Source organism: Lactuca virosa, chromosome 1, assembly GCF_052849685.1.
Source record: "Lactuca virosa cultivar CGN04683 chromosome 1, Lactuca_virosa_CGN04683_v6, whole genome shotgun sequence".
Classification (NCBI taxonomy): Eukaryota; Viridiplantae; Streptophyta; class Magnoliopsida; order Asterales; family Asteraceae; genus Lactuca; species Lactuca virosa.
The window spans coordinates 181358058-181430146 of NC_136426.1; the positions used below are offsets into that span (position 1 = coordinate 181358058).

The 72089-nt window shown below is 36.2% G+C and overlaps 1 protein-coding gene across 3 annotated transcripts; it reads left to right on the forward strand.

Annotated features, from left to right (window-relative positions):
• The first annotated feature begins 19771 nt into the window (after positions 1-19771).
• LOC145162264 (myosin-14-like) lies at positions 19772-46696 on the forward strand. Of its 3 annotated transcripts, none has more exons than XM_079081461.1 (12): positions 19772-20747; positions 20887-21066; positions 23149-23274; positions 23360-23530; positions 23650-23826; positions 24081-24151; positions 24248-24347; positions 31846-31902; positions 32078-32119; positions 32377-32478; positions 32574-32653; positions 46343-46696. In XM_079081461.1, exons 1-12 carry the CDS (start codon positions 19818-19820, stop codon positions 46455-46457), a joined length of 2151 nt encoding a protein of 716 aa, XP_078937587.1. In that variant the 5' UTR covers positions 19772-19817; the 3' UTR covers positions 46458-46696. The 3 variants fall into 3 exon arrangements, with proteins under 3 accessions (XP_078937587.1, XP_078937591.1, XP_078937593.1); XM_079081465.1 differs by having other exon boundaries at positions 23360-23500; XM_079081467.1 differs by lacking the exon at positions 46343-46696 and adding an exon at positions 33606-33801.
• The last annotated feature ends 25393 nt before the right edge of the window (positions 46697-72089 follow it).

Sequence of the window (72089 nt, forward strand, 5' to 3'; positions counted from 1 at the left end):
AATATTTGTTTCTTCTCAAAGCCAATTCATCATATTTTGACACTCATAAAAAAAAGGTACATGACCATAAACAACCAATACTAACTTGTTTTCTTTTCTTACGTTAACTAAGTACAACTAGTATTGAACTGCCCTATGGACACACAAATATTTAGTGTGACCATATGTATCACCTTTTAGCTACTTTGTCTGTTATGTGTCTAAAAAGGCACCAGGTTATAGACACACATACAACTGCCTCATGTTACAATACGTTTATCTATTGTCTCTTATAAAAAAAGTATGACAATCTTAATCGATACATGTGGCTGATTGTTACCTATGGCCTCAATGTTCGAGTGTGACTAATATTTGTCACATTTGGTATAATTAAGTGTGGTTAAAGTTTTGATTATCTATACAATGGTCACACAAACTAATTAAAATGTATCCAAAAACAGTTTGGAAATTTTTTTAATGACCTTTGGCCACACTTTTAATAAAATGTGTGGCAGACAATTTTTCGGAAAATATGACCGTAAGTCATTTTTGTTCTAGTGAGAATTATAGATAATAATTAATTTGATTAGTATGATTTGAATAAGTTTCCTAAATTTATGGATTTAAGTAATTAGTGGCCTAAATTTAGGATATACAAAAAGTCTATATTACCCTTAAGACAATTTTAAAGTTGAATTAATCCACAATTTTTTTTTATATATTCTACAACAATTTCAAAAAATCTATATCATCCCCAAATAATTGGTTCACAATTATACTTACGTCCACACAGTATATGTGACCCACATTTTAACCAAAACTTATATATATATATATATATATATATATATATATATATATATATATATATATATATATATATATATATATATATATATATATATGGTTAGGTTCATGTGAGACGGCTTAATTTTTTGAGAACGTGAGACGCAATCCTAGTCATTCATTTTGTAGATTAAAAAAATATTTTTAAAATGAAAAATAATTCAAAATTTTCGAAATTTGTTTTTCAAAAATTATTTTCGTCATTTATCTTTTCAAAAAAAAATACCAAAAAAAATAAAAATTAATATTCTAGTAGAATATTAGAATATTATACATATTTGATAAATCTAGTAGAATATTTTAACATTCTAAAAATCACAGTAGAATATTTACAGTGTAATATTCTATTAGAATATTTCACGTATTTTTCAAAAAAAATGGTAATTTTTTTTTATTTTTTTGTTACTTTTTAGGTAAAAAAAAGTGACGAAAATTATAATTAAAAAAAGAATTTTTGAATTTTTTCTTTTATTTTGCATTTTAAAATTATTTTTAGATTGCGTCTCACGGTCTCATAAGATTAGTATGGTCTTAAATAAACCTGAACCTATATATATATATATATATATATATATATATATATATATAGGCTTAGGTTATTTTGTTTTTACTAACTATTGTGTGCCAGAATGCATAGATCTGGACCATCGGACGGAATGGAATCTAAGTTCAAGATTTGAGAGTCTATGATATTACAATAGGGTAACATACACAATATAATCATACAAATTTCAACATAAGGGTACTTTGGACAATTAACTATATTTTAAAAAGGAAATTTCGGATTTTTAGGGATACTTAATTCTCCAAATTTTAAAAATCTGAATTTTTAAATTAATTGAATTTTAATTCTAACGTAATTTGTAAAAATAACCGCTTTTATTCCGTCGGAATGTTTTTTATTATAATGATGTTCTTTCATAATTTTATTCTATTAGAATATTATTGTATAATCACAAATTCTTGAATATCCAGTTGAAGAATAACAACATTCTAATATATTCTTGAGTAAATTACTGAAATCGTCCCTGTGGTTTGGTCAAAATTGCACGTTTGGTCCCTAACTTTTTTTTTACACTCGGATCGTCCCTGTGGTTTGATTTTGTTGCATTTTTCGTCCCTGTGGTTTGATTTTGTTGCATTTTTCGTCCCTTACATACATAAAGTTAGGGACCAAACATGCAACTTTTACCAAACCATAGAGACGAAAAACACAACAAAATCAAACCACAAGGACGACCCGAGTGCAAAAAAAAAGTTAGGGACCAAACGTGCAATTTTGACCAAACCACAGGGACGATTTCAGTAATTTACTCTATATTCTTATATATCCGAACTTAAATTCAAATACATATATATTCTTACAGACTAATAGTCTTATACATTTTAATATAATTATACATATTCTAAAATAATATCAACAAAAATGAATAAAATTCTTAAAAATAACAACATTCTTTAACTTTGAGTGTGATCTTCAAGTTATGCATTCTTCAAGTTATTCCTATCTGGTCTTCAACACATTCTTCCAGCCATCCTGTCACACCCCAAAACCGGAACGGCGGAAACATTCTGGGGTGGAGGACATCATGTTTAGTATCACAAGACATGCATCATAGTAAGCAAAGTAATAAACAACCATTTCATTAGAAAGAAAGTGTTTACAAAGTATGTGATTCACATAATATAGAATACATAGCAAATAACAAAAAGACATGAAGCTATACTGCTCCATCTTTTGAATCCCAGTGCGCGAACCTGTCTACTGGTCTCCTGAGAATACAAGTTATTTTGAAAGCGTAGATCAGCATTTAAGCTGGTGAGTTCATAAGATTTAAGTGATGTAGTAAGTAGTAAGAAAGTTGTAGAAAGTTGTAGTAAGTTGTGTTTAGAAAAGTTTGTCTGTTCCTCCAGAATATCCTATATTTCCTGCTTTGATGAAAGATAAGTAAAAATGACTCTACAGTCCTTTCTATGGGTATTAAATGAATACAAGTTATATAAACTCAGAGTAAACAAACAATCGATTGTGTGTATCTGTCCTATGCCCACAACCAAACAAGGAACAGGAATTGAGGCGGAAGACACACATCCCATTGTTTGTCAGATCATCGTTGTATATAACCCTGACGTTCCCACTTGGTACTCACGGAGTTAACTGAAATAGTTCCTTTAGTTTGATGAAAAGATTCCTTAAGAAAACCCTTATTTCTTAAAATAAAATAGTAACCACAGTAGTTCCTTCTATAATCACTTAGTTTATACTAGCTATATATAATCTAATATCGAACAGATAGTTAATTGTGTGAATCTGCCCTAAGCCTACAACCAAACAAGGAACAGGGAATGAGGCGGAAAGCACACATCCAACTACCTATCGGATATTAATTATATATAACCCTGGTGTATAAACTAAGGTATTATAGAATTAACCACTTAAGGTCCTTTAAGTTATACTGGTTTAATAAAATGGATTAAACCCTTTACTGGTAAGTTTCTAGTTTTGTATATCAAAAGTTCTTTACTTGAAAAGTATGATTTGTACTAGAAAACGGTGCATTAAATTAGTGTCCTATGACCTGGCCCATACCTGGTACCCCTTATGATTACTTAGTGTATACGGAAACATATATATATCTAAGATCGGATAGATAGTAGGCTGGGTGTATCTGCTCTAAGCCCACAACCAAACAAGGAACAGGAAATTAAGCAGAAAGCACACATCCTACTACCTGTCGGATCCGATTAATATATATCCCTGAATGCATACACTAAGTTTTCCCTAGTTTATAACTATCTTGACTCGAAAATAGTTTATATTAACTTTCAAGTGGAACTGTCACAATATGAAAGTATTTGGAAAATATAAGTACACAGTTGTCTTTTGAATTGACATCCTGACGTATTGATTACCTTAAAACATGTTTGTTTTATTAAGTTCATAATGTGATGAATAGAACCCATATTATACGCTCTCCCTGCAAGAGATTATGGGAACCAAACACGACTTCCACAAACCATTTGCTAGACCGTGTAAATCCACATTAAAGTTATTTGATCTGGTATACCCAATATAACTATCACTAATTGCCTAGAATAATGAGTTAGTGATTCATTGGTATTACTAGATCATGTAGTTGTCCCATGCTATAACACCTTATTATGTTCGTTCTGTTATAGTATCTTAGTATGTTCTCGTTATAGTATCTTAGTATCCTCTAGTGTCTAGCATCTTAGTATCTTCTAGTTATAATATGAACTGAACCCCTAAACTATACCCCTTATAGTTTACTAGTAATTTACTTGAACTGTTGTTGAAAAGACTCATTTATATACTAAGTTATGCTTGTACTTTAAAAACGGAGTTTTGTTAAACTATAAAGTAACATAACTTTAAAAGAGTTTTTGAAGCGTTTTGATTACTTATAAATGCCATAAGCAATCCTTTTAAAATGTTTATAACAAATAGTTACACGATTATCATTGTGTTCAACTTGTATTCCCCCCTTAAAAGCATTTAAAACAGTTTAAAAGATTGATTATTGGGTATGAACTCACCTCATGTGGGTGATTCAAACGAATAAGCGCGTAAGGATGAGAAGTTCCACGGATGAAGTCCCGAGACTTAACGAGTCAAAAATGACATATAATGGCATATATTGACATAAATATAGTGTTTAGAAGCAACCAAATGCAAGGAAACACCTTACGGCACTAGGAAACACTTTGACCAAGTGTTGGAATCACATGTGATTCACTTAAAGGGAGTGTACAGCCACTTTGAGGAGTGTGCAGCGATGGGTGTGCGGCCAGGTAGTGTTTGGCCGCACACTCATGCTAAAGAGTGCACAAAAACGTTTTCCAAGGGTAGGGAGGCTTGTGGGACAATTGTTCATCAAGTGCTGAAGCTAGAAAGGCACTTTGGAGGCCCTTAAGCACTAAACAAAGGGGTGTACGGCCACATGGAGTGTGTGCGGCCGCACACTCCTTGATGATCATGGTTTGGACATTTTCTAAGGATCATATCTAGTAAGTAACAAGCTTAGGGGATGGTACTTACAATATATAAGCCTTTAGGGGTGTTTTTGAGGGTGTTTTGAGGGGTGTACGGCCACACCTGGGTGTGCGGACGCACACACCTTGTGTTCTTGAGTTCTGGGCATTTTCAAGGACTTAAACTAGTGTTCTAAACAACAGCTAAGCATAAGGAAAGAGTACTTACGATCCGGAGGCTCGAGAAGGCTCAAAATCACCAAGAACAAGTGTGTGTTCTTGGTGTTCTTGGTGAAATGGATGAAGATTTAAAGATCTAGCCAAAATATGATTTCAAATGGATGAAATCAAAGAGTGTTACTAGATTAAGAAGATTAACAACAAACCAAAGGAAGAACACTTACATTCTTGAAGATATAGGCTGAAAATCGGATGATAGTTGAGAGAGAAATCGAGTTCTAGGCTTAGGAGTGTGAAAAGGGATGAATGAAGGCTAAGTCCCAACCTTATACACGTGAGTGTGCTGCCAGGAGAGGGGTGTGTGGCCGAACACCCAAGTGTGCGGCTGTACACTCCTTATGTTGGAGTGTAAGGCTCGATTTTGGTGCTAGAAGTGTACGCGACCCAATCCTATACTCGAGGCTTGAATGTACTGAGCTTTGAACCTTTAAACGGACTCTAAACAAGGCTAAATGATAGCAGAAACGAGTCTGTCACTCAGCTGAGTTGGATGGCTGAACTGATAAAGCAAAAAAATAATTCGGATTGTCACATCATCCCCCCGTTAGATGAAATTTCGTCCCGAAATTAGCTTTCTTAGCAATACTACTGGGGTTGCGCTCCTCTGATTGGCATAATACCCACTCGTAGACCTGGCAACTTTACTCTACTATTCATGATAGGATTCATACTCGGTCCATGTATTATTACCTCTTGTATACAAGTCGTATATAATTAGGATTAGTTAGACTGTCGGATGTGCGACTCTGCCCCAGGTCCACAACCAAACAAGGAACAGGAGATAGGGCGGAAGCACACATACTAAATCTGCGTAATCATAGTTATATACTACCCTCGCGTATACACTAAATAGTGATAGGCGAGTTGTATTCATCCTTAGCCTCTGTGCTCGAACTTGGTCTGCTGGACGAGTGGTATTTCGGAAAGGTCTGTGGAACATACGACGAGAAGGCTTCGGAGGAAAAGTACCCTTCGCATGAGTACTTCAGGGTTTAGAATACGAAAGACAAAACTGAGGTTTAGGTCGGACTGTCGTTACGAATGATGAAGGTTTCGTGAACTTGACGGTCGAGGCGATAGAAACATATGAACTTAGTATGGTGGGGACCACGCCAACTCATGACGAATGATAGTAACGGACTCTTTATTGAACAAAGTTTTGGCCGATTTGAAAGAAACGTTTGTTATACGATGATGTACTTCCCTAGTGTACTCGAAAATGTACTCTTTGTAAATGTTCTAGTGCTTTCTGTTTTCCTCTTGTTGTTAACACTTCTACGTATCGTACAGCGATGTGCGCGTACATACCGTGAAAGTGCTTTGATAACTAGTATCGATACTTTAAACTATGATTCTCCTTGGTACCACTACGATCGCCTGGAATATATACAAGTTATGAATAATTAAGATGGATTGGACAGTCGAATGAGTAACTCTGCCTCAAATCCACAACCAAACAAGGAACAGGAATTAAGGTGGAATCACTCACTCTAAGTCTACAACATCTTAGCTATGCACAACCTTAACGTACATACTAAGCCATCATAGCTTCTCAGAATGGATCCCTTAGTTTTCTGGAATACTGTGACTTATTTCAATAAGTGAGTTATTATAATTACTTTTAAGTGTTATCCCCAAGTTTTAATCTTATATAAATACAAATTAATTTTTCAAAGCAATTACTATATCGAAAATGTACCGCTGCTCGCCGGCGACTCCGAGGTCGATTCTCCTGCGGTGATCATCAGAATTCGTCCATCCGCTCCTGAGTTCTTTATTATCGGGCAGTCCTCCTGGTAGTGTCCATACTCACCACAGCCATAGCAGGCTTGGTATTCTTCAACTTCGGGAACTTGGGAGATCGGTTGAGCCGGTGCCCTGCAGAAACGGACTGTGTGTCCCTTTCTGTGGCACTTCAGGCACTGCATTTCCCGACATACTCCAGTGTGGTGATAGTTGCACTTTCCACACTTCGGGAGGGTTCCAGCATATCGACTGGCAGGTGCTGGAGTAGCAGGTTTTGTGGCGGCGTACATAGTACTCGTTTGTTCCTCCTGCGGGGGTTCCTGTGTTTTTCGCTTCTTCTTCCTCTTGTTCCCCGACTTCTGGCTATTGTCCTCTTCCCTCGATGGCTCGGGAACGGGGAGTTCCACACCATGGCGGTCTCCGTGGTCGATGAGCCGCTGAGTCAGGCGTTTAGCACTATCGAATGTGGCTGGGTTAGAAGACAGCACATTTCCTCGGATCGGGGCAGATAGACCCCAGATGTATCTTTCTATCTTCTTACTCTCCGGTGTAACCATCCCGGGGCATAGAGCTGCTAGGTCGCTGAACCGGTCAGTATAGGCCACTATGTCTGAGCCGACCATCGTGAGCTCCCATAGTTCTTGTTCCAGCTTTTAAATCTCGCCCCTCGGGCAGTATTCTTCTAGCATTAACTCTTTTAGGTTCTACCAACTGTAACAACGTAAATTTTCAAACAATTTTTCGCATTTTCAAAAACATACTTTCATTCATAAATATTATAAAACGTCATTGTATCACATATCAATCCATAGAACACAACCCCAAGATCATAATGTATAAAACTCCTCATGTGTGTACTGATCATGCTGGCGCCTTCCCGCGATCCTCACTGGTACCTGAAACACATAACACAACACTGTAAGCATAAATGCTTAGTGAGTTCCCCAAAATACCACATATAACACATATTAGCCACTCGAGGCTATAACTCCGTGGAGCCTCTGGTCCTACCTCTGTGGACCCTCTAATCCTAACTCTGTGAACCTTCCGGTTCTAACTCTGTAAACTCTGGAACATACACATCATAAATCACATAGAAATAATGCAGTGTATCATAATCACATAAATAGCATACAAGATACTCTGACATATAAATCTATTTACTACTCTAGGTATGTATAGTGAGAAGACTCACCTCGGGTAACTCAGTAAACCTCGAACTCTGAATTACTGCACTAGCCTCCGCCTAATCACATAAATAATTACTCTAATTAATACAACTTCTAAAGGCTAGGCTAACCCCTCTCTATAAGTTCTCTAAGATGGGTAAAAGACCATTCTACCCCTCTAATGGCTCATAAGTCCAAACACTGACTAAACCCTAAAAGTCAACAAAGTCAACGGTCAAACTTTGAACCGACTCGTCGAGTACACTCGTGTGACTCGGCGAGTACATGCGTGTCCTCTTCGTCCCTGGTCCTCACTCGACTCGCTGATTCAACCCCACACTCAACGGGTTATCACAGGTCGCGAATCGTGGGGCAACCCGACTCGACTCGTCGAGTCCCTTATGGGTTCGGCGAGTTCCTCCCATGAAAACACTCATCTAACCTCCTGAGGTCAGATCTGCTTCTCTAATCCATAGATCTGACTTCCTCATGACCAATAAACACGTAAAGGTCAAATCTTGGTACACATGCAAGGCACTATAGGCTTATTTTGGTGAAATCTCTTCTAACATGGCAACCTATGTCCATTTCCTCCATAGAACCACAAAAAGCAGCATGGTTCAGGCTCTCTGGACCTCAAAAGGTCCAGATCTAGAGTTTAGCACTCAATGGGACACTATACTCAACTAAACAAGCCATAAAAGGGTATAGAAAACCCTATATTCAATGCTCTTAAGCAAAACAGAAGGATAAGATCGAATAGCTACCTCAAACTTGAAGATCCAAGCTGAAAACCCACTGAAATGCAATCCTCTTGACCTCCCCTTGCTGGAAACACTTTCTCCTTTGCAAAATCACACAAAAAATGATCAAAAAGGCTCAAAATCTCTCACAATTCTCTCACAATCGCTAGGGTATCTCTCTCTGTACTGGTAGCCGCAAATGGAGGCCATAAAGGCCTTTAAATAGGGCACAGGCCCCGAGAATTAGGGTTTCAATCCACAGCGCGGACTCGTCGAGTCCACCCTTTCCGACTCGTCGAGTCCGTTCATTAATCCAGTCAGCAAACGCGGTCCTACTCGACGAGTCTATGACTCAACTCGTCGAGTCCCTCTCTTTTTCTCAAAAAATAAAATGATAAAATATAATACCTGAAAATCCGGATGTTACACCAACCTATTGAGTTAGCCACTGATAGGGTTAGTGACTTAACATGGCTGTTCCACCATGTTAGGGCTTTGTCAGAAAAGGTACAGGCAGCAAACTTCACATTGCTCCCTTCAGGGCACGAACAGATTTCGAAGACCGAATCTGTTTTCTCGAACCATCGCATCAGAGCGATGACTCCACCATTTCCATCGAAGGAATTGGGTTTGCAGTTCATGAAGTCTTTATACGAACACTCCCTTGGGTGTCCGTGAGTAAATCCGGGGTTGGTCAAGTGAGTACCGCTACCAGATCCGAGGGTACCACCTTCACCGAAATGAGCTAGAGCAGTTGCCACTGCGGAGGATATCGCTGCTTCAAGAGCAGCAGGATCAAATTGCGGTGCTAGAGTTGGAGTTATCGGAGTAGTGCGTCTGTTTGGTCTGCGAGGAGGCATCTTTGCTAAAAGAATACAAAGATGAGATGGAATAAGTCTAAAGCAGTGGACATAAGACGAAAGTTGAAAGACAAGGTTATCCTAGTTCTGAATGTATCGGGTCCTGACTTCCACAGGGTTCTGGAAATAATTCATAAAAGAGTCTATACTAGATAAACTTTATGAATTTGAAATGGCTATCCTCGAATGAATATCTGTTGCCTGAATAACTGTTAGCAGCAGCATGTAAGAAAATAATCCTAACACATAATGTGAGCAATGTTTCCACTAACTCATTAAGTTAACAATATTATTATTTACTAGTGTGACGCATAAGACGTGTTGGTTACTTCGGTTGATCCTTCTTCGAAAGCTTCTCCTGAACCTGATCTTTTTCCTCTTTGGCTCTTCTGTTGTCTACTATGAGGAAATAGTTACATCTATTTGGGTTTGTCGTGTGAGAATGGAAGTGTCTAAAGAATCTACGAGATTAAGTGAGACATTATGGGGTGATCCTTACAGACTCCTCCTATAATTGCACAATGTATACAAGTTGTATATAATTTAAGATTAAATATACCTTCGAATAAGTGATCCTACTCCAAAACCACAACCAAACAAGGAACAGGTAATGAAGCGTAGATCACAAATTCTAAGTCTATAAAACCTCAATTATATATAACCTTGGGAGTATACATTGTAAGATTATAGACCTATCCGTAAGGGTCTTTTAACTTATCACATAAGTTATTTGTATAGTGCCTAAAATACTCCTATAGTATTTTAATGTAGTGCACTTGATATGTTTTAAACTTGTTATCGCGTTATAGTATCATAGAGTACTCCTATAGTATTCTAACTCTATGTACTTGATCTAGTATTCTCTTGACTAGTATTAGGTAAGTTTAAGACCGTTGCAACACCACATCACTCCTAATGACATGTCGGTCACATCTCGAATGAATATAGTTGATCAGGCTATATTGATTCTAGCTATGATTACATAACTGTCCAGGTTTTACCATAGTGTTCAACCTATAACTTCTTATGTTCTGTTCTTCTTGTGATAGTTGTTCTAGTATGTATATATGTATAAGCAAGTATGTATACTTTTATAAGGTATACTTATATATTTAAAATATATTCTTATCCAGAGAACTCCGGCCCCATTGCATTTATAGTTGTATATCTTTTATCAGTTGATATACTTAGTTCACTATAAACAATGCTCTGATACCAATCTGTCACACCCCAAAACCGGAACAGTGGAAACGTTCTAGGGTGGAGGACGTCATGTTTAGTATCACAAGACATGCATCATAGTAAGTAAAGTAATAAACAACCATTTCATTAGAAAGAAAGTGTTTACAAAGTATGTGATTCACATAATATAGAATATATAGCAAATAACAAAAAGACATGAAGCTATACTGCTCCATCTTCTGAATCCCAGTGTGTGAACCTGTCTACTGGTCTCCTGAGAATACAAGTTATTTTGAAAGCGTAGATCAGCATTTAAGCTGGTGAGTTCATAAGATTTAAGTGATGTAGTAAGTAGTAAGAAAGTTGTAGAAAGTTGTAGTAAGTTGTGTTTAGAAAAGTTTGCTTGTTCCTCCAGAAAATCATATATTTCCTGCTTTGATGAAAGATAAGTAAAAATGACTCTACAGTCCTTTCTATAGGTATTAAATGAATAAAAGTTATATAAACTCAGAGTAAACAAACAATCGATTGTGTGTATCTGCCCTAAGCCCACAACCAAACAAGGAACAGGAATTGAGGCGGAAGACACACATCCTATTGTTTGTTAGATCATCGTTGTATATAACCCTGGCGTTTCCACTTGGTACTCAAGGAGTTAAATGAAATAGTTCCTTTAGTTTGATGAAAAGATTCCTTAAGAAAACCCTTATTTCTTAAAATAAAATAGTAACCACAGTAGTTCCTTCTATAATCACTTAGTTTATACTAGCTATATATAATCTAATATCGAACAGATAGTTAATTGTGTGAATCTGCCCTAAGCCCACAACCAAACAAGGAACAGGGAATGAGGCGGAAAGCACACATCCAACTACCTATCGGATATTAATTATATATAACTCTGGTGCATAAACTAAGGTATTATAGAATTAACAACTTAAGGTCCTTTAAGTTATACTGGTTTAATAAAAAGGATTAAACCCTTTACTGGTAAATTTCTAGTTTTGTATATCAAAAGTTCTTTACTTGAAAAATATGATTTGTACTAGAAAACGGTGCATTGAATTAGTGTCCTATGACCTGGCCCATACCTGGTACTCCTTATGATTACTTAGTGTATACGGAAACATATATATATCTAAGATCGGATAGATAGTAGGCTGGGTGTATCTACTCTAAGCCCACAACCAAACAAGGAACAGGAAATGAAGCGGAAAGCACACATCCTACTACCTGTCGGATCCGATTAATATATATCCTGAATGCATATACTAAGGAATCATAAAGTTAGCATTATAGGCCCCCTTCTACCGAATGTACTAGACTCGAATGTTTTGTGTGTCGGTTGTAAAATGTAAGTTTTCCCTAGTTTATAACTATCTTGACTCGAAAATAGTTTATATTAACTTTCAAGTGGAACTGTCACAATATGAAAGTAATTGGAAAATATAAGTACACAGTTGTCTTTTGAATTGACATCCAGACGTACTGATTACCTTAAAACATGTTTGTTTTATTAAGGTCATAATGTGATGAATAGAACCCATACTATACGCTCTCCCTGCAAGAGATTCTCGGAACCAAACACGACTTCCGCAAACCAGTTGCTAGGCCGTGTAAATCCATATTAGAGTTATTTGATCCGGTATACCCAATATAACTATCACTAATTGCCTAGAACAATGAGTTAGTGATTCATTGGTATTACTAGATCCTGTAGTTGTCCCATGCTATAGCACCTTATTATGTTCGTTCTGTTATAGTATCTTAGTATGTTCTCATTATAGTATCTTAGTATCCTCTAGTATCTAGCATCTTAGTATCTTCTAGTTATAGTATGAACTGAACCCCTATACTATACCCCTTATAGTTTACTAGTAATTTACTTGAACTGTTGTTGAAAAGACTCATTTATCTACTAAGTTATGCTTGTACTTTAAAAACGGAGTTTTGTTAAACTATAAAGTAACATAACTTTAAAAGTGTTTTTGAAGTGTTTTGATTACTTATAAATGCCATAAGCAATCCTTTTAAAATGTTTATAACAAACAGTTACTCAATTATCATTGTGTTCAACTTGTATTCCCCCCCCCCCCCCCTTAAAAGCATTTAAAACAGTTTAAAAGATTGATTACGGGGTATGAACTCACCTTATGTGGGTGATTCAAATGAATAAGCGCGTAAGGATGAGAAGTTCCACGGATGAAGTCCCGAGACTTAACGAGTCATAAATGACATATAATGGCATATATTGACATAAATATAGTGTTTAGAAGCAACCAAATGCAAGGAACACACCTTACGGGACTAGGAAACACTTTGACCAAGTGTTGGAATCATATGTGATTCACTTAAAGTGAGTGTACGACCACTTTGAGGAGTGTGCGGCCATGGGTGTGCGGCCAGGGAGTGTGCGGCCGCACACTCATGCTAAAGAGTGCACAAAAACGTTTTCCAAGGGTAGGGAGGCTTGTGGGACAATTGTTCATCAAGTGTTGAAGCTAGAAAGGCACTTTGGAGGCCCTTAAGCACTAAACAAAGGGGTGTACGGCCATATGGAGTGTGTGTGCGGCCGCACACTCCTTGATGATCATGGTTTGGACGTTTTCTAAGGATCATATCTAGTAAGTAACATGCTTAGGGGATGGTACTTACAATATAGAAGCCTTTAGGGGTGTTTTTGAGGGTGTTTTGAGGGGTGTACGGCCACACCTGGGTGTGCGGCGCACAAAACTTGTGTTCTTGAGTTCTGGGCATTTTCAAGGACTTAAACTAGTGTTCTAAACAAGATCTAAGCATAAGGAAAGAGTACTTACGATCCGGAGGCTCGAGAAGGCTCAAAATCACCAAGAACAAGTGTGTGTTCTTGGTGAAATGGATGAAGATTTGAAGATCTAGCCAAAACATGATTTCCAATGGATGAAATCAAAGAGTGTTACTAGATTAAGAAGATTAACAACAAACCAAAGGAAGAACACTTACATTCTTGAAGATCTAGGCGGAAAATCGGATGATAGTTGAGAGAGAAATCGAGTTCTAGGCTTAGGAGTGTGAAAAGGGATGAATGAAGGCTAAGTCCCAACCTTATACACGTGAGTGTGCTGCCAGGAGAGGGGTGTGCGGCCGCACACCCAGGTGTGTGGCCGTACACTCCTTATGTTGGAGTGTAAGGCTCTATTTTGGTGCTAGAAGTGTACACGACCCAATCCTATACTCGAGGCTTGAATGTACTGAGCTTTGAACCTTTAAACGGACTCTAAACAAGGCTAAATGATAGGAGAAACGAGTCTGTCACTCAGCTGAGTTGGATGGCTAAACTGATAAAGCAAATTTTTTTTTCGGATTGTCACACATCTTATCACAAATACAACAAAAACTAAGAATGGTTAAGAAACTGTTATCACTTTATATATTCTGACAGAATACATAGAATACATTCTAGTAGAATATATAGAATACATTCTAACATAATACATAGAATACATTTTAGCTAGTTTAATTGCCACTATAAATAATTAAAAACATGTTACTTGCAACTTGCAATCGTATTTCTAGATGATAAAACTTAACAAACCAACAATTTGCAATTTAACAATCTTGAAATTTTTGTACAATAGAAAAAATAGTAAATTTTAGCAAACCATTCATACAACAATGATATTCTATGAAAATACTCTTGAAAGAATGCTCATAGAATGTACTCATTGCTTCATGATGCTTTGCTGAAAGGTTTTCAATCAATTCTTACACTGTCATTTACCATGTTTGTCAGAATAATAGGCATGAAATCAATGAGTGTTACTAACCTTATTCTAAAATAATATTGTGTTAGCTCATTCTGAAAGAATTTGCAACTTTGAAATAACATTCATTGTATGTGTTTCTATCTTCTTGAACTCGATTCTACATCAATGGTAGCCTCTTCAAAATCTAAACCCATAAAAAAACTATGTAATAATAAAATACAATTACATATGATAGAGCTGTAATAATAATAAAACTTGTAATATTAAATTACAAATCCTCATTTCCATATAACTTGAAAAAATTATAAATTTTTTTATAAACCAAAACTGGAGGGCGTCCCTCCTGTGACATTTTTGAATGATGCTAGTTAATTTAGCTTTGTTCTACTAATGGATAAAATAATTATTCACAATAATTAGTTATGCTTGAACACACACAAAAAAAAATCCCCCGAATATTAGCATCTGTAATCAAAGGAGAAAAAAGAACATGTAAAGGCATGTTTCATTATCATCCAAAATAGTTCAACATATCAAAATTACCTCAGATTCTGACAGAATCTTCCCAAATAGTTCAACATATTACCTCATTTACACCAAAACCTTCTCTTTTTGACATTATATCAAACACTTGGAAGACATGTTTTATTATCATCCACTTAAAGCATCAAACCAAGAAAACATCTTTCTCTTTTCCAAAGAAATCAAGCCAATCAATGATAAGAGAAGAATAAATAAGCAAGCTTACCAATTTTTGAAAGTTCCAGAAGCAAAAAAAGTAACAGCAACAATTGTTATTCTTCCCTCCCGGCTCCTCATTCTTTCTTTCTCTTGGTAACTTGCGATTCTCTGCCTTAAAATTAAGACTCCATTTATAACAGAATTGGATTTTGATCTGAGAAAAAAATTGCGAGAAAAGAAAATCGATTTCGATTACAAAAATCGATTATGTGAAAATCGATTTCAAATTGGAGAACAAAATCTCACTGATGAGGAAAGACCATAATTTGAATGAGGAAAGAGGATGGTGTTGCTGATTGCTACGTCTGACCGTGGTGGTACAAACAAAATCAACGATCTGGGGACGTGTGAAGAAATTGAAGACGGAAAATAGATATCTACCATTTGGTGGATTGATGTTCTGGAATTGTTTTAGGGTTTATAAAGCTTATTTATTTTGTTTCCTTAATTGAAGGGATTTAATTAAATGATCACATTAATTGCAAAGTGCAAAAAACAAGAAATACCCTTTTTGATTTAATTAATATTTAATTATTTGTTAATTTTTTATTGGTGCATTTACGAACATAATAGTTGTCAGAAACATTTCAACCTCTATATATATATATATATATATATATATATATATATATATATATATATATATATATATATATATATAAAACTTATAGAACTATAGAACTTATCTTTTAACCTTATGATTATTTAATGAATGGATTAGATAAAAGGATGCACAGTAAAGTTGTACATCGTCGTCCATAGAATCAGATATATATATATATATATATATATATATATATATATATATATATATATATATATATATATATAATAAAGTTTTTATATTGATAATTAATTTAAAAAATACCACTACCTAAAAATATGGTTTTTACATTAAACATAAAATTTATTCCTCTAACTATTCTACTTTGAAAATAACGTTGATTGGCATCAACACTACCGCCTCCTCCAACGTTTCTCCCCTTCACTTGGTCACAATCGTCAAATTTGTTCTCGCTTTAGTAGATCAGCAGAAAACTGAGATCCACCCTCAATCGTTGAGCTAGATGCAGGTGAGAAGATAATTGAAGAGAAATATGGAGACAACGCCGACATCGGTGTTGTTGCTGCTGGATACATGGTTAGTCGATGGTGATGCTTAACGTTGACAGTTGGGATAGTATCTTTTCAACTCCAAATCACTTAATTGACAAATTCTTATGGCAAAGTCTTAAACCATAGTTTTTGATTTTTTAAATGATTTTTGGTTTGTGTTCTAAGGGCTTCTACAATCATACACCAACTTTTATGTGTTGCTGTGAAATTTTGCTTCCAAAATGGTGTACTGATCAAGATATGGTCAGTATTGTTCAATATATAGAATTAATACAGGTTTTACTTTTTTTTCTTTGAAATAGCACTGAGAACATATATATATATATATATATATATATATATATATATATATATATATATATATATATATAGACTTAGGTTATTCTATTCTAACTAATTATTGTGCGGATATCGCATGCTATGAGAATTACTAAGAGAATAAGTTGTTTAGCAATGCGAACATGTTCAACCTTACAAAAATATCGTCATTTTCATGCATTCTCGCTAATTAGTATTTATTTTTGTTCTCACACATCATTTTTCATTCATTTTCATTCTGACAGAATACGACCCAAATAAACATTCTGACAACATTCTGACAGAAATGAGAATAATAATAATAAATGTATAATAACCTTATAGACGATTTAATTAGTGAGAATGTGTGTTAATGACTATAGTTATGTAAGATTGAACGTATTTATATTATCAAACAACATATTTTCTTTATTATTCTCATACCATACGATATCCGCACAATAATTAGTTAGAATACTTGAACCTAGCTCTCTCTCTCTCTCTCTCTCTCTCTCTTTGTGTGTGTGTGTGTGTGTGTGTGTGTGTGTGTGTATATATATATATATATATATATATATATATATATATATATGTATAAGGGTCGTGATATAGAATAGAGCTAAACATGTTTGGCTCTTAGGCGCGACGGTGTGTTCGATATCTATACAACCAGGAAGGTAGAGATGAAGGATCGTAACTTCTAACGTAACCATGTCTGAATCAAATAAATTTATATACATCATGTGTACATGATAACAAGAATAAAATTGACAACAGTTCTTAAATGCATACCTAGATGTTACTTGTGCAAATTCTAAATAAAAACATATATATGTGGAGTTTGCATTTATAATTCTAATCAGATGTTCCACGGATTTTATTGTGCAAAATAGACACAAATGAAGCATTGAGTCTGGATATCATTAGAGATTAGATAGTGGTGGATGAAGGGAATTTGAGTTTGATAAATGGAATACAAGAAGCCAAAAAATGAAAATCCATGAACAAACAACTCAAAAAAAAAAAAAAAAAATTGATCATTGTAGTTTAAACATTTGAGAAACAAAATTGGGAGAAACTGAAGAACTTGCATCATATAACAAAATTTGTGAATCTAGAGAGGTTACAATGGTCGTCCGACCATGAATTATTATAGATGGTAGTAAGGTTTCTTTCTATTCCCATCATTTAAGCTTATTTGTTTCTCTTTATTTAAGGATTTGATGAAACTGGAAATGACACCATCGGTGGTATGGGGTACCGTATCGGAGCAAAATCGGCATAAATAAGAAAACACAAGAGTAACAGAGACGAGAATTTCACACCTTGTGGGTTTAGACACTAAATAATGTCGATCTATCGTCGAGATCGAGAGAGAGAGAGAGAGAGAGAGAGAGAGAGAGAGAGATGTTATTTAAAATTTCACAAAATCATGTGTTTGAAAGTTCTTTGTCGGCGCTTATCCGACTGCGGTATCGATTATTGCAGTAGAATCTCATATTTGGGGGTATGATCCAGCCCAAGAAGTTACACCAAATGGAAAATGTTAATGCAAGCCCTATGGTAATCGTTTACCGATTAACAATCTATGATTTGGCAGAATATCAGATTTGGTGTCAACATACCTTTAATGAAGTTCTGGTGGAAATTTTGATTCGGGCACTAGAGCTTGATGATTAATCTCTCTATAGCCAATTACTAAAATGCTCTTACTCATCACATTGATGGGACCTAGTTTTTTTTCTTTTATTATTATTTACGTGAAACAAAAACATAATAGAAACCCACAATTACAACTATTTTTAACCAAACATAACTATCATCCTTTTTATTAAATACAATTATGCTTTAATTTATTATGCATACATTAATATTAACAACAAAATATGTAATATTAATAATGTATAAATTATTTTTATTAGTTATCAGGGACATTCATTATATTTATATTACAATTATTACAATTATTTTTATTAGTTATCCCAATTTTATTTTATATAGGATTTGAAACTTTATTAGTTTATTTTTACATATTATTTGTAATTTTCCTTTTCATCTTTTATTTGTCGTGTTCATTTATATTCACTTGTGTTCATTTATGTTTATCTATGTGATTGCGAAAAGTATCATGTTAACTTGTTTATACTCAAAAGATGAAAAGAAAAATTACAAATAATATGTAAAAATAAACTAATAAAGTTTCAAATCCTATATAAAATAAAATTGGGTTATAGTATTTAACCACCCACCCCCCCCCCCCCCCCCCGGCGACTTATGTCAAATTAAATTAAGTTCGAATTAAGTTCTTTTTACCAAAGGGCTTCTAGCCAAACGGTATTCGGTGTTGCTCAATGAGTAGAGTAGATTTGTGGTTTCAAAAAAAAAAAAAATTAAGTTCCTTCCAATTAAAAATGAATTGACAACTATAAACATTCAAAACCATATACTAAATTTGTATATTAATAAAATCAAATGTTTTAGAATTAAAATTTAAAAACCAAAAAAAATATCTAACTTTTTTCTGATTATGTATATTTATAATTAAATAGCCTATCATGCATTTGTTTTTATTTTAAATAACTTTTGAAAATTTCTTATAGCAACAGAAGGTAACACATTTTTATTCTTTGATTTTCTAATTTAGGTTTTATTAAATATAATAGTTATTTAGAAATAAATAATAAATATACTAGTTAGAAAGTTATAATATATATAAGTTTACCATGATACCATTTTTTTATATTACTTGTGATTTTTTCATTTAGTTACTATTTTTTTCTTAATAATTCAATATATATGTATCAATAATTATTAGATAGATATTTTAAGTTTTTAAATTGATTGAAGAAAGTGGGGAACATTAAAAAAAAGCTCGTGAAAAAAAGTGGGGAGGGTGGAGGGGTGGATGTCATTTCAACTTGGGTTTGTTTAACCTAATCAAAGTTTTGACGTTTATAAAATGGCTTTCCGAGAAGTCAAATAATATATTTTAATTATACACGGAATCCTTCTAATAAATAATAAAACACGTCACTTGTTAAAAGTCAAATGATAACTTGTAATAAATACGTTTCACTTGGATCTTATATGATAGGTAAGTCCAATCTTTTGGGTATATATTCTACTGTAACCATACATTGTCACCAATACCAAAAGACAATGTCTTCTTCACAAGTAAACCTTCAAAGTTGCCTAATTCCACTAGAGGAGATCATTCGGGCCACCAAAGATTTTAGTCGTGAAGAACTTATTGGAAGAGGTGGATTCGGTATGGTCTACAAAGGACAGCTCTCTGAACTTTGGCAAAACCGAACAGTTGCTATCAAACGGCTAGACCACGCTGGCTACCAAGGAGAGTCTGAGTTCATCAATGAGCTTCAGATGGTTTCAAGACTCCACCATGAGAACATCATATCTTTCGTTGGTTATTGTAATGATGACAACGAGATGATTATCGTTCATGATTATGCTACTAATGGAAGCCTTGATTATCATCTCCAAGACCCAGATAAGAGGCGTGGCATAAAATGGACACAACGTCTGAGGATCTGCTTAGGTGCAGCAAGAGGGCTCGATTACCTTCACTCGGGTCTTGAGGAGCACAGTAGAGTAATACATAGAGATGTAAAAAGTGCTAACATATTGTTAGATGAGAATTTTGTCGCCAAAATTTGTGATTTTGGTTTGTCAAAAGTGGGTCCCACAAATCTGCCAAATACCCAACTCTATACAAAGGTTGCAGGTACAACGTTTTACTTGGATCCGAGATACCGTGAAAGTGGCATCCTTACAAAAGAATCAGACGTATACTCGTTTGGGGTGGTGATGTTTGAAATGCTAAGTGGAATGTTGGTATATCTTCCAAGGAGCATTGAAGATGAAAACGCAGAGTCGCTAATGAATTTCGTCCGACGATACGAACAAAATGATGAAAACAAGCTAATTGATAACGACATTAGAGATCAGATTGATACTGGTTCTTTTAATACATTTAAAGAAATTGCATATCGGTGTGTTAGTTTCAATTTCAAGGATCGCCCTATGATGGGCACGATTGTCGAAAAGATTGAAGAAGCATTGAACATTCAAGTATGTCTTTCATTTAATTGCTTTTGGCACAATCCTCATATACTGCCACTTGAAGGTCAAATAATTATAGCTAGTAAACTATACATTTCGATGATATATTTTAATTTATTCATTCGTTGATAATTATGGTTTATTGTAGGAAAATGTTGATAATGTTGATGCCCTTATAGAGTGCGTTAGGAAAGATATTGGATTCAGTCATGGCAAACCTGTTGCAGCCTTTACCATCTATAAATGCCTTATCCATTTGAAATATCTTGAAGCTGAAAGAACCTCCGTGTTTGATCGACTGATTCATATTTTTAATTCAGCAATCGAGGTAATTCCTTCCTGCGTCTATATCTGTATATCTATATCTATATCTATATCTATATCTATATTTATATCTATATCTATTTATATCTATATTTATATATCTATATCATATCATATCATACTATATTATAAAGGAAACATTTTTTCTTTCACCACATTCATTTGAAACTCCTATGTAGTTTGCCTTTCACCACATTCATTTAAAACTCTAATGACTTTTCAATTTCTTTCTAATAATGATTATAAGTTGGTTAATAAGATTAAATAAATATCAAACCTAAAGTGTAATTATATATAAACTAAATTTCAATATTAAAAGAATATCTTTACTTCTCCTTATAAAGTTATGTTTTTTTAACTTTTTACATATTATATTTAATTTATTAGTTTTAATATATTATTTGATATAAACCATTGTCATTTTAAAGCTACAATTTTTAAACAATTTGTATAAAATATTTAAATTATAAACTTAAATATATAACATTACATGACCAACTTAAATATAAATTTTAGTTTAACTTAAATAACTCAAATAATATTTTGTAAGTAGTTAAAAGTGATAAATTGTAGTGTCTTTCTAATAATGATTATAATTTTGTTAATAATGTTAAATAAATATCAAACATAAAGTGTAATATTTTGTAAATAGTGAAAAGTGATAAATTTTAGTGTCTTTCTAATAATGATTATAAGTTGGTTAATAAGGTTAAATAAATATCAAACTTAAAGTGTAATCATAAATAAACTAAATTTCAATATTAAAATAATATATTTACTTCTACTTATAAATTTATGTTTTTAACTTCTAACATATTATACTTAATTTATTAGATTTAATATATTGTTGTATGTAAGCTATTATCAGTTTAAAGCTACAACGTTTGAATAGTTTGGATAAAATACTTAAATTGTTAATTGAAATATAACATTATAATGTCAACTTAAATATAAATTTCAGTTCCACTTAAAAATCTCAAAGAATATTTTATGAATATTTAAAAGTGATAAATTGTAGTGCTAAATGCAAAAACTAAATTGTAATTTCAATTTAACTAAAATATTTCCTAAAGATATTTTTATAATCATTAAAACTTTTCAAATAAGTAGCTTAAAATAACTTACAATAACAATAGGTAAAAATAACTCTATATAAATGAATATATTGTTACATTTAAAATAAAAAAACAATGTTAATGTCTTAAATAATTATAATGATAAAAATTAAAACGTTAAGCAAATAAATTTAAAAAAATTAATTAACAATAACAACAACTATAAATAACATTAAACCTTATATTATATTTAATTTTATTCATGAGTAACTCTCGGGTACAATTCATTCAAATGATTGAGATGTTGCAGTTATAATAGATGTATATATTATCATATAATTCAAAATAATCAATATGTTATATATCAATTTAGTATACAAATTATTATATCAAATTTAACAATAACGTTATTGTTATATTTTAAAAAAAACATATATTTGTAAAGATTTCAACTATATAGGTGTTTATGCGCAACACGCGGACATTCACCTAGTATAGTAACAATTAAGTGCATGCACTATTTACGTACAGACGGAGTTAATTCGTAAGCGCCCACCAAAACGTTGTGAAAGCATATATGCAAAGTGTTTCAGTTTGGAATCTTTATGTATTTGTGTTTGGGGTGGATATACTTTCCGGGTTAAAAGAGTAAATTTACAACTAAGGGTAATTTGGTAATTTACTGTGAATATTGGTTAATTCAGCAGGTTATATTATTCGTTATAATTTATGATAGTTAGTTGGTAGATTTGGCTTCTCAGTGAATATATACAAATGTATCTCATTAGTAGTGGCCAACTCTTCTGAATGAAACCATTCTTCCCCTATATGATTCGCTCAATTTCATTCTTTACTTTCAATTCATGAAACCATGTAACAACAGAAATTTCGTCAAATGACTCAGCCTTATTTTATTTCCTTTTAGTATTCATTCCCTATATTTGCCATATACATTACATAAAGGTGCAAAGTTAAAATATTAATTAATCTGACTATTCCAATTGTAACAACCGTTTGGAATCATATTACAGGATGAATATAATACGACTCACATGGCGTATTGGTTATCAAATACATCTACTTTGTTATTCTTGATCCAAAAAAGTCTAAAATTTGATAGTGCAAGTCCCCCAACATCGCAACTTCGAAGAGCCATGGTATTGTTTTTAATCATATTAATATTGGTTTTAACTTTTTTCAAATTATATACTTACGTTCCAGATTTTCTTGTTATATATTTAGGGATTTCCATCGTCTGTGTCTGACCTTAATGAGGTAGTACAACAAGTTGAAGCCAAACAACTAACTTTGCATTTCAAACGACAACTAACAGAATGTGTAGAGAAAATGTATGGCATGATTCGTGACAACTTGAAGAATAAGGTGGGATTACTACTTGCCTTATGTATTCAGGTAGTTAAAATCTGATTCATCGCCACCTGTAATACTATTAATGTCACCATGCATGCACTCATGATATTCTTATTTAAAACGAAATTGCTATCACATAATGCTCCTATCGACTTGTGAAGGCGAATTTTATCCAGGCGAGTTTCGTACAGCCAACATCTGTCCCCTCCAGCCTCCAGGAAAGTGTGAAATTCAAGGTTCCACAAAGGTTGTTCATTCTCGGAGGTTTTGAACGGAATCACTGGCATGGGATTGTTGGTCATCTCACTACTTTCCTCAACACATTGAAGGAAAATTATGTATGTGCATTATACATGGCTCAATGTTTCTTCTATAAATGTTACATTTAATATTTATAAGTCATAACTTTCGTGGGTCTATTTTCAAAAAAAAAAAAAAAAACAAACAAAAAAGCAAATATTTCATTAATTGATAAACACATGGATATGATGAGTCCAATAGTTATACATATACACATCTGGTGAACTAATATTACATTATTCAAAGTGGATTGCATTTTTCTTGAATATTATCTAATATAGTTGCATTTCAGGTGCCTCCCACAATTGTTAAGAAGATATTTGCTCAAACTTTCTCATATATTAATGTGCAGCTATTTAATAGGTGTTTTGTTGCTCAACTATTTGTTTTGGGTGTGATTTTCATGGTTTAATTCCCATCATAAATATTCCTTTTCAATTATCTTCTTAATTTTTGCAGTCTTCTTCTAAACCGGGATTGTTGTACTTCCAACAACGGGAAATATGTGAAAGCCGGTTTAGCAAAGTTGGAACTATGGTGTCTTCAGGCAAAAGAAAAGGTAACTATTTAATAAGTCTTATGTATGATTATGCTTGCATGCCAAATCTTTTCATAGAAACAAATGTAATTTTCTTGAGGTTCCAAATAACATAAGAAACATATATATAAGAAATAAAAATGTTACCAAGCATAAGTAATTTCATCTTTATATCAACAAAAGATAAGAAAAACGAAAATTAAACATAAATTCGTATCATGTTCTTTCCACCAGCCAACCTCCTCATATACTTGTAACAAAGTGTGTGGGTTAACAGGATAGATTTCTAAGTGTTTAGGGTTAAGAAGGTTGGAAGTGAGATGCAAGAAAAAATACTTATGTGCGTCTTGTGGTATATGGGTTATGGTGGGATGTCAAGTCCACCAAGCAAATTACACCATTCGTTTGCAAATAAAACGTAATATAATGGTAAAAATGGGTATCGATCATCGGGAAATGGTTGTATTCAATCACCAATGCAATCTAATAGAACTAGTGTAAAATAAACTAACTACCATTACACTAAAAATGGGGGGGGTGTGATTGCTTGAAAACTAAAAGACTTGAATAATTAAAAAGCTTGCAATTAAGCAAGATGGTGAGATGCTCAAATATTGGGAACAATTGGTTAACCAAGGCAATTCAACATAATGAACATTTGTGTGTTTATCATTAGCATTCAATATAAAGCTTATCATTCATCCCAAATTGGTTATAGCAATCATGAAGCATGATATGCCAAGATTCCTCATAGGTAGTATGGAGGTTGGGGAAGCCCACAACACACATTTTTAAATCAAAATCAAGGATCAATTGAAGCAATTGAACCCAAGAAGTTTATTAGCCTTAACAATGAAGGAATCCCCAATTCCTAGAGGATGTCAATGCTTACACATCCATAAAGGAGTTATGATTCATAAGCTAGAGATGATTTCTACCATCATAAAGCCCTTGTTCTAAGTAAATTCAATGATTCAATGCAAAACCAAAGAAATAAACCAACAATTGCCCATTCAAGTACCAAGCTCATGATCAAAGTATCAAACAAGCATAAGAAATATGAACTAAAATCATAAACATAAGATAATTGATAATTAAACATGAATCCTTCAAAACCCACAAACATCCAAGGGGTTTTACCCAAAGTTAGCCAAAATAGATAAACTAGCCCCTCATGGCAACAAAATAACAATCACAAAAGTCTAATTGCATCAAGAAACTACCAATTACTTTGGAAGATAAGAAGAATGTGTCTCTAAGCTCCAAAAATCGCCTCCTCTGGTCTATAATGGTGGAAAATCGAAGTGATAGCTGAAAGATCCAATCCCCAAGGTAAATGGTGAGCCAAATGACCAAAATGCCCAAAACTGGGCAGTTGCGTGGGTACCCGCGAGCGTGAAAATCCACCCTCGCAAATATTGCTGGAATGTTATTGGCTCATTTTTCCTCCATTACACCATTCCACTACCCAAGATTCCCTTGGTCCCCTCCATATCCCAGATGATTCAAATTAACCAATCATCTTTTAGCTTCAAATATGGATGCTCCAAGCCCAAAATAACAATCCATGACCCATCTTCACAAGCCCCCTTCATCCAAGTCTTTAGCTTTTTTAGCCCAAATCTCCTTTGATGGATCCGCAAAGCCCAATAATGCCTCGAAAGCCCACAAAGCCCATTCCAAGCTAATCCACAACCGCAACAAGCTCCAAAAACCTACAAAATACCTCATGCAAAATAAAAAATTCCCCGGTACGATCCATGATAAAGAAAATAAATAAAATACAATGCAATATTGATAAAAAGATCTAAAAAAATCTAAAATAAACTAATAAAAAGAACAAAATAAAATAAACTATCAGGTTAGGAGATGTGGAAGGTATGAACTCCTTCCACCCTTAGGCCATCTTCAATGCACTGAACTCTTAAGGGTTCAATGGATTTCCACGTTATCATTTTAATTTTTTTTATAAATAATATTAATAAATAAAACTAAAATATGACATTAATTAAAAATTCAAAGTTCAATATTAAATTCAAAGTTCAATATTAAATTCAAAGAAACTCTGAACTACGTGATAAGGTAGCACATTATGCTCTTTGACATGATTTAATGGAGCATATTTGGAAACATTTTATTAATATATAATTTCAATGTGCTGTATTATAATAAGTAAGATGTTATCTTTTTAAAATGTTTTTAAGAGTTATATGTTTTTTTATTGTTTAGAATAAAAAAAATATGAAGTAACTTAATAAATTAAATTATTGAATATAAAATAAAACAAAGTGTAAATAAAAAAATAATATATTATTTGTTTATTGCAAAAAAAAATGTTAAATGTTACATTGGATATAAGTTTTTATAGTAAATTGAGAAAGAAAAAAAAAATAATAAAGAAAAAATAAGTTTTTATAGTAAATTAAGAAAGAAAAACAAAAATATAAATAAAAATAAAAGAAAAAGAAAAGCAAATACTATACCACGTTGAATGGGGATTAAACCCCCCATTCATTAAACCCATCCCACAATGCATATTTCATCCATTCAATTGCCACGTCATCACCTTTTCCTCGTTAAACTCCCCATGAAATCTCCAGTGGAGATGGCTTTAAAGGAGCAAATCCCCTCGGAGATGGCTTTAAAGGAGCAAATCCCCTCTAATAAATGAAAGTTTTTTTGTCACTTGTCAAACTCTCATTCAATTTGTCAAATGTTATTTTGTAGTTATTTTGAATTAATTTTTTTCCACATGTTATTTTATAAGTTTTTCTATTTTATTAAATTTAACATAATATTTTAATGTAATAATTGCAATAAATGTAGTATAAATTAGGGGTGTGCAATAAACCGCACAAACCGCATAAACCGCCCGCACCGCACCAAACCGCACCGCATAACGCGGTTTAAAACACTCGCGGTGCGGTTTGCGGTTTGTATTTTTGTTAAACCGCATTATGCGGTGCAGTTTGCGGTTTACGATTACAAAATTGTGGTTTAAACCGCACCGCATTGATAAAATCAATTAATGATTATATATATATATATATATATATATATATATATATATATATATATATATATATATATATATATATATTCGAAAATAATTTGACAAGTCCTAAATTAGTGACATTATCTTAAGTTTTTGAAATGTAACATTAATTAAGCCAAAATTTAATGTAAAATTTAATGGAGTGATCATATTTTTTGTCTCAAATTCATTTTTAACTAACATTCAGTGACCATTATTTTATACATTATGTTTTCTTAACTTATGTATATTCATAAGTAGTTAATGACCACAATTCTATGACCAACAAATTTCTTAATGACCACTTAGTAAGCCGTTAGTGACGACAATGATAATATTGTCATTAAATTTAATATAAATAATTACTCAAACCGCAAAACTGCATGTAAACTGCATAAACCGCCCGTACCAAACCGCACCGCATAATGCGGTTTTGAACGTTCGCGGTGCGGTTTGCGGTTTCTAAATAACTCAAACCGCATGTGCGGTGCGGTTTGCGGTTTTGGCTCTAAACGCACCAAACCGCACCGCGCACACCCCTAGTATAAATGGATATTAATTTCATTAATAAACTTACCTTTTTAATTTAAAAATTCCTAAAATTAAAGCTCATTAGTTTCTTTTTCTTTATTTAAATTATTTGTTTAAATTTTAAAAATAAAAAACATTTCCACTATAATAATTCATTATTTTTCTTATTTTCTTATAATTTCAAAGTTCTCAAATATTTTGATATTTATATTAATTTTTTTTAAATAACCCATATAATACATGGGTATTACAACTAGTACTAAATAATCATGTAAGGTAAAGTCATTTTTTTTTGTCATTATGAAGAATGTGTTCGAAATTGTTGGTACATCATTTGAGTCTAGTTCCAACACACTCATTCATTGTAGTACTAAACCACAGAAGGTTGAGAAAAATATCTATTTTTTAAATCATTTTACCATAAAATAGGCAAAAATATGAAAAATGTCCCAAATAGCTACTATTTCACAATCAACCATATGTAAAAATCTGATTGATTGCAAAAAATGTATTTTTTCTTTTGAGATTTTCACAGGTCAACGCCTGCGAAAATCTAGGTTGACTGCAAAAAAGATTTTTTTTTTCTAAAGGTTGACTGTGGAAAAGTTATTTATTTATTTATTTATTTTGAGATTTTTGTAGGACATCTTTGTAATTGGTAGAACTCAAATGGTATAATGGTTGTTATAAACTTCATATGCAAAAACTATGGAGTTTTTTTCACAATTTTCGTTGAATAACTTCTTTTAGAGCTAAAACAGTATGACTTCCCGACATCTAAATTCTGAATGTAACATGTCCATATAAAGCCCTTGTTACAATAAACACATTGAAGTATTTTAGCTCAAATGTAGTTCTTATGTAAAATTTATAAGTTGGGTTTTTTTATATTTTTCACCGGGGATTTTGGAGCTAAAAAATTATGACTTTCCGATATGAAAATTTGAAAAGTATTAAGGTTCGTATGAAAGAGTAATTAAGGTTCAAAGTTTCCAAAAACAAATAATAAAATTACAGCCAACTAGAGTCGTTCCAAACATATTTTACGCCAAGACGAAATAGAAAAAGGCCCTTGAAATACAAAAATTTTATCAATTTTTTTTTATAATAACTCAATAATTAAAAGAAAATTACTTGTACTAGCTTCTAAATATAACATTTTCGATTACAAAAATCCATATATTTAGAGAAAAATACTTCTTCTAGTTTTTGGAGGTGTAAAATCATTAAAGATATATTCAAAATCGATATTGTCTAACATATCATTAATAAAGTCTATAAAAAATTTTGGTCCCTTTAGAAGATATGCCCTGGACTGTCATTCCTATCGCTCACCCTTTATTTTCATAGATAGCCCAACTACGAAAATTATAATTATTTTGGCATTTTTCATTTTGTGGCTATTTTGTTGTAAAAAAATGGATACTATAGTATTTATTCTATTATTAATTACATTTTTGTTACTTCAAAATAAATATGGGCTTTCTTGTTGATATATATAGTACATATAATCCCGAATTGAACGTGTACCACAAGAAGTTTTAGAAAATTACGGTAGAAAATCGAAGTTGTAGACATAGAAAATCGATCAAGAACAAGAGAGAAGTTGATATTGGTGATTTTAGTGTTATCAACATATTTTAGTGTAGTCATTATTAATTTTGAGATATATCAACTTCTATTTACTTACTGAGACGAGAGGTGTGCGTCGAAATCACAAATTTTAGAAAGTGTAATATCCTAAATTTCAAACCAAAATTTTCATTTAAAAATTAAAAGCATTTGTTGGAATTACAACTTCAAAGATCTATATAAAACCATTTGATCCAAAACATTTATCAAAGTATAGACATAAGAGTTATTAAGTATGAAAATCTCTAATGGATGAGCTGCAATAAAGTCGCGCCCTTCCTTCAATATAAGAAAACCTGAAAAAATTTAAACATAAAAACGTAAGCATAGAGATTAGTGAGTTCCCCAAAGTACCACATACCAAACATAACAATACATAACATATTAATGATGTGGTCCTCCCACAATCTTACAATCACTACGTTCGTTGTAGTCCTACTGCATTCTTAAGTGTTATGGTCCTCCCATAGTCTTCTACGCAGTGCCATAGGCCTACCATGGTCTTTCATGATGTTGTCATGGTCCTCCCATAGTCTTACATATATTGCCATAGTCCTCCCACGGTCTTTCATACTACTGTCATGGTCCTGCCATGGTCTTTTATTGCAAAAGTCACAAACACAATATAACATCCTACATAGTATAGTGAGAAAACTCACTTGAACTACTCAATAGAAGCTCAACAACTACATAAGCAACATAACAACTAACCCAAGCTACCAAATGCCAAACCAGGATAATTCCTTAATCAACTACTTTTGAACAAAAGTCAAAATGGCCAAAAAGTCAACGGTGAAAGTCAACACTTTGGTCCACAGACGCCTAACGCTCACTACAAGACAAAACGAACGAGATCCATCAAAAAAATCAAGCGCGTATTTGAAAACCCTAAAAGAGCGTCAGGTTAGGGAAGGGCGTATCATGCCCCGACTTAATCCAAAGGGTTAAATGACTTAATTCGTTAAGTCAATACCCCGAATTCCAGATCTGAACTCCCATAATGTAACATCTAAAAATCAGAGTAAAATTTTTATTTTTCAAAAACAACCCAATGACCATAATTATTACAAAATATTGTTTCAAAAGTGATAGACAATAATCAGAGTATCCCAAAATTCAAATAACATAAAATCTGAAGGATGTGCACGATCACGCCTTCGCCTTGCCACGATCATCTGAAGTACCTGAAACAATAAATTGAAACTGTAAGCCAAAGCTTAAAGAATTCTCCAAAAGTACCACCACACAAACATATAACCAAACAGATATCGGGTCCACAACCTCCTGGTTGTATTACCCCTGGCCCACAACCTTTTGGTTGGAATGCCCTGGCCCATAACCTTTCGGTTGGCATGCCCAATACATATTGGGTCCACAACCTCCTGGTTGGATTACCCCTGGACCATAACATCCAAATTGGAATGCCCCAGTCTATTGACTAACAACACAAAGCAGTACAGTCTCAACCCCACCATACCATGTCGATATATACATAACAAATAACATATATCCAACAACATATAATCCTATAACTAGTCCACAGACAAACAAGCAGATCTATAGATCACTACCACATAGCAACATCCTGTATACCAGGACACAGATCTAACATATCACTACAGCATAACAACATCCTCTATATCAGGATACATAATCAAACGGGCCGACATTGGTGCCTTCGATCCACAAGAACAATAAGGAAAACTCACCTCTCAGTCTGAACAAATAGTTGAATAGGTCACTACTCCGAATATCAGCTGTACCAGTCACCTATACACCAGATTGTGACAAATCTCAACTACAACTCAAAATACCCTTAGGTCAAACTTGGTCAAATCATTGTCAAAGTGAAAAAGTCAAAAAGTCAAACCGAGTCAACTCAGCTGAGTACGCCCAACGTACTTAGCCTGTATGCTTAGCGTACTCGACCCTTGACCAGAAACAGGGTCTTTGACCTCGTACACGTAGCGTACCTAGGGTACGCCTAATATATATATAAAGATTTTTGTATGTACAAAAAAATATAATAAACATCTAAGAAGCATGAAAACTCCATTTTGGGTGATGTTCCCGTATCTGAAAAGGCCGGGAAACAGATACACCATGGAAACGCCATGGAAACGTTTCCGTTACGTATCGGCCTATACATGTTTCCAAATTTTCTTCAACTTGCAAGACTTACTCCAAATTATTCATGTGTTATTTTTCTCTCCACTCTCCAGCATATATAAATGGTTCAAATAACTCTTTGGTAATATGATCAGCTTAATTATAAGACTTGTTTGGTTACTTAAGAGTCTGAAATTGATTTTTGTCTTACAGTATGCAGGCTCAGCATGGGATAAACTCAAGCATATTAGAGAAGCTTCTGACTTGTTGGTATAATTATTTTTTTTCAACTTACTTTAACATGGGTGGTTCTCCTTCCGTTTGATTCTCTCCCCCAAAAAAGATTTCTTATTAGCTATTATGTACTTTATTAATTATATGTGAGTTAATTAATCTATTTCAATGGTTCATTGTTCTATGTGTTGACCTATTTATTGACCCTCAGGCTGTATATGAAAATAATCCGGTACTCATTTTTATATACCCTGTAAGTCTCTCTCTCTCTCTCTCTCTCTCTCTCTCTCTCTCTCTCTCTCTCTCTCTCTCTCTCTCTCTCTCTCTCACACACACACGTGCATACATACATACATGCATAGATGCATACATACATACATACATACATACAATCTTACATATGTCATATATGAGGCCTAATCACTTTGTTGATGGGAATAAATAGTTAATATAATAGGATGCGTGCTCTCTCCCACTCATTTTTTGATCTGGTATGCTTTATATTTCCAGACTCTAAGCAAGGAGCAAGTGAATAGAATACAGATTCATATTTGCGATATGCGTTTGGAAACTCGTCTCAATGCTGAAATTTTGGCTTTATCGTCGCATCTTGTAAGCTCTACATGTAAAATTTCATGTTTAAGGAACTAAATATATTTATGTATAATGGTATATGAATTACTTCGTCATCATGTTATGTTTATCAGCACCTTCCACACTTAGTTTCTGGGGAAGCGGAAGATTCCTACATAGAAGATATTTCCGTTCTACTAGAAGATAATTCCAGGTATTGGTTTATTTGGTTTTTGAAGGTATGAAGGAGAGTTTCCTGACATTTTACTATAAAACTTGCGTCCATCTTTTGTAACTCCACCCAGCTCTAGCTCACAGGACAGTGTCGCTTAATAAACCGGATAATACTAATAATAAAAGATGGAATTGCATAGCTTTTCGTTTAAACTTTAGAAAGTTATTATAGCTTTATACGAATGATAGAAAAGAGCATCATGGGTGGAACACTAACATCACAATTACGGGCCGAAACAAAAACTTCAAAAGAAAACAAAATAAAGAAGTAAAACTAGCTTGTTATCTTTATATTTTGGAAGTGTTGCTGTGTCCAAACTAATCCTTGTAAATATGTTTCTATTCGTAATACAAAACCAATAATAGCATATTATGATGATAACTTATAAATAATTGTTTTTGAAAATAATTTTCTTTTATTTTTTGTTAATTATCTCATTTAGTTCCAGGAATAAAGTCATTAACACTTTTTATACGTTTATAAGCTTTTAAGATTTTCAAATAATATAAAAGTTAAGTGTAACATCTTATAAGTTTTCCGGTCATACAACTTTTAATATGGTTTAAAACCAGTTGAAAGTTTATTATGTTATTTTCCGTTCTAAAGTACATAAAAAAAGTCCATTTGCACACTAAAATCAAAACAAAGAAATATGTTTAGAAGACATTTCTAGTGTTATATTTTAGAATAATTAACAACCTATTTCTGTTTTATAGTTAATTTAGTTCAAGAAATATATTTTTGCATATAGTGAATGGCTACACACACACACACACACACACACACATATATATATATATATATATATATATATATATATATATATATATATATATACTAGCCGTTTACCCGCGCCAAGCGCCGGGTGCGAATGTGGCGGTGATGATGGTTAATGGTGATTCTAGTGGTTACTGCTGTCTCTTTTCAATAGGTTTGTTTTTTGGTGAAAGCATGTGTATGATGGTGTAGAAGACGGTGCAACCATTTAATTAAAATCAAAACTTTGTTGTTGATTTAACTTGTCCTTTGATTTTTTTTTCTATATTGTAGATTGTTGAAAAGCAGATAACAAACGTTTTGACAGCTACAATGATATTGAACAAAAATAATAATACAATTTTTTGTTAGAGACATGTTTAATGTCTTCAATAACTAACAAACATATCTTATAAGTTAATATAAATTCAAGTTAATGCTAAAGACGAACTTTCAAAACAATATGACTTGTAAAAAAAACCAGATAGAATTGAATCGGATGATAATTAATAAATTTGAGTAAAAAATAAAAACATATAAAATGGTCCTAATCCTATTGGCAACAGATTACACTAATCATATTAACAAATAACAAATTAAAAACCAAAGAAAGTAGCCCAAATCCTTTTGTTCGTCAATTTCGTATCAAGATTCACACTAATACTCAGAGACTAATTTCTAAAAGTATTCTAATCCTATCAACAAAGAAATACTAAAAACCAAGCAAAGTGCACCATCAGTAAAGAACCATTTTAAAAAATAACTTTTTTAATAGCAATAACCTATACAAAACATAGCTAGTGAAACCGGAAAAAAATACAAGAAAGAAAAATTGATGAACACAATCAAGAAATCAATTGTAAATATTACAAAGCCTCATCACCAGTGATTTAGCATTATCAACATCAGCCAAAAAATCAACCCCAATTTGAAAATCTGAACATGTAAGAACCTTGCAAATAAAACTTGATCTAGTTATCATCACACATCCTAGCATAAGAGATCAGCAAGATTACAAGCAACACCCAAATCAACTTGAAATTGCAAATACCATCTTCAGGGGTAAAATCGTCCAACTTTGATCAATAGTAGGTTACACATCAGCAGCTCAAGATAACATCATCAATCAAACTCGCATCAAGGGCAAAACCGTCCAGTTTAGGCTCTAAGTATAAATACAAAACTCATAAATTTTTGCCAACATATAAAATCAAAATCATAAAACCAGAAAATTTACCCGGATTCATCTTTCCATACTTCTCGAACTGCCCCAGACCACGCACAGACGATTCCACTTGACAATTTATCGGCTATGCATTTAGAATTCTCGAAAAGAAAAGAAACAAAACACAAATAATACGTTTTTTGTTTTTGATTTCATATTTAGAATTTCATATTTAAGAGTTTGGGAATGCAAGCAAAGAACAAAAAATGTAGCTTCTTAAAGAAATAATTTTTTTACTTTTGCTTGCAAGACTCAAGACAGTCTATTTCTGATTTTGGCCGTGATTATTACGTCTGTTTGACTCCTTGTTTTCTAATTTTTACGCGTGATTGTTGAGCTGTATTTTGCCGCCTTCTGCCCCTTCTATTAGTCTATGCCTCATGCCTTTCTTAAAACCCGATCAAAGATTGTACATAAAATTAATATGCCCATAAGACATGGACTAATTTTTATGCACCCCTCACAGTGATGCCCTGGGCAGTGGCCCAGGTCGCTAGATCGCCCTATGCTTGGACCAGCCCTGAATGAAATCATCAATTCTACAAAGAATGGACAACAATTATGTAAAAAACAGCAATGGGGGTGAGAATATGCTTTAGAAAACATCTCACATTAACATTTGAAGAAGACCTGAAGTAATAACATGCTAGCTGATTATGTAAATAACAAATATACCCTTAACAAACTACCAGAGAACAAATTAGCAAATTTGGAATCCATATTTGACAAATGGAATATAAAAATCTGAATATTATGAATTTCATACGTTAGACATCAATATTTGTAACCAATTAGTTAAGATGTTAAAACTATGAATGAAAATATAAGATAATTAACAAGAGGTTCCTCAATTGACAAAATCCAAAAAAGACAATAATGCCCTTTGTTCTTATTTTTGCACCATATTCAGAGCACCACACCAACTTTCCCATGCCTACCAGAGTATGGATAACTTATATAGGCCGACCAACAACCATCACATATGACATTAACCAAAAAAAGACCAAACTGCCCTTTATTTCTAACCCTTTTTTTTCTGAACAAAATACCCAAAGATGTTACAAAATGAAAACCAACAAAAAATATATAGGAATAAAATGTAAACATACCTGATTGAGTTCCTAAGGCAGTAGGGAGTCATAAACCTCCCAACTTAACTCACCATAAATTTTGTCCATATTGTCTTTTTGTGGGGTTTCACTGAATTAGCCAAAAAATATACACAAAAGGATTGCAACCTTAAAATCAAAATAACAAATATGTAAAGAGTTGTGTAACATTTATCAAAGAAAAATACCATTTTTGTTTAGAAGCTCTGATATTAGCCTCTAGACATCATGCAACATGATTATCATCATCTGCAGATTCAGGGTGGGCTACTAAGCTTTGATTGGGCCTTACTTCAAAAAAAAATCATATTTCCAGGAAATATAAATCAAAAAGTCAAAGAAAACATACCTTAATCCACCATCTGCACATTTACTTGTGCTAACCTGTATCATAAATCAAAAATGCAAGTAAGCATGTAAGTAATTTAGAAAACAAAAATGATTCAACCCCATCTTTTTAATTCATATGCATAAGGGAATGAAAACAAAGTTAAGAGCAAAAAACCCAAATTGTGGATCAGAGAGAGAGAGAGAGAGAGATGGGGGGGGGGGGGGGAAGACGACACTTAAATCCTTAGGTTTCACCTGTTTTGGATCTATTTTGATACCAAAATAAAATTAAACAAAAAAAACATGAATTAATTTGAAGAACTTACAATGTTACATAGTGAATGGTGATCATCCCATAAATTCTCTTTAGATCCTAGTGGAGGCAACTGACGGCAACTACATGTAGTATGGAAGACATGGTGGCGCGATTGTTGTGGCCGTCGGCTGTTGGGTAGAGAAGAAACAGGGTGGAGGTGATATAGGGGAGTTTAAATCTAGAAATGGTGAAAAGGGGAGGAAGGAAAAGTGTACAAGAAACCAAATTTATTCCGGCAAAATGAAAAGAAATCAATCGGCATTCAAGAATCAAACCAAAACCAAAAGGAAGACAAAGAAAATCAAAGATTTAATTTCGATTTTGTAGATATTAATTATAAGAAGCGTAAATTGAAATCTAAAATAGGAAAAAAAAACCCACCAATTGATGAAGATTGAAACAGGGCTAGGTCCTGTACCTGAATCGATGATGCAAGAGAGGGGCCAGCAACAAAACAGAAGAAATTGAACATGAAATCAAACAAAATCCAATGAGAGAGAGAGAGAGAGCACCTGGTGGCGGTGTCAATGAATCTTAGGCATCTTTTTGCTGCTTCATTCCTAAGTTTTATCTCAAAAAACTTTTGAATCATTAAGTAATCTAATACAATAGTTGTTCCTGCAAAGGATGATAAATAAAAACCCATATCGAAAAAAATAACTCAAACCACCTCCCCCACGCCGAAGTAAGCATTGGCGGAGAGTAAAAGCAATCGCAACAGCGTTCTTGGCGGAGAGGGAAAGCAGCGGCGGCGCGTGAGTGTTGGTGGAGGTCACTGGCTAGGGAAGAGAGTGGTGGTGGTGGTTTTGTTAACACATAATGGAGAGCATTGAGACGATGATGCAAAGGAACTAAAGAGGAATAGACATACAGGGATTGAATTGATTAGGGTTTCTCATGGTGAGAGAGATAGATCAAACCTGAAGAGATGGATCGTGGATGAAAATCATATTGTCTGTTCTTGAAGATGCACAACAAACAAACATACAAATGTCAGATTTCTAAAATAAAAGAACAAAACCACATGGATCTTTCATTGACAACATAATCAAGCCTCCTGTTTCTTTTTTCTTTTATGGTGGATATAGATGGTAAAATCGAGCATTCTCACTTGACCAACATTCTCACTTGACCGATTCAGTTGGCAAAATATGTGGAATACCCGTTCATCTTTGACCAATTCAAAATGTGCTTAATGTTACCGAGTTCTTACTTATCCTTATATACTCAAATTGACCGGATTAGATTTCAAAGCATAAAATCATTATACATGAAGCAATAAGGGCTTGTACCTCTTAAAATTCAGCCTTTGACCAAATTTGCATAATAAGCAGTGTTGTAAAAATCGGTCTAGGCGGCCGATTAATCGCTAGGCGGTCTTCAACCGAATAGGATTAAGGCTAATCGGTCGGCTTAATCGGTTTTGGTCAAAGGGGGTCAAAGTCGAAGCTAGACGGTTCTAATCGGTCCTAGGCGGTTCTAGTCGGTCCTAGGCGGCCTAATCGGCCAAATTTTCAAATTCTGAAATTTTTAAATATTAAACCAAAATTTTTAAAATTTCAAAAGTTCATAGTATTTCAATGTTCAACTAATATATAAAAAAATTTTAAAAATTTAAATTTCAAAGTTTTTCTCCAAAATTTTCAAAATTTCTATGTTTTCAAATATACAAATACCCAAATTTACTTCTTTTCTTAAGATATATTAAAATTTGAATAACATTTCTTATTAATTGGATGATAAATTGTTGTTCTTGTTAAACTTATTCTTAAACTTTTATGCTTATTTATTTATATTCTTACGATTAAAGTTAGATTTATAAATTTCTGAATAATTCTCTTAATAATTAATGGTCCCCGATTAATCCCCGCCTCGCCGATTAATCCCTAGACCCTAGTCCACCGACTAGCTAACGTCTAACGTTTTTTGCAACCTTGATAATAAGTAATAAAGATATATATATATATATATATATATATATATATATATATATATATATATATATATATATATATATATATATATATAGGCTTAGGTTATTTTGTTTAGAGTATCTATTGTGTTATTGTATGCATAAATGTGGGCCAATCAAATTTACTTATTTATAGAAAGTAATTAATATATATTATTGAATTAAATATAATTGAAAAATATCATCTTAATTAATTACAAGGGTAATTTAGTCAATTAATATAGATTTATTAAAGGAAAATTGCATTTTTTAAGGGATCATAGATTTTATTAATTTTAAAAATCCGATTTTACGAATTATAATTCTTTTAATTCGGACATTCTGACAGAATATGTTTATGAGTATATTTCAAAATAAAAATATTCTTAGACCATAAATAATAAAAATATTCTTGAACTTATTTCTTGATCATGACTTTAACAACTTCTTGTAGAATAACAAATTTTTGAACAATCAATTGAAGAATAAAAACAAAAAATACATAATTTCTTATAGAATACGGGTAACAATTGTTAAGAATTACATGAGAATGTTACACTTATTAATAACAAAAAAACACAATTATAAATCATTCTACCAGAATATACTATTACATATATTTTTTTCAATACATTCTATATTATTATGGTAGAATAATCCATTCTTTTTGGAAGATTGGTGGTCATTGTTCATCTTCATCCCATACAATGTTTATCTTCAAGATTATATTCTGACAGAATCAGAATTCAAGATTCCATTCCAGTAGAATTGGAATTCGTGATTCTATACCGATAGAACTGCAATCATAGAAAATACACAAATCACAAAGGAAATATCGAGATTTAATTCCCACAGAATCGGAATTCGCCACCATCTGTAGCAGTGCAAATATGATTAAGTTCTTCCAAATTGCTCTTTACTCGATTCCTCTGAAATTAAACAACAGCAAGTAATAAGATTTGAAACTAAAAGATCTAAGCATTACCAAAAAACGTATAAGGATATTGTATCGTGAAAGCAATAATCTAAGAAAAGAATATGACACTTTACGACAAATAAATTATTTCTCTCAGACAAATCGTCAAACACCTGGTGCTCACACACCTATACATCAAATTAATAACTGTAACACCATTCAAAAGCTTGTAATTCACTTGTCTTGAACAAATCAAGAACTTATATAGAAACACACCTGTTGAAATTGGAATTCACCAAGAGAATATATCAATTACAAAAAAATTACCTGGAACATAAATCAATTTCTAAAAAACTGATTCCAGGAACAATCAATCCCATAACAAGTTTGCAGGATATAATCGAGATTCAACAAGAAATCAACAAGAAAAAAAAAAACAAAAAAAGGTGAAGCAACTATAAGCGGAAAAAGAAACATACGTGATGAAGGGCGGCTGATCCCCCACCTGCTCTCCGATCTGCCTTCGATCCATTCTTCTTCCCCTTGATTGGACCGCCGATGACGAACAATGGACCAAAGAGGAGCTCTTCGTTGTGTCTACTAAGCTGTTTTGGGGAGGTCCGGGACCCAACGACAAGGGCTTATCCAGGAAACATATCATCGAGGGGACTAAAGCTTCTTTGAAACGACTGGATATGGAGTATGTCGATATGATTTATTGTCATCGACCGGATTTGCAAACGCCGATTTAGGAAACAGTTAGGGCTATGAATCATGTGATCGATAAAGGTTGGGCGTTTTATTGGGGAACTAGTGAGTGGTCTGCGCAACAAATTACAGAGGCTTGGGGAATTGCGAATCGGATTCGGTCGACGTGATGGAGTTGGAGATGGCGATGGCAATCGATTTTGGTAGAACTCAAGATCGATTTTGTAGTCCATTCTAATTTTGCAGATCGGGAACGAGATTTAAATTGGAGAGATTAGGTCAATACCATGATTATAGGGATTAATTTTGGAAGTTACTAAACAAATTACTAAATTACCCTTATTTATTTATTTAATTATTTAATTTTTTGTTTAATTTTGATTGGTCCATATTTATGTATACAATAACACAATACTTACTTTAAACAAATGAACCTAGTTCTATATATATATATATATATATATATATATATATATATATATATATATATATATATATATATATATATATATATATACTAATTTATGTAAAAAAAATAACAATACGTTTTTAAATCTCACCATTTAAAAGCTTGCGTCTAAAATACATACTTAAAATAATAATGAGAAAAAAATATATTAGCATTTTATATAATAATAGAATGTATGATTTTTTATTATAAATCTATAAAGAATAGATAATTAGAACGGATACTAGATGCATTCGCTAATATTTGTTAATATTTGTGTGAACAATGTGAAAAAACAGCGGCCATGGCCTCCGTGTGCCTCTATGGCCTTTCCCTACCGGGAAGGTTATCTTTTTTTGTTTTTAACCGGATAGACTTTTCTTTAATAAATAATTTTCTTTAATAAATAATTGTTGGGTACAATTGTTTAGTACAACTTTCAACTTCTTTGTTAGGTAAAGCAAGTGACTCATGTCCTTGTTTTTATTAGTTTAATATATATGGTAGAAATATACATACTTTCTAGGATTTATATGATTTATGGGTTATGTCTAAATATTGACCAATTACTTTCCAATTTTAATATTAGTATTCCTAGGCTATATATTTGTGTGGTGGTCAGTTATTTTTTGTAATCCAAATGTAACTTTCTATCTCTATTTCAATAAAAATCATAAGCTTTATGCTTGTAAAAACTTTTATCACATTTATTTTATTGTTTTCCTCTTTACATTTTTAGCTGCTCATACTATGAGCAATAAATCACCTTTAATATTGCATACAATTAGATAAGTAAGTTCCAGCAACCGAAATCTAGTTATTGTATGTTGAAAGTATATCCAAGGTTGATAGTAGATGAAAAATGGTAGCATTATGCTACATTATCAGATCCTTACAAAGGTAAATTACTTGGTATAGGCTACAAAAATACGAGTGAATTTGTGAGCACAAATAGTGTGGATGCGATTCAAAATGAAAATGTAAAATAATGGAAAGATCGAATGGTTCTAGCGGCTATCTATCAAGTAATTCTAGAAGAAGTGCTATATATTAGTTGAGAAGGACACAACTAAAGAAACGTGGGACACGCTTAAAGTGATGCACATGGGTGCCGATCGAGTAAAAGAGGCTCAAGTATAAAGCTTGAGAATTAACTTTGAGGTTATCCGAATAAAAGACGTGAATTGGTGGATGATTTTTTTCATGAGATTAAATACAATTATGACCGATAGTCAATCTTTGGACAAAAGAATTGAGGAAGCTGTGGTGGTGAAGAAGTTTCTTCGATCCTTCCCATTATGATTTATGAAAATAGTAATATCTATCGAACAATTTGGAGACTTAAAAAACATGATTGTGGAAGAGGTTGTGGGTCGTTAAAAACCCATGAAGAGATGTTTCGGGGTTATGACGAACAAGGAGGCAGACCTTCCTTGTTACTTACATAAGCCAAACGGGCATCACGATCCAGGAAAAGCGACAAAGGGACATCATCAAACACCTCAATGGATAGAAATAGTCATGGTGGTTGAGGCCAAGGAAGGTGTGGAGGACGAGGTCGTGGTCATGAATCCAATGCGTAACAAAATGACCATAAAAAGGATAAAAGAAAAGTAAAATGCTTTTAATGTGAGAATTTTGGTCACTATGCATTGGAATACTTAGAAAAGAACCGCGTTTAGGAGGCGAACCTCACGTAAGCCAATGCATAAGTACCCATCTTAATGATGGCAAGCACAAAAGAATATGCACCCGAAAAGGTATCGCTAACAGAGGAGATTTATATTAATCTTCTTGCATTGGGGGAGAGTCGAGTTGAGTCAGAGATGTGGTATCTCGAAAACAGTGTCAGCAACCACATGATGGGGGGACCTCTCAAAGTTCTATGAGTTGCATGGAAATATTACGGGTCACATGAGATTTGGAGACGGTTCCACTGTTGCTACTTTCGGAAAAGGGTCGATTTTGTTTGATTGTAAAAATAATGATCAACGACCTTTAAATGAAGTGTATTACGTTCCAACTCTTAAAAATAACATCATTAGTCTTGGACAAATGACAAAAAAAGGAAATTAAGTCATTATGAATGGGTCGGTTTTGATGTTATACGATAACAATAAAGTTCTACTTTTGCGAGTTGAAAGATCACCAAATAGTTTATACAAAACTACATTGAGAACCGGTAGACCAACATGCCTTTTTAGCCATGAAGGACGAACTGGCTTAGATATGACATTCTAGACTTGTCACATTAATTTTCCACCTTAAAAACATTGTATGAAAGGAATATGGAAACCGGAGTTCCAAGGATCGAACCTCCAACTTAACTGTGTGAAGGGTGTATTTTTGCAAAACTAACCCGAATCTCTTTCCCGAACAAGACACTCTTTCGAGTTCAAAAAAGACTTCAACTTGCTTATGCGTACTTATGTAGTCTGATTACACCCAACTCTATTGGAGGAAGCAAATACTTTTTTCTTTTGGTAAACGATTATAGTTGGTTGATGTGAGTTTATAATATATCTAGGAAGTTTGAAACCTCGGGTGCCTTCAAAGGATTCAAGTTGAGGGTCAAAAAAGGTTTGGGTTTTGAATTGAAGACACTTCGTACGAATTCAGGGGGAGAGTTTACATCAAAAGAATACTCAATATTTGTGAAGAAAATAGAGTAAAAAGGCATCTTACAACTCCACATTCGCCTCAACAAAATGGAGTTGTATAAAGATGAAATTTTATCGGTATAGATATGGAACAAAGTCTACTTAAAGGAAAAAATGTATTAGGATAAATTTGGGGAGAAACTGTTAGAGACACGGGTTATCTTCTCAACTGCTTAACTACAAAAGCACTCCCCAACATCACGTCGTATGAATATTGGTTTGACATGAAACCAAACCTTGAACATTTGAAGGTTTTTGGTTGTGTTGTTTATGCCAAAGTTATAGGTGTAAATTTGAAGAAACTTGAAGGACTAAGAAAAAATATGTTGTATATTGGGGTAGAAGATGGAACTAACGGGTATCGGTTATTTGATTTGTACAGCCAAAAATTACAGGATAGTTGTGATGTTGTTTTTGTTGAAAGTGAAGGATGGAATTGGTACAAAAACAAATAAGAGGAAGTCACAACTCCTACCTTCATAATAATCGAGACGGACATCCTCGAAGTTAACTCTGAAACTTATGTGGAATCTATCCAGCCCGAAACAATCCCATATACTCCTATTTCCGCCCTGATTTCTTCAATCTTGACCAAATGTTAAGCCCTTCAAGTGAGGTTGGGAAAAAAGGATTTCGTTCACTTTTCGATATCTATAATGATGTTGAAAATATGATCCTAAAAATCGGAGAATTTTTTATGATTGCATTGGATCAACCCTTGATTTTCAAGAGGCGTTTACCTCTTAACTATGGCGGGAGGCCATGCAAATGGAGTTGGCGCAATCATGAAAAACAAGACGTGGAAGCTTACCAACTTGCAACTAGGTCACAAAGCAATTAGATTGAAATGGGTCTTTAAAGTGAAAAAAAAATATTGGAAATATGATAAAGCATAAAGCTCGAATTGTAGTAAAATGTTATGTACAAAAACAAGGAGTCAATTTTGATGAAGTTTTTGCACTGGTAGCGCAACTTGAGACCATAATGCTCATTCTTTCCGTAGCGACTCCACATGGGTGGGTTATCCACCATTTATATGTTAAGTCCTCTTTTATTAATGGAGATCTCAAAGAGGAGGTATATGTATGTAATCCGGAAGGGTACGTTGACAAAGTACATAGTCACAAGGTGCTTAAACTCTCCAAGGCGATTTATGGTTTACGACAAGCTCCTTGAGCTTGGATTATTCGTATGGATAAAATACTAAAACGACTTGGTTGTTCAAAATGATCATAATTCACGACAGTATAAAAAAGGAAACCGGAAGGAAAACTCTTTTAGTTGGTGACTATGTCGACGACTTGATCATTACGGGATCAAACAACGAAGAAATTATCTAATTAAAGGAACAAATGAAAAAGAATTCGAAATGAGTGATTTGGGTTTACTTTCCTACTAGGGGGAGCATTTGAACCTCTGGACCGGAAGGGACCCAGACTTGCCTTAACAGGTGCGGTCCAAAGTCCACCAATTTCTACAAAACTCGACCGATCCAAGCGCCGGTCTGATTCAAGGTCCACAAATTTCTAGAAAACTTATTGGATCCTAGATTCGATCTCGTCCGGTTCCGGTCCAGTTCAGTTCAAATACTCATCCTTACAATCATATTAGATAAACTAATTTTTGGTAGGCTTCAACAAGCTATATAATATGTACCTAAAGTTGTAACAGTCCAACGAGTACAAGAATGGGAAAACCCAGACCTGGATCCGGATCTGGACCGGCCTCAACAGGTTTGGTCCAAGGTCCACCAATTTCTGCCAAACTGGTTTGCTTTTGTCCAAATGCTCACCCTTATTTCTTAGTATCTTGGAATAGAAGTGTTGCAAAAGAAAGAGGAATTTCTTCATGACAAACTGAATACACAATTTTTTTTTGGAGCAATTCGGGTTACTAGAGTGCAACTAGTCAACTTCACATATGGAACCTAAGTTAAAGGTTAATGAAGATGAAAACAGTGAAAAAGTTGACCCGACCGAATATAGTCGAGTGGTGGGATGTTTGAGGTAGTTGACACACACTCGACCGGATTTGGCATATGTAGTTGGAGTTGCAAGCAACCTCCTTGCAATTTCAAGTGGTAAAAAATATTTGGTGGTATGTCAAAGTAACCACTTATTACATGCTTAACTATTGAAAAGTTCTTGAAGTGGAAGACTTGGTCAGGTAAAGTGATATTGATCATGGTGGTGACAAGGTGGTTGGCAAGTGTACATTTGAGATGATTTTCTACCTAGGAAGAAATGAAGTGACATGGAAATCTTAAAAGCAAAGGACTATTCGTTTTTAACATGTGAAGTTGAGTTCATGGCAGCTACGACGGTTGCATTTCAAGCCATATGTTTCATGGTAGAATTACGCACACTGAAATTTGTTATTACTTCTTAAGGGGAAATGTTGAGGAATGATAAATTTAGTAGAACATGTCAACTCAAAGGATCAACGAACAGACACATTTATAAAAGCCTTGACACACCTAAAGCATGGCGAAATACGAAGTATGCTTGGTGTGATGGATACTGAGTTTAGTCCAGTTTAAAGGGGAGAATGTGATAATAAACTAGATAATAATAATAATAGATGGAATTGTCGGATAGTTTTTTGATAAAACCTTAGAAATGTAGGATAGCTTGATGCCTTTATGGAAGGGAAGGATAGAAAGGAAGGATAACTTTCTCTTTCTTGCATAGATTTTTTCTTAATAAAAAATTGTTGTGTACAATTTTAAATGCATCTTCCAAGTTGTTTGTGAGGTAAAGCAAGTAAATCATGTTCTTGTATTTATTCTTTTAATAAATATGTCTAGATATGGGTAGATTCCTTTTAAATTCTAATATTAGTGTTGTTTGGCTTTATATTTGTCTGGTGGTCAACCATTTCTTGTAATCAAAATGTAACCGGCTGTTTCCTTTGTTCGATAAAAGAATTAAGCTTTAAGCTTGTAAAAACTGTTGACCTATTTATTGTCTCTTCTGACTCTATATATTTTTACTTGTTCATACTATGAACAACCAATCACATTTAATATTGCATACAATAAGATCAGTATTTCCAACAACCAAGCATAATATCCGAAAATTATGAGTCAAATGAATCTTTTTGGCTTCAATTCTATTGTGCATATAAATTTTAATATAACAACTTTCTTCAATTAAGTCATTACCTATTTACTGGAATTATCCTACTTATGCATTGCAAATAAATGTAATTACATTACAAATTAATTAACAATTTGTGGTTTAAATGCAGCAAACGTTTTTGTGTTGATGACCTATTTGCTTCTTTGCAAGTAAAGGATTTCGCAAACATAAAACCGGCTGGAGAGCTTGCCAAATATAAGTCTTTTGACTTTTTGTACAAGTAAAGATCAAACCACAATATATTATATATGTTTTGCCAAGGTATAAGCATGATCCTTGTGTATATGTAAAGTTAGGAGGCCTTTGGCTTAATGGGGAGCCAGACGTCCTCTATTCACCTAGTAAATCTAGCAGGCACGTTTATTGTTTAGGAAATTTTTGCTGGTTTTAACCAAGTTAACTTTCTTATATAAATTATCTTTTCCTTTCATTGTAATTGTACTCTTTTATTATAAAATAATGAAACCCTATAAATATTTTGTATATTAGTTTACATTTCGTAAGAGTCGTATTCGGTCTGTTGTTTATGATTGTTGGAGGCGATTTGTATGAATTTGGGTATGTCTTTCTGATTTGTTTCCGTATTTTCTTTGTTTGATTTGTTTGGATTGTTCAAGGGTTGGTATTCATTTGATTTTGGGGTTTTAATCGTTTTTCGTGCCGCAATTATGGGTCCTGTTGTGGAGAAAATATATTTTTTCTCGATATCTCGCTGAGATTTTATAATTGTGCTATAATTTTATTCAAAAGCAATTTTTGTTCGCCTTGGTTATTGTTCAAAGATTAGTTTATTTGGTTATTGTTGGTATTCATCGATTTTGAGGTTTAGTTGTTTTGTTTGACTACCGATGTTTGTTATTAGTTGTTCATCCAATGTTGGTTTGGGGTTATTGTTTGATTGTTTACTTTCAATATGACGCGGAAGGATAGAACAGTTCAGAAAGTTAATATTTTACGGATGTGCTTACTGGACAAAGGAGAAACATTAGAAGTCTTAGTGCCCGTTGGTATTGAAAAAGGCATAGCAGCAATAAGATAGATCATATGGATTGTTTTAGCCGCCATTATTTCACCCTACAATAAAAACTATTGTTTAGGCTACCACTACTTCATCTACTGCGTTGGATCGTCAAATTCTTGAATAGTTTATACATTTCCTTACTCTCAATTATATAACCATATTTGTATCTACCTCTTATTTAGGTCGTTCCTCATCCAGTACTTCATGTATTCCTTCATCTTTATGGATCTTGTACTCTGGTGCATCTCATCATATGTTACCTTACTTGTCATCCTTTGTTTCCTTGCCTTATGGATCATCCGTTTCTTTCATGTCTGCAAGTGCTACACATATGCCCACAGATGGTGTTAGTTTTGTTGCCACTCCTCATATCTCTCTTAAATATGTATATTATTGTAGCATCCCCAGGCGCACGTACAAGATATTGTCACTCGACAAAAGGTCTTCCCAAGGATCACCCATCATGGTATTAGGGGTGTGTATAAAACCACACAAAACATATAAACCGCCTGCATAGTCGGTCAAAGGAGGAGTTGGTGGAGCAGATCCGATGTGGTGGTCAAACCACCCTTATCCACCATAAAATGAAGCACAAACTCTAGATATAGACTTGAAATGCATCAAAAACACCGTTGTTAGTGGTGTTTGTAAGGTCACACCTTATGATCTGATAAGTGAAACACTCTATATGCTAAAACACTATATATGCTAACTGCCAGCGCCAACGCCACATTACCATCAACACCAATATCGTAAGTCTATCAATGTCAGAGTGTAGTCATATTATCATATGTAATCTTTGTATATTAGGTAATTATACAGATATACATAGAATAGATAACAAATTCGGTAACCTTATGATCAGGACCAGTTCTTATTATAGACTATAGATTAGATACAATCCCTTCAATCAATAGATATACTTGTATAGTTTAGTATATATTCAACATTCGGGTGAAACCATAATTAGTGTCTCATAGAATGTATTGGTGATTGTGTTTGTGACAACTCATTTTCTTGGTGAAACCAACCCCTTTCTTGGTGAAAGACAATTTGGTGAATCCTATGTATTATTTACTTTTTTTGTTCTTTATTTTGTTTAATAATTTTGTTCTTGCTTGTTACTCTTGAAGTGTATCTGATCGACACAAACCTTTAATTGGTATCATAGTAGATTTTTTTGATACATTCAAGTCATTATGTCGACCTCTTACAATCTAAAATCGAACGGTTGTAAGAAGCTTCCTCTGTTTGATGAACTCAACTTTTCTACTAGCAAATCAGAGGAAATGTATGCTTTAGAGGTCATTGATCTTGATATTCTCGAAAGTATCAACAAAGGTCCCATCGGTGTTATGCATCAATCATCTAATGATGGTGCATCTGATAGTAAGCAAAAACGAAAATTTGTGCCGGGATACAATAAGGAAGAAAAAAGGCTAATAAATCTCGATCTAAAGGCGAGAGTTTCTATTGGAAACTCATTTCCTTACTTTGTCTATCGTTTGGTTCAAAATTGTTCCATTGCTCAAGAAATGATGATCAAACTATCATGTGTTTTTGAAAGAGAAAATATCTCAGATGATGAAGCCTCAACAGGTAAATGTCTCATGGCCCAAATTGTTAAATCTCACGCTGACACATCAAATGACTGTATTGACACTCTTGACGTTGATCCTTCTCAAGCTGATATAGACTTTAAGGAATGGGACTTAACCTCAAAGCATCAGGTAAAGAGTCTTTTTTCTGTAGAAATCCTTGAAAAAATTGACATGATTGATCACTTATGTTTTGATTTTTCTGTTTGAAAAAAAGAAAGAATTTCTCTCAGATTTGAGTTTGAAAAACTTAATTAAAAAGTCTCCCTTGTCGAAAAATCTCTTTCTCTTTTAAAAAAGGAAAACACTTGTATCTCACTAACAAATAATTTTCTTCACTCTCAAAATAGAAAGAGCTATTTATCTTACTAGAAACATTCAACTTATTTTAAAAAAATGGGCTTCTTAGCACTTTAATGTCACAAGAGTTATTAATGCTCAGATTCCAGATCAGTGTAAAAAAATTCTTGGAGGCAATAAAGAAGGTTTCGTTTCCTTAATAAAAGTGTTGAGACTAAACAAACCTTCTACAATGCTGATTGTTTAGTAAAAGATTTTAAAAATAGATTTGTGAATTCTCATTTTATAAATCAAACTTCAATTGACACTCATTGATCCACTGATTCTAATGGTAACACCATATGTGTTTCTCAATTATCTACTCTTTATCTTTCTCACCAACCTCCTCATCGTGAGTATGTTCTTCCCTCCACTAAGATTTTGATAAAATTTCCAATAAGTAAGGGTGAAGTTCACTCATTAAATTAAATTCTTAGCATGTTTCTTTAGTGCTCCATTAGCATCTCTGAACCTGAAGATCAATCAATGTCTTCTATTTTGGATGACTCATCAATACCTCATGAGCCACATAACGAGGTATCATCTGAGCATGCCATCGAGAAGACTCCTTGTTCCAGAAATAAAAAAAAAGAAAACTTAAATCAAAATCAAATGTTAAAGGAAAGAATCCTAGAATCAAAGTTTGTTATCGATGTCGTGATGCTTCTCACAAAGTTAGGAAGTGTTCATTGGAAAAGAACTCCACTCGTGCTGACAACATCATTACTCGTAATGATAAGTGGATCAAAAAGGCAAATTCTTTGAATTGTCTCCCTGATGATTGTTATAATATCTTTTCTTAAGTGACCCATTGCAGGATAGGTCAGTTTATATTAACGGTATGTTTTAGTTTCAGGGTAGATACATATGACCGGATTAAAGTCTCTTTTGGAAGATTTCATAAAGAAGGATGGTCCTACTGTTACATATGGAGATAATGGTAAGGGAACTAGAAAGGGATATGGAACCATCAAATGCAACTTTTTTGTGATAGAGAATGTCTCCTACGTGAAAGGTCTTCAACACAATCTCATCTCAATCAGCCAACTGTGTGACACTGATTATGAAGTTTATTTTAACAAGAAAGAAGGAAAGGTTGTTGATCAAAACAATGTCACTATTCTAACTGCTAATCGATAGAATAACATTTATGGATTGGATATGTTTTCTGTTGACAACTCTCTTTGTCGCTGCTTCTTGTCTCGTGCTCAATCTCATCTAAATTGGTTGTGCACAAGAGGTTATCTCATTTGAATTTCAAGAGTATATTAAAGATTTTAAGGAATCAGCTTTTAAGAGGAATTCCTAAAATACAATTTGTTACAGATAAGCTTTGCTTAGCGTGTGAAAAGGGAAAGAAAACCAAGTCTTCATTCAAGCCAAAGTCATGTTCTTCCATCATCAAACCTCTTCATCTCCTCCGCATGGAACTCTTTAGACCGGTCTCGATTAAGTCAAGAGATGGGAATAAATATACTCTTGTTATTGTTGATGAATTCTCAAGATTTACCTGGGTAGTCTTTTTAAGAAAGAAGAGTCATGCCTCTGATGAAATCATTTCTCTCATTAAGCAATGGAAAGTTCACTATGATCACATTATCAGGCAATTACATAGTGATCATGGAAATGAGATTAGAAACTCCTCCCTAGAAGATTTTTTCTCTAACTCTAGAATTTCCCATAATTTTTCTACTGTTAGAACCCCTCAACAAAATGGCATTGCTGAAAGAAGGAGCAAAACACTCATTGAAGCTGGAAGAACTATGGTTGTTGAAGCTTGTCTTTGTTTGTCTTTTTGGGCTAAAGTTGTCAACACAACGTGTTATAACCAAAACCGTTCAATCATTGTTAAGCGTCATGGGAAAACTACTTAAGAGCTACTTAGGGGAAGGAAACCAAACATCTCTTACTTTCATGTATTTGGGTGTGTTTGTTACAACTTGAATCAAAGAGATCAACGTTCAAAGTTTGAAGTTAAAGTTGAGGAATGAGTGTGTCTAGGATATTCTAGTGTATCCAAAGCTTTCAATGTATTCAATATTTCAACACAAACTGTTGACGAAACAATTAGTGTCCCTTTTGATGAAGACTCATTCATTCATGATTGGATTGATCATCCTTCATCAATTCTGAATGAACTTACTTATAGTCCTTCAGACCATGTTCCTGATTTCTTGCGAAATGGAACTGAGCCTTTTGTTCCTAATGTTGATCAAGTCATCAGCTCACAACCTATCTCTAATGATCAACCTATCATCTCTGAAGAAGCTGAATCATCAAATCAAGAGGATTTTGTTTGAAACAACACGAATGAATGTTCTAATCCTATAATTCTTTGAGTTCATCTTGAATCCTAAATCATTGGAGATGTAAATTCTGGGATTCTCACTCATAGGAGAGTCAGTAGCAACTTTTGCATGTTTGTGAATTTTGTCTCGATGATTTAACCAAATAATTTCGCTACGACTACCATGTTAGAGAAAATGTTTTTGTGTTTGTGTGAAGTGAAAACTAAGAAAAGAATCACTTGTTGCTTGCTAATTTGAGGATCCATTACTTAATCAAGAAATTAGCCAACTAATTGTTGGATAAGGTGTCTAACTCCATAACTATATTTGAGATGTACTTGACCCGACCCGGCATGGTCCATTTGGGTTGCACTTCACCCGAACAATTTATGGATAATATTTTGAGAATAGTATGTTTATGATTAATTAACATATTATAAGTTCTAATATATTAATAGGAAATCATATTATTTAATTAGTATTGATTTATAATTAATTTAGAATTAATTTGGTGATAAAAAAGGTGACTAATTAAATATGGGCTCTTGTATTTATATAGTATGGGCTATTGCTTATTTAGAATGGGCTAGGCTTGCATGGAAAGTTCATGGATAGTCCATGGAGATTTAACCCATGGATATAATGGAAATGAAAGGTTATGGGTATTAGGGTTTACAGGAATGTAACCCTAATCCACCACACTATATAAAGGAGTCCTTGGCACTTGAAATGGCACTAGTGTGTGTGAGAAATAAGGTGTTGCCGATTTCAAGAAGAGTGCTTCTATTCTCTCAAGTTTCCAAGTTTGTCGTGATTTGTGACTTCCATTTGAGGCATCCACATTATTGGTGCTAGGCTCTCAAACTCCAAGTAATCAACCACTACTAAAAGGTATGTAATTCTACTAGTGTTTTATGATTCAAGTACTTTATAACATGCTAGCTAGGATGTAAACCTTGGAAATTTATTATTTGCATGTATTTTATAGAAAACATAGATCCAAGGTTTCTATGGTCGCATGTACACCATAGGAGTGTTAGAATGCTCAAAACCCAACAGTGGTATCAGAGACTAGGCTTGTTTTCTTGATACTTGATGCAAATTGTTGAAAAAACTCAAGAAATATGCATTCTGTTGAGTTAACTCGCCGAGTCCATGGGGGGACTCGACGAGTCCATGTGTATCTTCATCCTACTCGTCGAGTAGTAGGAAGCCCTGAGTGCTGATTTTCGAGTTTTGCTGCTGGAAATGGACTAGAAACATTACCCTAAACTGTTTTGGTTTTATAAAACTTGTTTTAGATGGTGTAATGGTTATGCTAATCCATTTATAATGTCTATTATCAAAATTTCAAGTTTTGTTTGTGTTCTTGAAATTGTTTATATGAATGTTCATACACTTATGAGTTTAGAAGATCATAGGTTATTATGTGCAATTACTTGATTGATTTAATTCTTGATATTGATATATTTTAATGGAATCCATAATGTGTCCTCATGTTATGGATTACCAAAAGTCACTCTTTTAAAAGGCCATTAAATAAACACATAATTTGCAAAAATGAAGAGTCTTTATTTTAATAACTCATAAATTATGAAGTTGGAAAGTTTTGAATAATTGCAAAACTTGTCCTCAAGTTTTGGAACATGTAAAGTCACTTTAAAAACTTTAGTTCCAACACCTAGAATTTTAAAAGTTAAAAATCAACCGTTATACTTTATAATATTATAAGTTAATAATATATATATATATATATATATATATATATATATATATATATATATATATATGTATATATATATATATATATATATATATATATATATATATATATATATATATATATATAGATGTATGTATAAGAACAAGTCGTTTTACCGTTAGTAGGCCTCATTCACGAAGCCAGTCTATAAGGGGGGTATAAGGTTGTTGCCTATAAAATGGCAGCTTAATGGGTGTCCACTCTCACCCACCGCTTCCTTGACTGGTGGAGGGTCGTTAGCCGAACGGGTAGGACAAGGACTTTAATCCTCATTAAAAGTATGATGATTGTAAAGTAACTAAATGTTTTATAAATTCCCAATCTTAGTTACTTTAGGAAAATGTGAATAAGGTGCTAACCCATGAAATTACACTTTGCACTTTGATTAAGTCATTAGTGGAGCGTGTGTGGTTAACCGGCACATTAACCTGGATTTAACAAAGTATGCAAAGGGTGGCTTAAGGTTTATCATAGATTGGTGGAGCGTGTGTGGTTAACCGACACATCGATTAGGTGATAAACATTAAGGGTACCAAGTAATTTGCAAGGTTACTTCACACCTTGTTCTATGATCATCGACATCCCAGTCACAAAACTTGAAGGGCACACTCGAGATTTAAACATGCCATTGAAAAGTTCAATGAATCTCAAAGAATCTAGGAGTTTCAAAACCAATTAAAACCTAATTGTAACACCCAGTTTCCCAGGTATATTGATTTATGTTGTATTTCTTTAATTATGAAAGGTGACTCGACGAGTTGGTGCTTAGACACGTCGAGTTTGGTCGCGACTGGATGACGTGGTTAATGAGGGGACTCGACGATTCAGGGGAGTGACTCGCCGAGTCAGAGTTGGCGATAGAAACCCTAATTTCTCGGGTTTGGGACCTATTTAAAGGCCCTTATGGCCTTCAATTGCGGTTACCAGTCCATAAAGTGAAACCCTAGAGTGCTTGAGCGTTTTGAGAGAGAAGGGAAGCCATTCTTGATCTTTGTGGTGTTGTTTAGCAAGAAGAAGGAGGTCCTAGTCAAGAGGAAGAAAAGGAGGTTGCTATTCTGTGGATTTGAAGCTAAGATCATCGTATTTGAGGTATTAATTCGAATCTTCTTCTGTTTTATGAAGAATATATGGATTTAGGGTTTCTTGTGCCCTTTGCTAGGTTGTTTTGATGTCCAATAGTCCCTTTCTGGTGATGAGGCTTTGGATCTGGATCCATAGAGGTCCAGAGAGCCTTACTCATCAAGCTTTATGTAGAGCAATGGAGGTTATGACATTGGGTTATGGTATTTGGGGCTAAATCATCATATATGGTCAAATAGACGTTGCATGTGCATCAAGATAGAGACTTTACGTGATTATTGACCTTGGGAAGGCTAGATCTAAGGATTAGAGGAATAGATCTGGCCTCAGAAGGTTGTTTGAAGTTGTGCACGTAATGAACTCGCCGAGTCCAAGAGTAGACTCGACGAGTCGGAGCGGGTTGTTCCGTGACTCAGACCAGTGGATGACTCGCCGAGTTGGGTGAGTGACTCGGTGAGTCAGAAAGGAGTTAATGGACTCGAGTTCACGTATGGACTCGAAAAGTCTATGCAAGACTCGACGAGTCAGGTCAAAGGTTGACCGTTGACCAGCGTTGACCAGGGTTGACTAGTGTTGACTTGATAGTGTTAGTCAAACTAGGTCAGGAAAGTATTAATTAGAGATGTATTTATGTTATAGGAGGACGATAGGTCGGGGAATCGACCACGAGTGATTATCCGACATCCAGCAAGGTGAGTCTTCTCACTATACTGTACCTGGAAGAGTATCTATGTGTGACCGGAAGGTCTTGTATGCTATGATGTATGTGCTATATGTGATATGTATGTTATGTATGATAAGGACCGGAAGGTCTACCGGGATTTGGGACGGATGTCCCCTGAGACACATGGATCAGAAGATCCTATAGAGTTGTGGCCTGGAAAGGCGTATGTGCGGTATGTGGTATTTGGGGAACTCACTAAGCATTTATGCTCACAGTGGTTATGTTATGTGTTTCAGGTACAAGCGAGGACCGTGGAAAGGCACCGGCGTGATCCGTACACATTGAGAGGATTTAGGTATTTAGAGATCTTGGGATTTGTTATTGTGTTATCACGTGATACATTGGATTACTCTGATATTTTTATGAATGAAAGTATGTTTTGGAAATGAAAAATTGTTTTGAAAATTTACGTTGTTACAAGTTGGTATCAGAGCCTTGGTTTGAGGGATTCGGGTGCACCTTCGGGCGTATCTGAACTTATAATGAAGATTTGAGAGATTTTCAAAATAAACATTCACAAAATTTTACTAAAGAGTAAAATGTTTTGAAGAGAGCAGAGCAGAGCAGTGTGTACGATCAGCCAGCGCCTGAACGGTGATTTCCCAAAATACCCTTACATTATGTGTTATGAGATATGATGTGATATGCTATGCATGCTAGAGTAGGCTAGGTATTCATATTAGGACTAGAGTGGCCTGATCTGTGATGCCTTAGCCTAGGAAGGATTTTACTGCTATGTGATGCTTGAGAGCGAGTAGGTAGCAGTGAGGAGCTGATGAGAGAGTTACCGAAGGGTAGCCTATGCCAGTGAGATATAGAGTGCCTGTGATCTGGGATCCACGGAGGAGGACTTAGAGGGAATGCTGATGTGGTGTGGACAGTAGTATTGGGCCCGTACTACTGAAGACACCGGAGCAGTGCGCACCCTAAGTAAGAATCATTTGGGTACCAAGGAACAAGTGGGGTGAGTGATCGAGTGCGAGTTTACTCGAGCGATTCTCTGATATTGTTTATGTTATATTTCAGAGACATCATGGTTGGGACACATCACAGACCTGAGCCTAGTGGTGTGAGTAACGAGGAGCTTCATCAGATGATCCACGATGAGGTGGCGGCGGCGATCAGGGCCGAGATTCCAGAGATGTTTGGGTCTATCAAGACCACGCTGATTGAGACCTTCGATGAGCGGTACGCCGCGGTGACTGAGGCTGCTGCTACTGCAGTTGTGGCTGCTGCCAAACCTTAGGGAGGTGACTCGTTGTTGCTACGGGAGTTCAGCAACACGAAGCCACCAGAGTTTGATGGGACGCAGGATCCGATCGCTGCGATGAGATGGATTGCTGATATCGAGGGATGCTTCTACACATGTTCATGTCCGGAGCATCTGAGGGTACGGTTCGCGTTGAACCAGCTTCGATTGGGAGCGAAGGACTGGTGGAAGTTCGTGACGGTGAGCTTCACTCTTGCAGAGATTTCACAGGTGACCTGGGAGAGGTTCACCACCATGTTCAGGGACGAGTATGTTCCCCCGATGGAGAGGGAACAGTTGGTTCAGGAGTTCTTGACCCTCAAGCAGGGTGTTGATTCTGTTACTGTGGTTACCAGGAAATTTCATGAGAGGGCGATGTTCTGCCCTGAGCTGGTGTCTACTGAGCAGGCACGTATGAGCCGGTATTTGGGCATTCTGAGGAGAGACATTCGGGAGTTCGTGTCGAACTCGACGTATCGGACATTTGCTGAGCTTCAGGCAAATGCCCGGAAGAAGGAGATTGAGTTGGAGACGCAGGCCAGGGAGGAGGCCGAGCCTTAGAGGGTTGATCGGCGGCCGGCACAGTCTCAGCCGGCAGCCAAGCGAGCTAAGTCCGCTGATACGAGATCTGGAGGCCAGAAGGGCCGCACTTGCGGAAAGTGCGGCAAGGGACATGATGGGGTATGTCGATCGGGGGCTTGCTACAAATGTGGCAAGGAGGGGCATATCGCCAACGATTGCCCCAAGGGATTCATGGTTTGCTTTCATTGCAACCAGACTGGCCATCGGATGACCAAGTGCCCGCAGTTACATCAGGGATCAGCACAGGGATCTGCACCTGCTGCTAGGGTTACCGAGGTTTGGCCAGTGAAGGCCGAGGCGCCGAAGGCTCGCGGGAGAGCTTTCCAGTTGACAGCAGAGGAGGTCCGCGCAACGCCCGATGTTGTGGCTGGTATGTATTCTTTATTTATTTATGTTGAATTGAGATATTGTGCTTATATGATGATATGCGTAGGTACTTTTCTTGTGAGTTCTGTACCTGCTTTGGTATTATTTGACTCGGGTGCGAGTCGGTCTTTTATGTCGCTTGCGTTTTGTCAGCACATCAGTGTCCAGTGGGAGGCGTTAAGTTGACCTCTACGAGGTTCCATAGCTGACGAGCGAGCGGTGTATGCTACAGATGTGATGCGAGGATGTGTACTCGAAATCTTCGGTGTTAAGTTCCCGATAGCGATGGGGGACGTGTGTGTCATAGTGGGCATGGATTGGTTGAGCTGATTTGGGGCTGTGATAGACTGCGAGCGACAGTTGGTGACGATACGAGACCCTAGTGGGGGAGTACTTACAGTGTACAGCGAGGGTACCCGATGTGAGTCAGCGTTCTGTTCGGCTGCCAGAGCGAGACAGAGTTTACAGCAGGGCTGCAGCGGATTTGTAGCCTTTGTGATGGACACACGTGAGGCCGTTGGGAGGCCAAGTTCGGTGGATGACGTTGCGATAGTGCGTGAGTTCCCGGATGTTTTTCCCGAGGAGTTGCTGGGTGTGCCTCCCGAGAGGCAGGTAGAGTTCCGCATTGATTTGGTTCCGAGGGCAGCGCCTATCGCCAAGGCGCCTTATCGCCTTGTGCCGTCTGAGATGCAGGAGTTATCCTCGCAGCTTCAGGAGCTGCTGGGGAAGGGGTATATTCGACCGAGTAGCTCGCCATGGGGAGCGCCGATCCTTTTTGTCAAGAAAAAGGATGGTTCCCACCGGATGTGTATTGATTACCGGGAGTTGAACAAGTTGACGGTCAAGAACCGTTATCCATTACCGAGGATCGACGATTTGTTCGATCAGTTGCAGGGAGCATCTTGGTTCTCCAAGATCGATTTGAGGTCTGGATATCATCAGATGAGAGTGCGCGATGAGGATATCCAGAAGACGGCGTTCAGGACTCGTTATGGGCATTACGAGTTCGTGGTGATGCCTTTCGGGCTCATCAATGCACCAGCGGTGTTCATGGATCTCATGAACAGAGTGTGCAGGCCGATGTTGGATCGCTCGGTGATCGTGTTCATCGACGATATATTGGTGTATTCGAAATCCAGAGAACAGCATGAGGAGCATTTGAGGGAGATCCTTAGAGTTCTGAGATCGGAGAGGCTTTACGCCAAATTCTCCAAGTGTGATTTCTGGTTACGAGAGGTCCAGTTCCTTGGGCACCTCGTTAACCAGAAGGGGATTCTGGTCGATCCGGCCAAGATTGAGGCAGTGATGAGTTGGGAGGTGCCGAGATCCCCCATCGAGATTCAGAGTTTCTTAGGGTTGGCTGGTTATTATCGGAGATTTATCAGGGATTTCTCGAAGATCGTCGTGCCACTTACCAGGTTGACCCGGAAGGGTGTTGCTTTTTCATGGGGCCCAGAGCAGCAGGCCTCCTTCGAGACACTTCGCCAGAGACTGTGTGAAGCCCAAATGTCAGCCCTTCCGGAGGGGATGGAGGACTTTGTGGTGTACTGTGACGCGTCGATATCGGGACTGGGAGCGGTGCTGATGCAAAGAGGGCATGTGATAGCATATGCATCGAGGCAGCTGAAGCCTCATGAGACGAGGTATCCCACCCACGATCTGGAGCTGGGGGCAGTAGTGTTCACTCTCAAGATCTGGCGTCACTATCTGTATGGGGTTCGGTGCACCATATACACGGACCACAAGAGCTTGAAGTATTTAATGGATCAGCCCAACCTGAACATGCGCCAGAGGAGGTGGTTGGACGTGGTGAAGGATTACGATTGTGAGATCCTGTACCACCCGCGCAAGGCTAACGTTGTAGCCGATGCCCTGAGTCGTAGGGCGGAGGGCGCCCCGATACGAGATGTGTGTATGAGACTGATAGTGATGACTCCAGTGTTTGACGCCATTCGAGGGGCCCAGGTGAGGCCGTGAAACCAGAGAACCGTAAGAGAGAGCGGGTTATCGGGCAGGTATCGGAGTTCGTCACCGATAGCCGAGGGCTTATGACCTTTCAGGGTCGGATTTGGGTACCGTTTGTGGGCAGAACGCGTGCCATCTTGATGGAGGAGGCGCATAGATCGAGGTTTTCGATCCATCCCGGGGCCACTAAGATGTATTTGGACCTGAAGAGAGAGTATTGGTGGCCCTGTATGAAGAGGGATGTTGCATGGTTCGTTGAGAGGTGTTTGACCTGCCGCAGGGTTAAGCCGAGCACCAGAGACTGCATGGTAAGTTGCAGCCGTTGGAGGTTCCCGAGTGGAAGTGGGAACAGATTGCCATGGATTTTATCACCAAATTGCCGAGGACTGCAAGGGGCGTCGATGCAATTTGGGTGATTGTGGACAGGTTGACGAAGAGCGCTCACTTCCTTGCTATCAGTGAGAGCTCTTCCGTTGAGAGGTTGGCAGAGTTGTATGTGAGGGAGGTGGTATCAAGGCATGGAGTGCCGATCTCGATCGTCTCAGATCGAGATGTGCGTTTCACTTCCAGGTTCTAGAAGAAATTTCATGAGGAATTGGGTACGAGGCTGCATTTTAGTACCACATACCACCCACAGACTGACGGGCAGAGCGAGCGGACGATTCAGACGCTTGAGGACATGCTTCGGGCATGTGTATTGGACTTCGGAGGGAGTTGGGACATGTACTTACCCTTGGCTGAGTTTTCCTATAACAACAGCCATCATTCGAGCATTGGTATGCCACCCTTTGAGCTGTTGTATGGGAGGAGGTGTCGGACTCCCATTTGCTGGGGTGAGGTCGGCCACCGTGTGATGGGTAATACAGAGATAGTACTTCGGCCGACTGAGCAGATACAGCAGGTCAGGCAGAGGTTACTGATGGCTTAGAGTCGTCAGAAGAGCTACGCAGATAGGCGTCGCTCGGAGCTCGAGTTTCAAGTTGGTGACTTCGTACTCCTGAGGGTATCTCCTTGGAAATTTGTGATCCGATTCAGGAAGAGAGGCAGGTTGGGCCCTCGGTATATTGGTCCTTTCAGGGTGACCACTAGGGTGGGCAGGGTAGCGTATCGTTTGGAGCTACCTGCGGAGTTGAGTCAGATTCATGATACCTTCCACGTGTCTCAACTGAGGAAGTGTATCGCCGATGAGTCGGCAGTGGTTCCATTAGAGGACATTCAGGTGGATGCGAGCCTGAACTATGTTGAGAGGCCGATCGCGATTCGGGATAGGAGGATCAAGGTTTTGAGAAACAAGGAGGTGTCATTGGTTCAGGTCCAGTGGCAACATCGGAAGGGGTCCGAGCTGACTTCGGAGCCGGAGTTAGAGATGCGTGAACAGTATCCAGAGTTATTTGCTGAGAGAGACTTCGAGGGCGAAGTCTGATTCTAGTGGGGGAGAATTGTAACACCCAGTTTCCCAGGTATATTGATTTATGTTGTATTTCTTTAATTATGAAAGGTGACTCGGCGAGTTGGTGCTTAGACTCGTCGAGTCTGGTCGCGACTGGATGACGTGGTTAATGAGGGGACTCGACGAGTCAGGGGAGTGACTCGCCGAGTCAGAGCTGGCGATAGAAACCCTAATTTCTCGGGTTTAGGACCTATTTAAAGGCCCTTATGGCCTTTAATTGTGGCTACCAGTCCATAGAGTGAAACCCTAGAGTGCTTGAGCGTTTTGAGAGAGAAGGGAAGCCATTCTTGATCTTTGTGGTGTTGTTTAGCAAGAAGAAGGAGGTCCTAGTCAAGAGGAAGAAAAGGAGGTTGCTATTCTTTGGATTTGAAGCTAAGATCATCGTATTTGAGGTATTAATTCGACTCTTCTTCTGTTTTATGAAGAATATATGGATTTAGGGTTTCTTGTGCCCTTTGCTAGGTTGTTTTAATGTCTAATAGTCCCTTTCTGGTGATGAGGCTTTGGATCTGGATCCATAGAGGTCCAGAGAGCCTTACTCATCAAGCTGTATGTAGAGCAATGGAGGTTATGACCTTGGGTTATGGTATTTGGGGCTAAATCATCATATATGGTCATATAGATGTTGCATGTGCATCAAGATAGAGACTTTACGTGATTATTGACCTTGGGAAGGCTAGATCTAAGAATTAGAGGAATAGATCTGGCCTCAGAAGGTTGTTTGAAGTTGGCCAAGAGCAGACTCGACGAGTCGGAGCGGGTTGTTCCGTGACTCAGACCAGTGGATGACTCGCCGAGTTGGGTGAGTGACTCGGTGAGTCAGAAAGGATTTAATGGACTCGAGTTCACGTATGGACTCGACGAGTCTATGCAAGACTCAACGAGTCAGGTCAAAGGTTGACCGTTGACCAGCATTGACCAGGGTTGACTAGTGTTGACTTGATAGTGTTAGTCAAACTAGGTCAGGAAAGTATTAATTAGAGATGTATTTATGTTATAGGAGGACGATAGGTCGGGGAATCGACCACGAGTGATTATCCGACATCCAGCGAGGTGAGTCTTCTGACTATACTGTACCTGGAAGGGTACCTATGTGTGACCGGAAGGTCTTGTATGCGATGATGTATGTGCTATATGTGATATGTATGTGCTATGTATGTTATGTATGATAAGGACCGGAAGGTCAATAAGGGTAGGACCGGAAGGTCTACCGGGATTTGGGACGGAAGTCCCCTGAGACACATGGATCAGAAGATCCTATAGAGTTGTGGCTTGGAAAGGCGTATGTGCGGTATGTGGTATTTGGGGAACTCACTAAGCATTTATGCTTACAGTGGTTATGTTATGTGTTTCAGGTACCAGCGAGGACCGTGGAAAGGCACCGGCATGATCCATACACACTGAGAGGATTTATGTATTTAGAGATCTTGGGATTTGTTATTGTGTTATCACGTGATACATTGGATTACTCTGATATTTTTATGAATGAAAGTATGTTTTGGAAATGAAAATTTGTTTTGAAAATTTACGTTGTTACACTAATGATACATTTTGTTTTTCATGGTGAAAATTGGTGAATCGTCATTTACCTACCTTCAAATATTTTATAACTTGGGTTACGACATCCCTCTTCTAAGTTATAAAATATTGTGTTGGGTCCTAGCCTTAATATTACATTTGGGTGTCTTATTAAGGACTTTCAGATATCTAATCTAAACTTGTGTTTCTTCTTCATATGTCTTCCAATAATACTGCTTCTGGCTCAAATCCTACCGGCTCCTTCTCTCTCATGAACCTTTGTGGGAGAGTCATCTTCGATGGTTCCAACTTTATGGATTGGATCTGGAACATCAGGATGGTCACTCGTTACGAGGACAAGGAATATGTCCTCGACAAGGAGTTGAAGAAAATTGATGAGACCACTACTACTCTAGAGGATATCGCTGAATATAGGGCACATGAGAAAGATGCTACCAAAGTGGCATGTATCATGTTGGCCACTATGACCGCGGAACTCCAGAAGTCCTATGAGGACTATTACCCTTTTAAGATGTACCAGAATTTGATGGACCGCTACCATCAAAGTGCTCGTCAAGAGCGGTATGAAATAATCTCCTCCATGATAACAACCCGAATGAAGGATGGTGAATCCATCACTGGCCACATGCAGAAAATGCAAAGATTTGTGGACCGTTTGCTGAAACTAAATGTAGACTTCCCCGAGGAGTTGGCAATTGACATCATTTTGCACTCCTTACCTTCATGTTATGATCAATTCCGAATGACATACCACATGAACAAGGAGGAAGTTACACTAAGCAAACTTCAAGGACTTTTGAAGACCGCTGAAAGTGGTCTTAAAGGTAAGTCGGTTGTTACCACTCCTGCTCCTACCGCCGCGCCTGTCTTGGCAATTGGGCAAGGTAAAGGGAATAAGAGGAAGGGCCCTTCGAAGGGTGCCAAGGGAAAGTCCCTTGATGACTCCTCTTCAAGTGGAACCAAGAAATATTTCATCACTCCTTCTGCCAACCCTAAAGAGGCTGAATGCTTCTATTGCCATGAAAAGTCGCACTGGAAGCGAAACTGCCCAAAGTACCTGCAAGATGTTAAGGGTGGGAAAGTGAAACCCAACCATGCAGGTATTTACACAATATTGTCTAATAAATCACCCCATTCTAATTCTTGGGTCCTTGATACAGGTTGTGGTATTCACATATGTTCTGATTTGCAGGGACTAAGAAGAAGTGAGAATGTGGAGCATGGAAAGATAAACTTGATCATGGGGAATAGGAAAGCTTCACCTGTCACCAAGATTGGAGTTTATTCTTTGTTGCTAAGTAGTGGGTTAACATTAGATTTGAATAAGTGTTGTTACTCGTCTGAAATGGCAAGAAATATTATTTCCTTTCATGGTTTGTACAAACAAGGTTTTACCTTTTCGTTTGATAATGAATGTGGTGATATTAATGCTTTTTTATAATAATGTTCTTTATTTTAAAGCATTACCTTTTGATGGTGTATATGAAACTGTGTCAGTTGTAGATAACCTAGGAAATAATGTGTTGTGTATTGATTCTTCCACTAACTTGGATAAAGCATCATTATGGCATTGTCATCTTTGACATGTAAGCAAGAAACGCATAGGCCAACTCCAAAAAGATGGAGTCTTGGAGTCATTTGACCTAAAGTCAGATGATAGTTGTGAATCTTGTTTGCTTGGAAAAATGACAAAGTCACCCTTCACTGGTACTTGTGGTAGGGGTGAGGGTTTGTTGGACCTGATACATACTGATGTGTGTGGACCCTTCAGAACCGCCACAAGCGATGCTAACCGCTTCTATGTGACTTTTACCGATGATTATAGTAGATATGGATATGTCTACTTAATCAAGCATAAGTCAGAAACCTTTGGAAAGTTTAAGGAGTTTAAACAGGAAGTGCAGAATCAGTTGGGCAGGAACATTAATATGCTTCGATCTGATCGAGGTGGTGAGTATCTTAGTACAGAGTTCCTTGACTATCTTAAGGAATGTGGGATTGTCTCACAATTGACACCTCCCAGGACACCACAGCTTAATGGTGTAGCTGAGAGGCGTAATCGAACCTTATTGGACATGGTTCATTCCATGATGAGTCGAGCTTTGCTACCAATCTCATTTTGGGGTGTGCCTTAGAGGCTACCGCCCATATCCTTAATCTAGTCCCTACCAAAAAGGTTGCCAAAACACCTCACGAGATGTGGACCGGGAAAGTTCCCAGTTTGGACCACATTAAAATTTGGGGTTGCGAGGCTTTCGTGAGGCGTGAGACTCACGATAAGCTCGAACCTCAAAGTGAGAGGTGTATTTTCATAGGCTACCCACAGAAATCCTTTGGTTACCTCTTCTACAGACCTAGTGATAATGTGGTCTTTATAGCAAGGAGAGGAGTCTTTCGTGAGAGAGAGTTTATAAGCCAAGGAAACAGTGGGAGGCAGATTGACCTTGAAGAAATTCAAGAGTCAATTGGTGAAGGAACCTCAAATCCTAACAATCAACCTGAGGAGGAAACTCCTGTTGATCTAACTAAAGAGTCTGTACCTCTGAGGCGTTCCACAAGAGTTAGGAATGCACCTGAGCATTACTATGGTTTCCATATTACTACGGAAGGTGATTCATTTATCAGTGACAACACACTGGTAAATTTGGATGAACCTAACAGCTTTAGGGAAGCCATGGCAGGCCCCGAGTCTCCCAAATGGAAAGAGGCTATGGACAGCGAGATTCAGTCCATGTATAACATTCAAGTTTGGAACTTGGTTGAAAATGTACGAGGTCGTAAGACGGTCGGGTGCAAATGCATCTTCAAGAAGAAGACCGACATGGAAAGGTGCACACTTATAAGGCACGACTGGTTGCGAAGGGTTTCACTCAAACTCAGGGAATTGATTATGATGAAATTTCTCACCAGTAGCGAATATTAAGTCTATTAGGGTTATGCTAGCCATTGCTGTGTTTCATGATTATGAAATATGGCAAATGGATGTCAAAACCGCTTTCCTTAATGGAAAGTTGGTTGAGGATGTTTACATGAGTCAGCCAGAGGGTTTTGTCAATGCAGAGGACCCTGATAGAGTGTGCAAGCTTGAGAGATCCATTTATGGATTGAAACAAGCATCTCGCAGCTGGAACGTTTGTTTTGATGAGTAGGTCAAAGAGTTTGGCTTTTCGAGAAGCGAAGATGAATCATCTATGTATGTCAGAGCTAGTGGGAGTATAGTTAGCTTTCTGGTATTGTATGTGGATGACATACTACTCATGTGAAATGACATCCCAACTTTGCAGGAGGTTAAGTCCTGGCTTGGGAAGTGTTTCGCCATGAAGGACCTTGGAGAAGCTGCCTATATCCTAGGGATAAGGATATGGAGAGAAAGGAGTAAAAGACTAATTGGAATTAGTCAAAGCACCTATGTGGACAAAGTGTTGAAAAGGTTCAACATGCAGAATACCAAGAAAGGTGATTTACCGATCCAGCATAATGCAAAACTGAGCAAGGCTCAGAGCCCGAGTACAGAGGATGAGATAGCCGAGATGAGTCGATTACCATATGCTTCCGCTGTTAGCTCGATCATGTATGCTATGACTTGTACTCGCCCTGATGTGGCCTTTGCTTTGAGCATGGTCAGCAGATATCAGGGGAATCCTGGCAAGGCTCACTGGACTGTAGTAAAGAACATTCTCAAGTACCTGCGAATGACTAAGGATTGGATCCTTACTCTTGGTGGGAGTGATGAATTGAGAGTTGTAGGGTATAGTGATGCTAGCTTTCAGACTGATAGGGATAATTTCCGCTCTCAGTCAGGCTGGGTCTTTACCATGAATGGAGGAGCAGTTACTTGGAAAAGTTCAGAACAGGATACAGTTGCTGATTCAACTTGCGAATCAGAGTACATAGCAGCAAGCGAGGCAGCAAAGGATGCTATATGGCTAAAGAACTTCGTTGGAGACCTTGGAGTTGTACCAGCTATAAAGGAGCCTATGGAGATTTTCTGTGACAGCAATAGTGCGGTTACCTTAGCCAAGGAACCGAGAGATCATGGTAGATCCAGATTGACAAAAAATATCACTTCATAAGACACAAGATAAAAGAAGGACTCCTCGTGGCAAAGAGGGTATCATCGGATGAGAACCCAGCAGATCCCCTCACGAAGGGACTGAGTAGGGTTAAGCATCTTCAGCATGCGAGACGTATAGGGCTAAAGGATGATATTAGTTTTAGAAGTTGGATAATTTTGAAATTTGTAAAGTGTAATTGACATTTGATGATGAATAAAAGATGTTGTTTATTTATAAGTAAAGTGTTGCTATCTCTTGTCAATAGTTTACTATTATTTCATTTTGCATGTTTTGACTTCCAGAATAAATATGTTGTGGTGTTACATATTATTCGAATTCTCCACAGTCGGTCATATGCTGGAAGTAGATATGAATCAAGACTGTCATGAGTTGGCTTGTAGATGTCTAAGTTGTTGGACATAGCAAGAGTTGGTACAACACTCATGAGTGATCATAAGTTCTGAGTATTGGATTCTACCCATGCTCACTTGTATCACTTCATGTAATTTATCTCGAGTGATCGTGAGACGGTAATATCATATAAATCTTCAAACCTAGAGATATGAGTTGTTGCCTATGAGTTGGTTATGCATTGATTGTACGAAAGCGCATCAGTAACTTGATGTCATAAAACGTACCTTTGTGTATAACTTAACAAGTAGTTGAACAAGTGTTAGGTGCAATTTGCACACCTTTTTGCACACCTTTTAGTCCCATTTCATGCATCTATTTAGCATAATTGTCCTTCATTTGTCTTGCATTTCATCATATTTCATGTTAGTCTCTAGAACAACCTTATTTTCACATTTTCATGTCTTTTTCAGGTAAACCGGAGGTTGGAACGCGCTTTGGGAGGTGCCGAGAAGCATTGGTGAAGATTTCGGGATGATCGGGCGAAGAACGAAAAAGTTGGAAAAATCAAGTTTGTATTCGGAGTCAGAGGGGTACACGGGCCGTGTTGGATTTACACTGCAAAATCAACACGGGCCGTGTTGACCAAAATGGGAGCTGTTGACCACGCTAAACACGGGCCGTGTCAGTTTTACTCTATGTCCAACACGGGCCGTGTTCGACCCAGAAACCAACTTTTGGCAGTTTTTCCTATCTTTCATATTACGGGTTAAGGGCCATTTTTACACACACACAACATATCAGAGCATATTTTGAGAATGGAATTCGAAGGTTATTGCAAGGGATTGATTAGTAATCATTTGGAAACATTATTTCTAGTATTTGTAAGTTGTAATTGCAAATTATTTCCATCTTTTATTCTTGTGATCTTGTTCTAGCCATGTGTGGCTAGAACCCTAATTTCTCCAACTTCATGTCTTGACTTCTTAGTTGTGATTTCAATCATATTACTTGATGTTTGGTTTTAATTTCTATCTAGTGAATTTGATTTTGCTTCAATCGAATGTTTGATTCTAATTGTGATTCTTATTGGCCATTTGAATTAGGGTTAGGTCATTCAAGTTATCTCTTTTACAAAGTCGTAATTGTTTTGTGAAATTGAACAAGTAACAAGCACTAAACTGATTTCCATTGAATGAATTTAGTGTAAATCTTATTCACACACTCTTACGTTCTCGAGCTTGTGAGGAGTATTGGGTGTTGTTCGGAACATTCACATAAAGTTTAATGCAATCTTTCAATCTAATTCTAAGAGTGTGTTTAGATTAGGTTAGTAAGGTTAGGGTTAATCAAAGAGCTTGTTTTGGTTAATTAATGTGGTGAGTGGGAAGTTTTAGAGCTTGTTAACACTTTCAAGTACCAACTTAGATAGAATTGAGAAAATATCATGTTATCTTGGAATCACTTTGCTAAGTTGTCATACATGAGGTTGGAGTCCTTACCATTTCTGAATTTATTTCACTCTTGTGTTTTTAATTGTTTGTTTTAATCATTGCATTCTAAACCCCCCTCTTTATTGTTGGTGACCATAGTACCTTGCGCAAAGAGGTATTAGACCGATTGTCCCGTGTCTCTGTGGATCGACCCTGCTTGCCTTGTACTACCTTTTAGTGCAATATAGTGAGATTCTTTTGGAGTATATCGTACCCCTTTATTTGTTGGGTTTGACACCCCTAACAAATTGGCAACGTTGCCAGGGACACGGTGTTACTAATTGTTTATGCTTAGATCTTTCCGTACAGGTACACCATTGTCAATTGACTCGGAGATAGAGAAGACTGCAAAGAAGCTACAGAAGCAAGCAAAGCTTCGTAAGAGGCAACCGGTTTCCGGAACTTCTTCATCATCTACCCCTCCGGTCATCAACATTTGGGAGGATATACCCCTTTCAAGTGTGTCCGCATCTGAAACAGAAAACCCCTCATCATCATCTCAACCATCCTCACCCATAAATACCACCCCACTCTCTTCACCTACTCATAACATCCCAAAATCTACACCCACAGAAACTTCAACCACTACTCATACCATGGGAGATAACCATGGAGGGAACCCACCTCCAAATCCACCACCTGAGCAAACCCTTCGCCAATGGGCGAGGCAAGAGGTTACTCAACTACCTCTTTGCATCACATATCCGGCAGCCATAAATCTTGAACTTAAATCCAGACTCATCCACCTACTCCCTACCTTTAGAGGCTTGGAAAATGAAGATCCCCACAAGTTTCTGACAGAATTTCATGTTGTATGTGTGGGCATGAAGCCACACAATGTCACGGAGGATCAAATCAAGCTTAGGGCATTCCCCTTCGCGGTGCAAGATGTAGCAAAAGACTGGCTCTATGACCTCCCACCGGGGATGGTTACCACTTGGGTAGATCTGGTACGACTCTTTTTGGACAAATACTTCCCGAAGATGAAAGCTTCAGCCCTACGGAGGGAAATCATTGGAATCAAGCAACACAAAAGAGAAGCTTTTCACACATATTGGGAGAGATTCAAGAAATTGTGTGCCCGTTGTCCTAAACATGGAATTACCGAGTATCAGCTTCTCCAGTACTTCATTGAAGGCATGACTCCAATGGAAAGAAGGCTTCTTAATGCCTCCAGTGGCGGATCTTTACCCGAAAAGACTCCCACCGAAATCCACAACTTGATCAAAAACAATGGTATACAGATGCACCCCGAGGTGTAAAGGAAGTGCAAACACCTCAAATTGAAGCTCAATTGTCCGAGCTTACAAAAGTTGTAATGATGCTAGCCAAAGACAAAGGTATGCATCCCACACCCCGCCCGTACGGTATTTGCACTCAAGTGGAGCATCCAACTGATATGTGCCCACAACTTCAAGACGAGGATTATGCGGAAGCAAATGCTTTAGGAGGATATTCCGGGTCAAACCAAAGGGTATATGAGCAGCCACGGGGTGATCAAAGATGGAAAAACAATCAAGGTTGGGAAGGAAATCAACAGGGAAGTTATCAACCAAGTCAACCACATCAATACCAACACAGACCACCTTTTCCACCACAGAACTTTCAGCCAAGGCAATCATAACAGCCTCCTCAACAAGCGGGTTCATCAAGTATGCCCTTAGAGGACATAGTGAAGAGTTTGGCAACTAGTACACAAGCTTTCCAACAAGAAACAAAAGAAAGCATAAAGAACTTAGAGCAACAAGTTTCACAGCTTGCTACTTCCGTAATCAAACTAGAATCTCAAGGAAAGTTGCCCGCCCAAACTGAAACGAACCCAAGACATAATGTGTGTGCCATCACATTGAGAGACGGAAAGAGTTACAATGGTCCAAAAGTGTCGGTTGATCAAGAGGGAGAAGAAATAGTGGTCGAAGAGGCAACCAAACAAGAGAATAAGGAAGATAAAACAACCGAAAAGAAGCCCTTCGTCACTGAGTATAAAGCCACATCTGCTCCATTTCCTGAAAGATTAAAGAGCACGAAGAAAGAACGGGAGGAGAGTGAGATTATGCAAATGTTCAAAAAAGTTCAAATCAACATTCCACTTCTCGAGGCCATCAAGCAGGTACCTAGATATGCAAGGTTCCTTAAGGATCTTTGTGTATCTAAAAAGAAATTATAAGGAAACCAAATTGTAAAAGTTGGGGAAAATGTATCTGCGGTTTTGCAAAAATGGATGCCCCCAAAGTGCAATGATCCCGGTGTCTTTACCGTGCCATGCAAATTGGGGAATATTTATGTACCTCGAGCCATGCTCGATCTAGGTGCATCCATAAATTTCCTACCATATTCTATCTTTAAATCAATTGTTGTAGGAACATTGAGCAAAACCGGCGTGATCATCCAACTTGCTGACCGGTCTTTGGTACATCCAAAAGGTGTATTGGAGGACGTGTTAGTGCAAATTGATGAATTTGTTTTCCCGGCTGATTTTTATGTCTTAGATATGGGAGATTATGACTCTCCAAGTTCAAGTTCCATACTTTTGGGTAGACCTTTCCTTAAAACTTCTAAAACAAAAATTGATGTCTACAATGGAACTTTAAGTATGGAATTTGATGGTGAAGTTATCAACTTCAATGTCCATGAAGCAAAAAAGGTTCCTTCTGATGTTCAATCTGTTAATTTTGTGAATATGATCCAGCCATTGGCTAAAAAGAGCTTAAACTCGACTAACCATGATTTTATGGAGTTAGTCTTGTCACAAAAATTAGACAGGGAGAAAGCCAAAGAACTTGCAAAGGAGTGCGGTATAAACGAGGAGGTGCTGGAGATTTTGAAGTTCAAGGATGATACGCACATGCAGATTGATGGAAGAGAAGTAGAATTACCTACTACCAAAGCCAAATTTCTTCCACAGGTGGAACAAGCACAAGATTCAGGAGCAAAAACTCCACCGGACCCTTTAAAGCTAATACATGTCGAGAAGGAGAGCACTCAGCCGGTCATCAACTCAAATAAACTATTAAAGAAGAAAGAGAATGAGTTGATAACCCTGCTGAACAAATACCAAAAAAGGATTGAGTGGACAATCTTTGATATTAAAGGGTTAAGTCCTTTTTGGTTTATGCGCAAAAAGAAAGCCAAAGGAAGGTTAAAGGTTCTGTTAAAGGAGGTGGCAAGAAGATTGATGTGTTGGAGAGGCCCACATACTTAGAACGAAGCATATTCAGGGGCAACGTCGAGCCAACGACTTAAAACAAGGGCGGGTAACCGGGAAGCAACCCAGGGGTATTTTTTTCTTTTTCTTCAAAAACATTTCCATTTCTTTGAGTTTTTGGTTTTTAATGTTCCAAATGCATTTAAACATGATTTAAAGTCACCAAACGGACCTTGAGATGCAAAAACATTTCATTTGAATGAGAGGGAACTTTTTTGGGTTCAAAAAGTGGAAGTGGCAAACAGAGCCGTACACGGCCCGTGCTAATTTTTGCCTTATACTGAACACGGGTCGTGTTCAAGCGAGGCAAACATTTTCGTAGTCAGAGGGGTACACGGCCCGTGTCATTTTTCCCTTATGCCCAACACGGGCCGTGTTCAGCCATTTTCAGAATTGTAAACCCCCAACACGGGCCGTGTGATTTTACACTAAAAGAACACGGGCCATGTTCGTACTGCAGAACAAATGTGTTTTAAGTATAAAAATCGGTTTTTACCACCCCATACACCCATAACTCACCCCCAAAACAATTTCTCTCTTCCAAGAACCCCTAGGTCCGAAATTTTTACAATTTGTTTTGTGCTTTTGGGCTTGATACTTGATATAGGCAAGCTTGGGGAGGTTGAAGAGGAGGTTCTCACCACTAACTACAAGACTCCAAGAACGATTCGGTAAATCCTTTCCATATCTTTAATCATCCATATTTTGCTTAAAAATTCAATTTGTGTGCACTTGTGATTGTTTCGACTCTTACCCAACCAGGCACCACCCGTCTCCTCCTCCGTAATA

Bases quoted from the DNA above. Each gene is read 5' to 3' on its own strand.
- LOC145162264 (XM_079081461.1), top strand. From the start codon at position 19,818: ATGTCTTCTTCACAAGTAAACCTTCAAAGTTGCCTAATTCCACTAGAG. The intron at 24,348-31,845 runs GTAACTATTTAA...TTTGTCTTACAG, and splicing joins GTCTTCAGGCAAAAGAAAAG to TATGCAGGCTCAGCATGGGA. The intron at 31,903-32,077 runs GTATAATTATTT...ATTGACCCTCAG, and splicing joins GAGAAGCTTCTGACTTGTTG to GCTGTATATGAAAATAATCC.